The sequence below is a fragment of the Sciurus carolinensis genome, chromosome 13 (assembly GCF_902686445.1).
Source record: "Sciurus carolinensis chromosome 13, mSciCar1.2, whole genome shotgun sequence".
In the NCBI taxonomy this organism is placed as follows: domain Eukaryota; kingdom Metazoa; phylum Chordata; class Mammalia; order Rodentia; family Sciuridae; genus Sciurus; species Sciurus carolinensis.
In genome coordinates this window covers 81,169,808-81,241,585 of record NC_062225.1, presented here as the reverse complement: position 1 = coordinate 81,241,585, position 71,778 = coordinate 81,169,808, and the positions used below count along the sequence as shown (strand labels likewise).

The window sequence follows — 71,778 nt, the reverse complement described above, 5'->3', positions numbered from 1 at the left end:
AACTAGGATTGCAGCTTTCTCCCAGCAAACACTGCTCAGGTGTCCACAGGCTGAGGTGCACGGATGGATGTGTGGAAACCTTAGTCTCTGGACTTGCTCTGGAGCGAGGTGAACAGAGGCCTGTGAGAAGCTGCCCGGACTCAGATGGAACCGCTAGGCAAGGATTCTCCCTTGACTGAGCTCATCAGACTTTCCACATGACATACTGATACCAGTTTCAAAGGCTTGGGAACTGAGTTCTATTAGGAGAAAGATGAGGAAAAGCATTGGTGGTATGTGGGAATCTGTGACCCCGTCTAAAGGCAAAGTCCAATACCCCGTTCATGCTGGGGTGCTGTTAGGAATCAGCTAGGTTGTGACTTTCTTCCTGGTCAAGTTGAAAGTTGGGTATTGTCTGCTGCTCTGGGTTTGGGCTTTAGTGAACCTTGGTTTTAGCATTTATTTTTAATCGGTACAGAGACACAGAGATGTAGGTCTTCTGTCCAGACAGTCCCAGCCTGAGACCACGGGCACCAGTCATCTGAATGAGGGAGCCTAGACACATCAGGAGGCGGGAGGCTAGACTCAGCCATCACAAACAACGCTGCACCTATGCCAAAACAAGGAAGAGAGCGAGCCTGGCGGAGAGCTCACGTGACTCTGATATGCTGGTAACAACAGGGAAAAGAAGAGAAATAAGCCTTTCCAGTGTCTGATTTGCTCAAGTTCCGGGTTGCAAGTAACTGAAAAATAGCTGACAAATTTAATCAAAGGGTAATTTCTTGGGCACTCACAGCATTCATGAGAGTCGAGACGATCACACTTGGGAATTGGCAAGAATCAAAGGCAGCCTGAAAGGCATGAAGCAAAGAGCAAAAACGTAGCAGCTATCTCAAACCTGTTGCCACAGACACAGTCACCTCCACTCTGGCAAGAGAGACTGCCACTGGCCCATCTTCTTCCCCGGGTTCCATTACGAAGCCCCAGGAGAGAATGGCTGACCGGCCAAACATCATCCTCAAGCCTTCGCTCTTTTTTTGTTGTTGTTGTTGTTGCTGTCTTCATCCTTAGAAGTTAAATCACTTCCTTTTCCTGAGAAAAGGTAATTGCCTGGCATTCTCCAATAGCTACACAGTATTCTGTTGTTGTCGTTCTGACCAAGCTTGTAAATTCAATGAATATGGAAAATAAGTACTGCTCTTACTTAAAGCCTGAACTAAATAAAGGAGTTGACCAAAAACAGTCTGTGCATTTCAGTTTGGATTCTAGATGGAATAAACTTTTTCTACTCTGACAAGGAAGGGTTTGTATTTATGACATTGTTTGGTTTCAGAACTTCCGAAGACTTTAACCTAAACATGGTCTCTGGATGGTAGCACATCGGAGAAAAGAAAAATCTTTTGGTCAAGAAGCCCTTCAGCCATGCCTTACAGACATTGTGGATGTGTGAGTTGAAATTCCCTTTAGGATGAATCTGAGGCTCCCTTATGCCGTTGGGAGGGACCACATTGGCAGGCAACACGGTCTCCTTGGTGGCTGAGAACCTCTCTGTGTGCCCTTGTCCTCATTCCACAAGTGTCTGAGATAGAGCTGAATCTATGGATAGCCTTACAAAACCAATTTTTGCTAAACAGAGTCAATCTTTTCAATTTCTGTTGTAGCTGGTCAATTGGCCTGACTCACTATTCAGTGAAAATTTCACCCTGTGAACTTTTCAATGTAGAGACCATGTGTGGGTAATATGTAGTGAGATCGTATTTCAAAACACTGATCAGAGCTCCTCCTTCCATGTTTTTTGGTACACAATCTTCCCCCTGTGAGAGGGAGACATTCTGTTGCCCCAGGGAGGTTGGGATTCCTGTAATAATGGGAATGCAAAGAGGAAGAAATGTCAGAGCTTTCACTTTTGACTTGCAAAGTAGGCTCTGGAAGCCCATAGCAATGACTTTGTAAGAAAGGGATTAATTATTGAAGAGCTAGATTCTGGCACCAACAACAGATGGAAAAGAGAATGGTTGAGGAAGTGAGTTTTTCTACACAGAGCTTGCCTTGAGATGGTGGGCAGCCCCAGGGGATTTAGACCTGGAGGACTGGTGGAGGTTCTAGGAAGGGAAGGAAGATGGAATCGCAGGTAAGTTTGGTAGGATCCCAAGGCGAAGCACACAATTCCATTTTTATAACCATGTAGAGATATCTGCTTCCAGCATGCATTTGAGCTCAGAGTAGCTGAGTGAGCTGTTTGGAAGAAAGACACTAAGCAGAGCTAACTTATAGGGTGCCTCTGCAGTTCAGGGAAAGGGGCTGCGTTCCAGAACCTTGCAGAGGTACTTAAGAAGTGCCATAAGTGGGGTGATGGACCAAAAGAGGAGGGTCAGGTCTAAGAAGGGACAGAATGCCTTCAATAAGCAACTGAAGGCCCTGAAAACTTGTAGACATCAGTGATGAGTGACTGTGTAGGTCGAGAGACAAGCACCAGGAAGTCCATCCCAGCAGAGGCCAGGGTGGGCCGAGCCCCTCTGGAGACTTTACTCCATTTAACCCCCAGAGCTAGGGATCTACAGGGCTTTAGGGACATAGGGGGCAAAGGAAGATCCTGAGTTTATAATTTAACTCCAGAAAACATCAGATTTACTTGTCCATTATCAATATTCTTCTCTTTTTAGTTTCCTTATTTTAATTTTATTGGTGCATTGTAATTACACATAATTGTGGAATTCGTTATTGCATATTCATACAATATGCAATATAATCTGGCCAATTTCCATCCCTACTACCTCTCCTTTTCCTTCCCTCCTCCCTGCCCCATCACCAAGATTATTTTTCTGCTGCTATAAATCCAATAATAGAAAAATAAAGACAATTAACAATTCGCACACCCACATCTGTGTGTTTGTTTGAAATTCAAAATGATCTCAGTTCTTTGCACTGAGTCTCGGACTGAGTTAATGGGGAGAAGAAAACATTTGTTGAGCGAGGAAGGGAGGGAGGGCACATTGGGAACCACACTGCTAGCCCGCTAGCCTGAGGGATCCTGCTTGTCATCTTCCGACAGGCCTTGTCGATGCTGCCCTGGGATGGTTTACATATAATGAGAATTTAGCTGAACCAGACTATGCGCCTCAGTTCTTCATTGTGAGTGTGGAAGGGTATGCCTTGAAGTTTATTTAGGATTTATATTGATGATCTTCATTATCCAACTAGGAATTTGTTCTGTTTATGAGACATTCTTTTTTATATACAGAAAAGGAACATGGTTACAAAAAGCCAGGAAGGAAAGTGGAAGATAATTCACACTTATTATTCCCTGTCGAGTTTGGTCAGGCATGGAAGCCAGACAAACCTGTAACTTAGTATTAGCAAACCCTCATTTTATGATGGTTAAATTGTAGCTTTGGTTAGTTCACTTAGCACCCAGTAGACCCTCAGGCAGTAGTTGAATGAATTAATGAATGAGAGCTGAGTCACCTGCACATGGCAGGGCAGGCAGTAAATAATGGAGCCCAGAAACAACTGTGGAACCTGTGGATTTCCACCAGGCCTTAAAGGGCATGCTGTGGTTACAAGTTAGCTCCTCAGTGACTGTATTAGTCTGTTTGTGCTGTTGTAACAACATATGTGAGACTGGGTAGCTCATAACCAATGAAAATTTATTTTTCACTGTTCTGGAGACTGGAAAGTCCAAGACAACAGTGACTATAGGTCTAGTCTCTGCTTCTCTATGTGCTCACAAGGTGGGAGAGCAGAAGGAACCCACTCCCCAAAGCCTTTTGTACAGACTCTAATTCCATGCTAGAGGGTGAAGCCTTTCTAATCACTGTCTGCCTCTTAATACTGTCACTACAGCCACGAACTTTCAACATGTAGATTTTTGGGGACATATTCAGACCATAGTCACAATCATTTATTTTATGAGACTCTTATTCTTAAGCACTCCGTATGGAGGTGCCAATATTCAGTACATACCAATCTAGTGTTTATTTACACAGCCGGCAAAATTACTATCAAGTCCTCAAATTTATGTGAGTCCTGAAATTTTGAAGCATAGAGTCATGGATTTAGACTTGGCTTTTGTCTCATGTCAAACTTCTGTTTTCACACATTATCTTGGAAGGTCCCTCCTGTGCACTGGTGTCTGCTAAGTGCTGAGCTGTACGTAGCTGCAGGCTTCTCCATACTCTGCGTTTGTGAGATTTTTCTCTAGTGTGATTGCTCTGAGACTTCTTAAAAGATAAAGCCCACAAGCTTTGCCACAACGGCTGCGCTCCCAGTTTTCGCTCCCCCAGAACCGTTCCAAGGTTGCTGTGGTGTGTCCTCTGCCTAAAGCTTTCCCACATCCCTTACATTCTTAGGGTCTCTTCTCAGTATGGATTCTCTGATGTACTCTACACGCTGTGACTTCAGGTTTCACAACTGAAAGCAGGAGGAAAAAAAGGAGCGGTCTGTGAGGTCTCAGGGAGACTTACAGGTAGATAAGAGGGTAGGCAGGTGGACCACAGCTCCCGTGGCCTCTATCTTCTCGGTGAGTAGGTGAACAGGTCATCTGCTGTTAATGAGACCTGGGGATTGAATTGGGATGGGGACTTTACAAGATTTGGAGTGGAGATGACTTGGATAGGATTACACAGGAGATGTAGAATAAACGAGAAGTGAATAAAAAGTTTGTTTAGTAGTGGAGGGGATTCCTGAATAATTTGGGAGGGGGATCACTCAGCTCAAAACGTTCTGAGGGCAGAAGTTATTATTTCTCAGTCATCACTCCTTGCAAAACCACACACCCTGACATTCATTCCCAGTGTCAGGCTTTGGTGGCTTCTAGTGATCGGGAAGGCCCCAGATTCTCCAAGCACTACATTTTTCCGAGTTATTATTTTCAATAACTTTGAATATGGATTGGAAGTGGGCACTGAATCATCAAAAGAGCAAATGCAAGAAAGCTTGATGTCCATCTCTAACCGTGGAGGTGAACCCATGGAAAAGCGGGCAGGGGAAGATCCCCACCGGCACACAAGTTCAAGGGTTGGAAGGAAAATCCTGATAAGTTGGAAATCGTGAGACCTCACCTTCCTGGAGGATGCTTCCTGAGAGTGAGGTAAGCTCCCACAGGCCCCGCTTCTCCCTCCAGGGTTGCTCCTCTAGGTGAGCCCATCAATCGATTCAGGCGCCATGTTCATGCTTTGATATCTTCTTGAGCTCAGCCTCTGACTCTGACCCCAGTTCCTCCAGAGCCTGATTGGGGTTGCCTGGCGGTGCACTGGGCTGAGGACTTGGGAAAATACAGAGTTGAAGAAGACAGCCTCCACTCTCAAGAAGTGAGCATTCTATCAATTCTATCAAATAAAAAAATTGAGAAAGAGCTATGGGGAGCCAGCTCCTGAAAGATGTAAGGACAATTACAGAAGGTGATGCAAATTTAAAACACCACCTAACTACGTGTAGAACTTGGAGAAATTCACAGTTTCCTCAGCCACAACTTTTGTGATGTCTATGTGTGGCATCCTGAGAGTATGTGATTAGTGTGTGCATGAGTATACTGATGGTTTTCAGCAATTTTTAAAATTATTTTTACAGACTGCATTTTGATTCATTGTACACAAATGGGGTACAACTTTTTGTTTCTATGGTTGTACATGATGTAGATTCATACCATTCATGTAATCATATACATACATAGGGTAATGATGTCTATCTCATTTCACCATCTTTCATACCCCTGCCCCCTCCCCCTTTCATTTCCCTCTATGTAATCCAAATTTCCTCTATTCTTCTCTTAACCCCACCCCCCCAGGGAAAATATTTGGCCTTTGGTTTTTTGGGATTGGCTTATTTCACTTAGCATGATATTCTCCATCCATCCATTTACCTGCAAATGACATAATTTTAGTTGAATAATATTCCATTGTGTATATATACCACAATTTCTTTGTCATTCATCTGTTGAAGGGCATCTAGGTTGGTTCCACAATCTAGCTATTGTGAATTGAGCTGCTATAAACATTGATGTGACTGTGTTACTGTAGTATGCTGATTTTAAGTCCTTTGGTTATAAACTGAGGAGTGGGATAACTGGGTGAAAAGGTGGGTCCATTTCAAGTTTTCTGAGGAGTCTCCACACTGCTTTCCAGAGTAGCTGCACCAATTTGCAACTCCACCAGCAATGTACAAATGTGCCTTTTTCCCCACATCCATGCCAACACCTATTATTGCTTGTGTTCTTGATAATAGCCATTCTAATTGGAGTAATATGAACTCTTAGGGTGGCTTTAATTTGCATTTCTCTAATTACTAGAGATGTTGAACACTTTTTCATATATTTGTTAATCACCTGTATATCTTCTGTAAAGTGTCTGTCCAGTTCCTTTACCCATTTATTGATGGGGTATTTTGTATTTTTGGTGTAAAGTTTTGTAAGTCCTTTATAAATTTTGGAGATTAGTGCATGTTTCACAGCATTTTTTAAATTAATTTTTTATTTGTTCTAATTGGTTATACATGACAGTAGAACACATTTTGACACAGTGTATATAAATGGAGCACAACTTCTCTTTCCTCTGGCTGTACATGGTGCTGAGTCACACCAGGAGTGTAATCATGCATGTATGTGGGGTAATAATGCCTGTTTCATTCTAAAAAATTTGGAATGCTTCACAAATTTGCATGTCATCTTTACACAGAGGCCATGCTAATTTCTGTATTATTGTTCCGATTTTAGTGTATGTGCCGCTGAAGCAAGACTTCAGCATGGTTTGCCTTAGAAGTTTTCAACTTCATGATGCAACCATATAATCATTCCATTTTTCACTTTCAGTACAGTAAGTAGTCAATAAATTACATGGATGTTCAACACTGTAGTATAAAACAGGCTTTGTGTTAGATGATTTTTAAGTAGGCTGGGCTAAATTACAATGTTCAGCAGGTTAGGTTTATTAAATGCATTTTCGACTTATAGATGTTTTCAACTTAGGATGGTTTTTTGGGAATAGAATCCCACTATAAGTTGAGAAGCACCTGCCTATGTGTGTTAATGAGGGTACATGTGGGTCCAAGTCCTCAACAGTTGATTTAGTGTCCTAGAAATCTACCTGCGATTTCCAAAGAAGGTAGCATTTTCCAGACATATCAGTCTTAAAGCGGCCTGAACCCATTCACTGGTTTGGATCTCACTAAGATAATTTTGAAAATCTCTGCAGTGCTCAGTGTAAGTGCAAAAGGACGGGAAGCAGACCTCGATGGATTCAGAGAAGCCTTTATTCCTTTGCGGACTCGGGTGCTGTTGGGGCCCATTTTCCGGATAGAAAAATGGCCGCCAGTTATAGCAGGGATTTTGGTTTTATAGGGTACAATGAGGATGATGTCATCATTGGAAGCTGTGCATGTGCAGTTTTGACCATCAGGGGCTAGTTGTACAGGTTAAAACCAGACCCCAGGGATAAGTACTCAACTCTTGCCCATTGTCATTTAGGACTGATTTGCCATGGGGGAAGGTCAAGGTTTAGGGCCCAACGTCCTTATCAGGAAAGAATGCCCTGGGAGAGGCTTAATGTTTGCCCAAATTTCTCCTCCCTCCTTCTGAGCCACACCGACCTTCCATTTTTCTTGGGGAGCTGTCTTATAGGAAAATTATTTTCCATAACCCTTCACTCAGTACTACCATGGCACTTGGCATTCCAGAAGTCAAAGGTTGGGTCTTTGAGGAAAAGTCTCAGCAGATCCTTAGGAGCTAAATATAACAGGGGCTTTGTGTAATAGTTATTAATGTCGACTCTTTGTTATGTCAGTTGAGATTGGGATCGACTGCACTAATGCACACACAGGCTCCTCAGTGCGTGAGCTGCGTGTGTCTCTGGTACCAGAAGAGAGCAGCTGACAGTGTGCAGCCCTGCCACCACAGCTTCCTGAAGGGGGAGGGCCCGGATTCCATTCCGCTCACATTCTGCCATCCCTAGGGAGCACCCTTGTTTTCATGGCCCCAAGTGGAGGACTGGAATGCTAGTCACCTTTTCTACATTCTAGTCAGGAGGCTGGAAGAAGGAGGATGTGCATGGTGTGTGCACTTTTTAAGGAGACAGGTCAGAAGCGTCACAGATTCAGGGCTTGCGTCTGACTCTACAGGTTGGCCTGGCCACACGGGTTGTTGGAGAGGCTCGGAGATGTAATGTGCCTAGTCTGTGCAAATGACTGCCTAGTAAACACTGGAGCTCTGCTACTAAGATAGATGGGCCGAATGGGACTTGAGGGACAAGTGACATATGGCGCAGTGCTGTATTTCTCCACTCTATCATCCTTAGGTCATCGTAGCACCCTGCCTGGAAGAGCAGCCCAGTGGTGCCAGCCCAGTGGATCACAGACTCCTTCAGTGAGGAACTCAGGTCTCCTCAGCTCCCTTCTTAGCTTAGTATCTGGCCTGTTACTAAGTTCCATTCTACAGATGAGAAAACTGAGTCAAAGGAAGATTAGGACGCAGACTGATGATAGAATTGAGGGGAGAGTCAGTCAGGTATCTCCCAACCCCCTGCCAGTCATCAGTCCACTACTGCTTTGAACTCCAGAGACCTGGTATCTCTTTCCGGTTCCGGGGGGGTTGGGGAGGAAAGCAGTCATTTCACTACATGCCCATCTTTATGATCCTGGGAGTGTGGTAATGTAGCCTGTCTGAGCAGTCACTTAAATTATGAAAAGGAGAAATGGCTTTTCTCTCTTTTTCCCCTTTGGCAAGAAAAATATAAAATTAGTTGGTCTGAGGTAGATCTTTTCAAAACAGCTTAAGAAAGCTCCTGGCTGTTTCTAGTCAGGTTCCAGCTGTGTTCACCTGGGGATGTCACCAATATCCTACTTGTGACTCAGTTTGCGTTTCTGCGTTAGATGAGCTTCTGCCAGAACGAGGTACAGTGAAGTCGCTTCCTGTGCGCCTCTTACTCACCACTCTTAAAGGAGGGTTCCCTCCCCTGAACAGTAGGGATGCCTGAACACAAGTCATTGGACCTTGGACAGCAGTTTACTAGTAAGTATGTACTCACAGCCTGGGAGAGAAGATGCTGCGTGCTACGCAGGGCCACATGTGGTGGCAATCAGTGGTAGAATGAGTCAATACACACTGTGGGAATCAGGATTGGTAAATGACAAGAGGGCGGAGCACTCCCTGGTTCCCTTGGGAAGGTATGATTGGTTTTCTGAGTAGTTTCATGGGCTGGCAGGGAAGCAAAACCCATTTGTGTGAGGACTGTTTAGGTTGCAGCTGGTCCAGCTGATAGGAAAGCTTGTGAGGTGGGGAGCCTTTCTGCTGGGGCTTAGGGGGTGTGGATTTGGCAAGAGCAGAGGAACTCACAGCTAGTCCTTTGAGGCCCTATGAGACTGAAAGGTGTTAACAGAGCACACACAACTTCAGACCTTACAATACAGTGTCATTGTCCCCATTTAATAAGGAAACTGAGCCAAGGGAAAGGATACAGTTACCCAGCTAGTATGATGCTGAGTTTGACACCCAAAATTGTTTCCTTTTCTCTATATCATCCAGGATCACATCATATCTTATTAGAACCCCTTTGATGGACACTTGTGGGTGAGCATCTTGCAAACAAGGAAAGAGAGTCTGAGGGGGAAGGTTATCCTCAAAGTCACATCTAAGGGGACAGAGAGCCAAGCTGGAACTCAGGGTGTTGAGCCCAGTGCTCTTCACCTGCTGGGACACCTTCTTCTGGTGTTGGCCCTGATATCAGAGGAGGGGATCGCAGCCTGCGGGCCCCATGTCTCTGGGTTGGATAAAGTAGGACAGGCCCTTGGTGATGCAGATGAAAATATCAGTAAGGTTCTGTAGCTTTGAGGATTTCTTAATGGTAAGACAGGAGAGTGGATTGGACTCTTCAGGCTAGCTTTTGGCCCTGGAGGCTTTTTGGAGAAATAAGGACTGAGACAATATTACAAATATCCAGTAGTCATATTAAAAATATTTAAAAACTGTGCTGAAAAGATTGTCAGTTCTAGCTAGTCTAAGCATTAACCTTTTAGTTGCCTGATGTTCAAAAAACCTGGATGGTTCTGGGAAAGGAGCTGGGAAAATTGGATGGGTACGCAGGAAGTTTGGGAGCGTGGCTATTTACCAACCAACATAGAAGCATTTCAGTATTTCCACATCAGCCTTGTCTGTACCCTATAACTAGTGAGCCAGCTGCCGGGTATATTTTCCCCCTCAAATTCTCCTCAGGTCTGTAAGGTAACACGGATAAGGATGTGGTGGTGGCAATGCGGAGCATTCGGGGGATCCATCACTGGGGAATGGAGGGGTAGCTTCAGGATGATGCACAAAGTAATAAAGAAAACAGATCAGCTGCAAAGAGCAATAAGAATGGAGCTAAAAACAACAAACATGTTAATGAGAATACAAGAGACGTTTGAGATTAAAAGACAAATACCATTTATGTAAATTAAAAGTATATGCATTCAAAGTAGTCAGTGACATTTTGCAAGGACACCTGGAAACCAAAGGCTATCTTATCCAGATATGATGATGAGACGGAATTAAAGATCTTTCTGGAAGAGCAAAGTAGGCAGCGAGTGCCTTGCTGTCTACAGGCAGTAGCTGGCAGGCGATGGAGACGCCACTTGAGCATTTTGAGAACATTGACATCTCAATGCTGGCTCTCATATTTCCTACCCTTCCCTGGCTCTGGGTCACACTAGGCCTTCATGTGAGTGTGAGTTTGGCTGAAGGAGGACCCTGCCCTACAGGCATGGATTCTGGGAACACAGGGCCCTTTCTGAAGCCCAGGGGCTGGGACCCTGAGAAGGAGGGAGTGTCACAAGCCAGCACTGAGGCTGATGTCCACAGTCCCACAAGATGGGGTTCTCCTGTGAGTGACAGAAAGCCTTGGATAACAGTGACTTAGATGATAAGTTTATGACCCTGGTATAAACAAAGAAATTCCAGGGACATTAAGGTGACTCAGGCACCTTCTATCTACTGACTCTGCTATCCTTGTCTTGTGGCTTCTACTTGTAGGTCCAGATGTCCAGTCCAGATCCAACTGCTTTCTCTGTACTCCAGAGAGCATGAAGGCAAAGAGAGGAGGGGGTGCTCCTTCCTTCCTTTGGTGACATTTCCCAGAAGCCCAAGGTATCATTTCCACTGAGGTCCCATTGGAAAGACTCAGCCCTGAGCCCTCTCCTAGTTCATGGGAGGTTAGGTCATGTCGATTTTTATCCTGGGGAGCAACATGTCTAGGAGGATGGTCAACTCTCCTGGTTTGCCCCCCACTGAAGGTGCTCCTGATACACTGGATTTTCAGTTTTAAAACTAAAATAGTTCTAGACAAACTGGGAAGAGCTGGTCACTCTGGTACCCAGATAACAATTGGAGAAACACTACTAAGTAGAAAAGACCATGAGGTTGTGTCCAGCAGCCTAACATGAAGTTATCCTTTATTCTTGTAGTTAGAAATAAAGGCTAGATCTTCAAAGCAATACTTAGCAAGAAGAGTAAAGCAGGAGGCATCACAATCCAGACCTTAAACTATACTACAGAGCTATAGTAACAAAAATGGCATGGTATTGGCACCAAAATAGGCAGGTAGATAAATGGTACAGAATAGAAGACATAGAGACAAGCCCACATAAATACAGTTATCTCATACTAGACAAAGATGCCCAAAACATACAATGGAGAAAAGATAGCCTGTTCAACAAATGGTGCTGGGAGAACTGGAAATCCATATGCAGCAAAATGAAATTAAACCCCTATCTCTAACCCTGCACAAAACTCAACTCAAAATGGATCAAGGACCCAGGAATTAGACAAGAGATCCTGCACCAAACAGAAGAAAAAGTAGGCCCAAATCGTCATCATATCAGCTTAGGACCAGACTTCCTGAATAAGACTCCCAAAGTGCAAGAAATAAAATCAAGAATCAATAAAAGGGATGGATTCAAACTAAAAAGTTTTTTCCTCAGCAAAGGAAACAATCAATAACATGAAGAGAGAGCCTACAGTGGAAGAAAATCTTTACCACATGCACTTCAGATAGAGCACTAATCTCCAGAATTTATAAAGAACTCAAAAAATCTAACACCAAAAATACAAATAACCTAATCAGTAAATGGGCTAAGGAACTGGACAGATACTTCACAGAAGAAGATATACAATCGATTAATAAATATATGAAAAAAATATTCAACATTCCTAGTAATTAGAGAAATGCAAATCAAAACTACCCTAATTGGACCCTAAACTCCAATGAGAATGGCAATTATCAAGAATATGTGTAACAATAAATATTGACAAGGATGTGGGGAAAAAGACACACTCATACATTGCTGGTAGGATCGCAAATTGGTGCAACCGCTCTGGAAAGCAGTAAGGAGATTTCTTAGAAAACTTGGAATGGAACCACCATTTGACCCAGTTATCCCACTCCTTGGTTTATACCCAAAGGGCTTAAAATCAACATACTATAGTAATGCAGCCACATCAATGTTTACAGCAGCTCAATTCACAATAGCTAGATTGTAGAACCAACCTAGATGCCCTTCAATAGATGAATGATCAAGAAACTATGGTATCTATACACAATGGAATATTACTCAGCCTTAAAGAAAAAATAAAATTATGGCATTTGCAGATAAATGGATGGAGTTGGAGAATATCATGCTAAGTGAGATAAGTCAATCCCCAAAAAACAAAGGCCAAATGTTTTCTCTGATAAGTGGATGTTGATGCATAATGGGTTTAAGGGTGTAAGGGAAGAATGGAGGAACCTGGATTGGACAGAGGGGAGTAAGGGGAGGAGAGGGGGCAAGGGGCGGGAAAGATGGTGAAATGAGATGGACATCCTTACCCTATACACCTGTATGGTTGCACAAATGGTGTGACTCTACATTGTGTACAACCAAAGAAAAGAAAAATTGTACTCTATTTGTGTACAGTGAATCAAAAATGCATTCTGCTGTCATTTATAACTAAATAGACCAAAAAAAAATGAAAAAAAGAAATAAAGGCTAGATCTTAAGTTCCCCTTCTGAGGGAAAACCACGAAGATGACATCTCTGGTCTTTGGTGCTCTTGGTTTGCTTTTTTGCATCTTCCCATGCAATTTCAGGAGCTTAGTTCATGGGTCCATCTGTCCATCCACCCATCCAATCATCTACCTTTCCATTCTTAAAGCATTTGCTGAATATCTACAGTGGATTCTGAAGACATTGAGATAAATAATACCACATAGCTCCTGCCCTCAAGGACCTCCCTCTTAATGCATGGGACTCAATTCAAATACTAGTACAGAAATACAACTGTAATTGGAGTTTTGTACAAAGTAAAATGGGAGGCAGTAGAAGAAGCAACTAAATCTGTTTTTTGGGTCACAGAAAGCCTTATAGGAGAGGTGACATTTGACTTGATATGGGAAGTGAAATAGGCCTTTTCCAGGTGCAGAACGGAAGCATTCGGTAGAGAGCAGGACGCAGAAAGGGCCAAGACTCAAACAGCATGCAATGAAAAGATAGGTCAGAGCTGCAAGGCTGGAATGTCAAGGGGTTGCAGAGGGGTGGGAAAAGATGGGGTAAAAAAGGAAGAGGGAGTGTGAAGAGCTTGAAAAAGTCAAGCTGTGGTCAGATTGAGTCCTGTGGCTGGCCATTTCATAGCCTGACTTATTCAGACAGAGCCTTTACTAGGCCAACGTGTGATGAGTATCCACCAGAATGTAGCATGTGTGCTCGAAGGCTTTGGAACAGGCACAGGCGGTGGGTGGAACTCACGTTGGGAAATCCCAGAGTGTCCTCCGAGAGCATCTCCAAGTACCAGAGGTAAACATTCTTCTGTGCCAGGAGATGTAGGCCATATTCTGTCACAGGGTTCTTCTTTCTTTAATAATTTATAAACTATCTCCTTTAATCTATAGAAATATAAAGCTTTTAGAGCTGGCAAGGACCTTAAAGATCACATCATCCAAAACCCAAAGGGAGAGCCAAGGAGGAAATCCACTGAGCTCATCAGGACAGAGGTGAACCTGAATTCAAACCTTTGGGCTCTGAGACTATGAAGATTTAAAGGACATTTAATTACAAAAATACAAGAGGGCAGTTAAGGTAAGCCTATATAATTTCATGAAAGAAGCATGATCATTGTTGAAATAATCCGGAATAAGAGCATTCTAGCTAATTAAGAATTTAATTTAATTTAATACGACTTCAGTTCTGAGCTTCCTGACATTCAAGCAGAGAGACTGATATGATGGTTTGTATGTTTTCTTCACCTGGTAATACTTAGCCTAGAAATAAAGGACTGCAGAGCCCACTATGAGCAGATAAAAATGAGCAGGCCCTACAACACAGCCTTCAGTTATTCACTTCATAAACACACAGATGCTACAGGGTCCTGGAAATTCAGTCTTGCAGGAGTTCTCCAGCAAGTAAAAATCCCCTACATCAGGTGCTATGAAAGAAGGAAGCACAGGACACTGAGGCAGTATGGAGAGGAGATCTGCAACCCATGGTGGGAGAGGGGACTTCCCCGAGGGTCCTAATCATCAACTGAATTATGTCAGTGTTCTGTTGAGCAGGAAAGGGGTTGGTGGTTGGGAATGGTACTGTAAGCAGGGGCAGGCCCAGTATAAATGCAGGGAAGCCTGAAAAAATCTGGTCAGTTTCAGGAATTGCAGGTTTTTCATGTGCTCAGATTGGTTGAAGTGACATTCAGTCTGCTGAGTGGGGAGGAATGAGTAAGAGGCAGATTGAACAAATATCAGCCATTATTACTAAAATCCCCTCACTATCAACTTTCCTCCTGGAGGTGAGAGTTTCTTAATTTTCACCTGTAGATCTGTCCCGATTTAAGAAGAAAATCAATACTTCCCTTACCTTGTGTGTTGGGGGCAGGAGCAGTATCCAGAAGGTTCAGTAGGTTTTCTGTCATTTAGACTTTGGTGAGAATTAAAGGTCAAAGACCTGTTTGGGTGTAGAGAGAGCAGGAGTGAGTTCGGGGTAACTGGGTAAGAGAGAGACTGCCCAAAGCGGGCAGCGTCCAGAGCAAGGGGACACAGAGGTCTGGAAGGCAGACTGGATGCTCCACACGGGCTTCAGATATCCCCACAGACTTTGACTGTTCGGAGTCCTCTTTGAAATCACAGAGGAGTGAGCACTATTGTCAGTGGTTGATCTGCATTTGACAAGTTAATGTGAGGCTCCCTGGATGCTTTCCCAAGGGTGTGGTTAGTTAAGAGGGGAGGAGATATCATGTCATGTAGCCTGAGGACATTTTGATGGGGTAGGTAGTGAATCTGTGCAGGGAAGAAGGCAATTAAGTCAGAGCATGCATCATGATGATAGGGACAGGTTGGGAGAAAAGCCTCTGTGTGTGTGTGTGTGTGTGTGTGTGTGTTGAAATAAATGAACCACTTTGCCTGGCTCAACTCAACTGTGGTCAAAGTTCAAGGGTAAACATTGTGGGAACAGATGCATTTTATGGTCCATACAACATATTCCTTTTTATTATTTCATTTGCTTCACGTGGTCATCCTGTGAGTGACAGTAACCTTAACAGATGACAATAGAAGGACTGAAAGACTAGATGACTGCACACATCCTTCAGCAGGCTGAGAACCAAGACTGTCTGACTCAAATCTCTCCTCTGCACATGCGTTCTACATGCCCACAGTGGAGGCTCACCCTTCCCTCCCAGTTCCTGCAGATGCTACCAGGGCCTCCTGACCTCTACCAGTGCTTTCCCTCCTACTCACAGGCAGTGCTGCAGCCTGACTCTCCTGACTGTCCTGCAGCATACGTGCCTTCTGCAGGGCCTAGAGATGCAGAACATGATTCTTTGCAAGCAAACAAGACCGGGTTTTTGGGATAATCTTGGTGATTTGGGAATGATTACATAGCTAACTGCTGGGAGAAACCTGGGAACATTCTTCTAAGGTGCTGATAAAATGTAAACATTTTAGGCATACACTTAGATCTTACGTTAAAGATGATGAATTGTGTATAAAAATTACCTTTTTCAGCCTCTTGCAAACAGCAATGTAGACAAAAACTTTGGATCCTCCTTTACTGGAGAGGAGGTGGGCTTGGGGGAACCAAAGAACCACTGGATTAGGGACAGAGGAACTAAAACATGGGCTCTGCAGCTCTCTTGCCTTCCATGAGCCAAAGGAAAATGCTGGAGACCAGTGGTCCCCAGTCCTTCAAGGGAAGACCTCTTATGCTTTGGGGGCTACCCTCTCCTCTGGGTCAATCCCCCCCTGTAAGGTGCAGGCGTCTCTTTGAAGCCTACGAGATACTGTAAGCATTGCTCCCTTTTCCCTGACTGGGATTTGATTCCCTGACAGATACCACAGAGTACTTCCGTGAGCGCAAGAAAGTGTCTTTCACCTATTCCACAGATCCCTTGGAACCCATCCTTGAATATGTGCGGTCTTGCTAAGCGTTAGTCTGAGGTGGTAGTCAGCAGATGGTGGGTTGGGGCCACCAGGTTGAGGGCAGCTGGCAGAGCCAGTGATGTCGAGTGGGAACCCAGGGAACACTGGGCGCCTACAGTTTGGAACAGCTGACTCTGAGGAATTACTGCATGTCTGCACAATTTAAAAATCTGCAGTTTGGGGGCGGGAGGGGGAGCGCGGGGGTGGGTCCCCCGGCGTCCCGTTTCTCCTCCAGTCTGTTGGCTGAGCGTGCTTGATTGGTGCAGAGAGGCCAGGAATGCCTTTTGAACCACACGCTGGCCTTTCTGGGGTCCTGTTTGTTCCCCAAACTGGGCGGAAGGCATCTCTGACTCCCTCTTCCATTCGTCCTTCTGAAAGGTGACTCGATTGGTTCCCTCTCGGCATATGAGATTCATATGCTTGGTGCATATGTCCAGCCATCTCTTCTGACTTGGTAAGTCGAGGAATGGAACAAACCATCTTGTTCTGCGCTGTGCGTGAGTCTTCAAGCAGCGGGTGGTGGCAAGCGATGGCAGTACTGGGGCTGTTTCCTCTTTCCCACTTTGTTTTAAAAACAAGTTGGGGCCTCGCCACTTCCCAAGAAAATCCCGCAAATTTGCAAAGAGTTGCTTGGGCCGCGACTTTTGAGAGGTGTTTTACTCTAGCCGCCGGAGGCGCGGGGGAGGTCATTTTCTTCCGCTGGGGTGAGACTGGAGCCCGGGTGGGAGGCCCAGGGCGCACTCCTTGCGACCACCGGGACAGAGCAGATTGCTCCAGGGGTGACTGCACGGGCCTGGGCGGGGTGGGGGGCGCTCGTCCTGCAAAGCGGTGTTTCCATTCATCCATCTGCCTTCATATCTCGGCATCTGACCCCCGCAGTCCGCAACTACCAGCGCTAGGGCACCGTGCCCTCGGCCAGGGGAGCCCAGGCGAAGGGCTAGACGCGAGGCCGCGGGCGGAGTCCGGACCAACAGGGCGGTGACTGAGCGGCGGGCCCCGCCCGGCCCCGCCCGCCCCGCCGCTCTAGGGCGCCTCTCTCAAGCCCGGCGGGACCAACAGACTGACCGACCGACGCGGGCCACCCCGCTCTCCTCGCCGCCAAGGCGGCGGGCGCGGGGCGGCTCGGAGAGGCCTGATCCCTGCAGCGCCGGCGGGCGGCGTCGCAGAGCGGAGCGAGCCAGACGCGCCAGGACTCCCGCAGGTACCTGCTTGCGTCCCCACCTCGCGCACCCGCAGGGGACTTCTGCGTGAGCCCCCTCAACTTTATCGCATCTTTCCCCACCTTTTGCTGCTCCAGGCCGCGGCGTTTGGCGTTGCGGGTGCAGGACTTCGCAGGTCGACTCCCGCAAGGGACTTTGCGTCCTGCTGGGCTCCTGGCTGGCGGCGCCCCCATCCTCCAGTCCCCGGAGCCTGCCGTCGCTGGAGTCCTAAGTCCCCGCCTGTTGCGCGAGCCGCGAGCCGCAGAAACGGTGTGTGGGTTCCTTTGAAAGCCGCGGGGAAGGTATCTAGGACCGGCTTTCGGGCTTGGGGTGGGTTGGGGAACGACTGGAGGCGGGAGAACAGAGGAGCCGCGGAAAGGCGGCACCTCGCGTAGGGGCATCCCCGGGGCGTTTCCTTAGTCGGGAAGCCCTTCCTTCCCTTGCTGGAGAGGAGGCGCTTTCCTGGCAAATGTAAGTGCTTCCCGGGCCGCCTGCTCCGCCTTCTTCCCTGTCATTTCTCCCCTCCCCTTTGCCCTGCAGCGGAGCAAGGTGCCCCGCGACAGTTGCAGGGAAGAGCGCACCCATGGCCCCTGTCCTGGTGCATCGTTGCGCGCAGGCACTGCCGGCGCGCTCTGGGTGGGGGCGGCTTGGGGCTTGCAGAGCCGGCGTGGAGTCGCCGGTAGTGTCTCAGCTCAGCTAAGTGGTAATGGTGCGGGTCGGTGCCATGGGGTCAGGAACTCCTCCCCTCCGCGCCCCTCTAGATAACTGGCTGCCTGACCTCCGGGGGTGCATCAGCCAGCGAGAGAGCCAGACCTGCCGGCAGGGGCCGCGGCGAGCCGGGCTGAGCGCCTTTCGCATTGCAGAGCTTGTGCCCCGCTCCCGTCACCGTCCCCCCTCCCGCCGCCCCGCGTCCCTTCTCGTCGGATTTGGGAACGAAGCATCTTTTGCCCTCTTGTTATCTTCCGCTGTCTGGGCTGGGGAGACCGAGCCGATAGTTTAACTCGGGTGGCCTCGTCCTCCGCCGGTGAGAATGACCCCGGGAGCGCTGGTTTGGTACCGAGGTGTTAAGAGCGGGACGGAGGTTTCTTGTAGCCCGCCTGGAGAGTATTCGTGGTTCTCCCAAGGTTCTTACCTTCACCTTACGCTCTGAAGAGAGAGGCAGGTGAGGGAAACCAGACCAGAAACCTTTCCCTTTGCTTTTCATATATTTGCTTAAGCGATTTGCATAACCATGTGTTTAGAACTGTGTAAGTTACTCCTAGATGCCCCCCTTCTTAGGCGACTTGCAAAGAACTGCCCACGCACACAGGAAACGAGTATTTGCCCGAGCACCTACCTCTTTGCTAAAGGTATGGGCCCTTGTGATTTATTCTCCCTATATAGCTAACTCTTTAGCAGGGTGGTGAACTCCTTGAGGACATTGATTCATTCACTCTGCGTTTATAACCAGCCCACCATCGGCTAGGCCCAGACCCGGTTTGTGCTATGGGGATGGACGGTGGAAGGCTTTCCGTTCCTTCTACTACTTTTCTTTCTCACCAGATTCCTTCTCACTCCTGTTCCGTTATTGAGTTTGCCATTTCAGAACTAGATTGTCAGTATCGAGAGAGGAAGGAGAAGGTGATGATAAAGTGCCTAGGAACTCTGAGTCCAAAGCATGTTGTGAACATTCTAAGGAGTCTGGTGGGATCTGTTTTAACTGACTCTGTGTCTGAGTCATCATTATTGCCTAAATACAGCCATTGATGAATGCAGCCAAGAGGAACCTTTGCAGAAGCAGCAAGTCGGGAGGTCAGAAGCAGTCTTTGCTTTGTTCCCTGTTAAATCCAATGCTCTGAAGTTTAGGTTTGTCAGCGAAGTTCTAGCTAAGGTGGGTCTTGCTTCTCCTCCTCCTCCTCCTCCTCTTCTTTGGAAGGGAAAGAATGGGGATTCCAGTCTCCTCCTGCCTGTAATGAATTCACTGTAATCCTTCACAGATTCTGCATCCCTCTGTTCTTCCCCACATCTCAATCTGCCCCCTGCTTGGCATTTGGAGTTGGAATGTGTGTCAGCTTTGAGAAAGCACGCACCACAGGGCCCCCACCCCCTTCTTTTAAAATAGATAGCATTTATTGGCTGCATACTATATGTCTGATACTGTGCTAGAAATTTTTCCAGGCATTATCTCATTTAATCTTTCCAACAACCCCTTGAAAAAGTGAGGCTTACATCCTTCACTGTAGTATGGATATGGGAGTTGCCAGCAGATGGAGCCTCTCAGGTGCTTCTGGGTTTAATAGGAGGTCAACAGCTTAGGGTGGGACTGAGGTCTTATAAGTAGGAAAGGACAGCTATCCAGGGTAAGTCCCTGCAGAAAGGAAAGTGGGTATATTTATTGTCCCTGCTGATCAGGTGTCAGGATGGCCTACTCCTCCAGAGTGTCACTTTTGTGAAATACCCATAGGAGATAACAGATATAAATAAGGAGAGAACAGCATAGGACCTGGGGACCTGAGTTCCAGTCTTGATTTCTAATTCTTTATGTCTCCTCGCCTTGACATGGGTCACTTTGCTTCCCTGGGTCTTGTCTGTTTAGCTATAAGAATCTAGATCTCGGACTGGGAATATAGCTCAGTTGGTAGAGTGCCTGCCTCGCATGCACAAAGCCCTGGGTTCAATCCCCAGCACCACAAAAAAAAAAAAAAAAAAAAAAAAAAAAAAACTAGATCCCAAAGATTTATTGTTACCTTTTGCTTTTGCATGTATTAACTCATTTCATCCTGATGATAATACAGAAGATATTTCAGATGAGGAAAAAGACTGAAACTGAGCAAATAATTGTGTAAGTCAAGCCAGGTAGGAAAAGGTGAAGATGGGATTCTATCCCCAGCAGTGTGCATGGAGGGCCACTGTGAGATTGAACACTCTCTTGTTTATTCTGATAGCTCCAATGCTGCCTAAATCTTAGTAGGACCTCAGACTGAGTTTGTTGAGTGGTGATTGGTAGAGGTGGCCTGAAGTTTCTGGTTTTATATCTCAGCCTTAAAAGGAATATTGAAGATTGCATTAGAAAATGGATCACTTTGCCTTTGCCGAAATAGTCTGCTTTCCAATTCAGTTCTTCCCATCTGGTTAGAAAGAAAGGAAGACAGAACCTAGAGCTCATAGGCTAGGAAACATTATGGTTATTTCCAGAAAACACGGTGAACAATATGAGAAACTCAGAAAAATCACAGAATACTTTGCCTCTGAGTCAAATCCATCAAGTAAGTCAACCAGTGACCAGTGCACAAGTGTTTAGTGGGTGGGGACCATGTGCTTGGTACTATAGGCACTGAGGGAAGGTGGAATCTGAGATGTTGTCTCTGAACTTGAACTTATAGTGCACCTGAAAGACTCAAGATTAATAAGTATAAGACAATACAGATACTAATTATGCAACTCCAGGTAAAAATTGCAAAGACTCTGTCACATAAGAATAACTTATTGTAATTTGCAGGAACTTTTATGGCAGTTATTTTCATAGCAACTGAGCGTGATAAACCCGTACCAAAGGTGAGGAAAATAAAGCAAGGTGAGCTTTGAACTTGGACTTAGCCAGGCATCTTCTAGACTCCAGCTGCAACATCTTTCTGCCTCACTTCTGTCTGGTCTGAAGGACAGAACAGGAGAGCATGAGATACAGAGTCCTTGGAGATGTCTGAGTTTGAAATTCATCCTTTAAGCTGTCTTTTGTTTGCAGATCTTGGTCACCTGGGGGCACTTAGTAGGGGCAGGGGAAGGAGAGTAAATAGTAGAGGAAGAAGAGTGTTTTGTTACTGTTTTACTTTTTCAGGGACCTGCTTCTATGTGAAGTGTGGAGGGAATATCCAATTATGATCATAGTAACAATGTTTAGAACTTGCAGAAAAAATGGAGAAGCTGATTTAGAATTTCCATCCCACTTCATCATTTCTATTGTTCATCTTTTGAAACTTTGTAGCATGTGTGCATTATAAATGTAAACTCTTATTGTAAACTAAAAAGTTACTAGATTAGGTTTTTGGCAAAGGGGTTTCACGCTAGAGTCCTGCAGAGCCTTAAATCATGATTTGCTTGGAGGTACTATCGCATAAGCGTCCAAAGATAAAGGTTTAAGATCAGCTTGCATTTAGCTAGCAATGTTAAGGCAAAGCAATGAATGTTTATATCAGCTGCTTCAGTCTCATTGCTAAAGTTCCAAATAAAGGAAATAGCCTCCAGTCAACTGAGTACCTACTAGATGTTCATCAAAATGAACTTAACAGTTACCTTAAGTGATCATATATCTGTTGTCTTTACATATTTAAATATAGTCATGCTTCATTCAGTAAGTGGTATGTACCATGTCAGGAGCTGGGCATTCTGTGGTAAAGGAAACATGGGTAGGGTGTGTGTGTGGTGGAAAGAGACAGACATTAAACAAATAAATGGAAAATTTGAGTGGTGGTAAGTGCTCAAAGGACTTCAAGGAGTGACAAGAGTGGGGAGGGCACTAATTTAGATGGGAGGGTCACAGAAGACCTTTCTGAAGAAGAGATTTTCATTCTGAGGGGTAAATAGTTTATTAAGTGAGGAGTAGGGGAAAGAATTCCAGGCTGAGGATTCTAAGGCAGGACTGAGCATTGACCATTAGGAGCACAGGTTTGGAGATGTTTGGGAGGAAGCTGGAGAATAGGGCAGGGGTCAGATCATGTTGCACCCTGTGGGCTAAGTTCCGGGTCTTATGGTTTATCTAGAGGGCTATGGAAAGAAATTAATGGATTGGCCGCTGGGGAGTACCACAGGCCTATTTGCATTTGCAGTGGTCACCTCTTACGAGCAGTTTTGCTCTCCATGGTTTCAGTTAACTCACAGTCAACTGCCATCCAAAAATATTAAGTGGAAATTTTGGACATAAACAATCCCTAAGTTTTGAGCTGCAGGCTTTCCTGAGTAATGTGGAATTGCATGTCATCCCGCTGCATCCCTCCGGGGACAGAATCATCCCTTTGTCCAGCATGTCCATGTTTTATTCCTACCTTCCTCCTAGTTAGTCAGTGACTGTCTCACTATCTATCAACTGTAAAGGTATTGTGGTGCTTGTGCTTAAGCAACCCTTATTTTCCTTAGTAATGATCCCATACTGCAAAAAGAGTGATGTTGGCAATTTGGATCTGCCAAAGAGAAGCTGGAAAGCAGTTCCTTTAAGTGAAAAGGTGAATGCACAATAAGACATTGTGAGTGTGAGTGTGTGAGAACTACGTTACTGTAAATTTTATTATCTGTATTGTTATCCTTGTTTTATTGGTTATTATTGTTAATATCTTATTGTGCCTCATTTAGAAATTAAACTATCATAGATATAGGGAAAAACATAGTATATATGAGGGGTTAGGTACATTTGTGGATTCAGGCATCCACTGGGAACATATTTCCTGAGGACGAGGGAGACCACTTTATCAGGGTGACCGGAAGACTGTGAGGAATAGAGTGAGAGGTGCTGGCAGTTAGAAACCTAGTTTGGAGGTGGGACCTGAAGCCCGATTGGACTGGGTTGAAAGAGGAGTGGCAGGTGAGGAATGGGAGATGAGACATGGAGAGCTTGGTTATAAGGGAGCAGAGAGGCAGGGGGTGTGGGAGCAGGTTTGTGTCTGTGTGCCAGGTGACCCTGGCTGAGGTTAGGGAGCTGAGTTCCCCAGTAAATCCACACATACACATCTTTGCATGTAGATTTACATGATAGTAAACACTTCTAGAAGATTAATTTGAATCCTAGTTCTGACTTTGTCTCCAGTTGCTGGGTAACTTTGAGAATATTACTTGTCCTTTCCTATGCTATTTATTTTTTCCTGCAGCCTGGTGATTTTATGATTTAAAAAAAATATATGTAATTTTACCATAAGTCTTTTTTTAATGAAATAATTTATACATGCTAATTTGAATAGTTTATATAAATCGAATTAGGAGAACTCTCAGTGGGCATGGAGGAATATTTGTGATAGGATCCTAGGCATTTTCTTATTGAAGATCATCAACAAACTGCTTTCAAATTGACTTAAATGGAGAGACATCAGTTACAAATCTGGTGGTAAGGAGACACCAGCCCCTCTAATATAGATAGAGGGGAGACTTGATGGGGAGCCCTGGGTGTAGTTAGTTGTAAACCTCTTTTTATGTCCCAGTATACTTCCTTGCCTGATCTTTCCTATCGCATGTCACACTTGCTTCTTACCCATGGCTATATTGTAAATACATGGAAGTAAAGTACCTCCGTTCTCTTTTCTGAGAACCCCGAGGTATTCATTTATAGTCTAGGGAAGGAAGGTGCCATAGAACTTATTCTACACAACAGTTAAGTCATTTGCTGCCTCAAGAAGACTTTTAGGTTCTCCAGAGAAACAGAACCAGTAAGGTGTGTATATTTTTAAGAAAGATATTTATTATAGGGATTTGTCTCACATAATTAGGGAGGCTGGCAAGTCTGAAACCTGCAGGGTAGACTAGCAGGGTGCAGATCAAGGAGAGCCAGTACTCTGGTGCAAGGCTGGAGACAGACTGCTGTAGAAGTGGATAGAGCTGATATTCCAGTGAAGTTCAAAGGCAGTCTTCTGGAGACTTCACTCCTATTTAGAGGAGGCCAGTCTTCTTTGTTTCATTGAGGCCTTCAGCTGATTTGATGAGGTCCACCCACATAGGGAGAGCAATCCACTTTACTTAATGTCTACCAATTTATATGTTAAGCTCATCCAAAATGCCCCCATAGAAACCCAAAATGTTTGACTAAGCATCTGGGCACCTAGTGGCCCAGCCAAACCATCACACCACATTTAGCAGGATATGCTGACCTAAAGGTCAAAATGAATGTTACAGAGTGCCTGGTGGGCCTTAAAGAAAGAAAGAATACCCAGATCCTAATCTGGAGTTGTAGGGAGTGAGCGTGAAACAGGGTCATTGGATTGAGAGTTACTTCAAAGACCTGGTAAAGTCCTTGGCTGCCTCAAAAGCCTTTTTTTTTTTTTTTTTTTTTTTTTTTTTTGGTAATACTGACCTAAGTTCTGGTAAATATTTAGTGTGTTGAGATAAAATAATACCAATAGACTAAATTTTAAGGCTTGAATATGCTTACTTTTAAAAAACTTTCCTCTGCTATGGGCTATTTGGCTTTCCTAAGACCTGATTGATGTGTGGAGGTGAACCCAAAAACATTTCCTATGATTTACTTGAGGTAAAAAAAAAAATAAAATTGGCCAAAGAGATGGGAGAACCTCGTGGTTAAAGACTGTGGTTTGTAAATTTGGATTGAGAAAAGATGCCTGGTTTCTGGCAAGGGAATTTCATTCTTGCCTTTGAGGTCAATAAATCATATGGTGTGGGCAGTGTTTTTCTTGTGGGTTTTTAAGATCCCCATTTTCTAAGTATGGTAGCCTCAGGAGGCCACTGACATAAGACCCTCGCCCCCACTTCCTTTCCTTGGCAATTAGATGTTATCTGGCTAAGATTCAGCCCTGAGGCTATGTTTCAGGGTTGAGCCTCCTTGGCAAAGCTTATCTCCTCGGGGCTAAAAGTATAAAAGGGAAGAGTCTTGTGTGACAGTATCTATCTATCTATCTATTCATCCATCCATCTGTGTCTGTCCATTCATCTGTCCACCTGTCCATCTGTCCATTTATCTATCTTTGCCAAAGTGTGAAAAGGTACCAATGTCTCCATATTCTCTCATCATCTCCATAAATCCTAGAAAGCAGACTGACTTGGGATGGGAATAGGAGAATCACAGAAGTTCATACAGTGCCCTTTAATTGGGTTTCCCAGACTCTGTAGTACTTGGAGTCTGTTTTCTCAGACATGCATTCCTATTTACTATGGGGCGAGGACTTTGTTGCAGCCTGGGAGAGGGAAAGTCTGCACCCACCTAGAGATGATGGCTAAAGCTGCCTTCTGAAGCCAGCCCTGAGCTGTCAGATGTTCCTGCTGGGCATGCTGGAGAATGTGGGGGCTCTTCTGAGGATCTCTGTTTCTTCCTTCCAGTTCTAGACTATCTTGGTCCTCTGTATGGAGAACTTGGAAACTCAGAGAGAGGTGGGTGTATGTAGGAAATGGGTTGAAGAAAGGAGAGGTGTGAGAATTAATTTTAATAAGTCAAATTGAAAACTTCTTTGACTTGCATTGCCCAGGGATCTCATTATTTTATAATTTTTTTCATATTCATGAAGTATAGAATTAGTCATAGCAGATAGTTCTGGGCAAAGCATTTAAAATATCCTCCCAGGATGGCTTCCAGGAACGGGATATGGATGTTTGTGAAGCATAAACACACTTTTTTCCTACCTTCCCAATAATGGACTACATAAACCATCCTATTTATTTTATTATATCTTTAAAAAAGTACCCTCCCCTCCGAAATAAATAGTCACTGTGAGAGCTTGCTGCAGCAAAAGACACTTGGCCCTCTGAGAGTTTCGTTGTAAATTTGCTGAGGATTTATGGTTTGGCAAAAGCACTCTGTTTTCTTCTAGCAGCAGGAAACACTTCTGAAATCCATTGGAAATGCCAGAACATGTCAGGTGCCCAGGCGGGGTACAGAGAAACAATAGCTTATGTTATGCTTTGCAAGCGTCTCCCAAAATTTCATGTGTTGAAATTTGGTTGCAATTTTGATGATATTAAGAGGGTAAGAAATCTGACCAAAATTCATGTATTGATGGTATTTGGATGTGAGGGCTTCGGGAGGTCATTTGGATTAGATGAGGCATGAGGATGGGATTCTCAGGATGGCATTAGTGACTGTGTGAGAAGAGGAAGAGGCCTGAGCTGGCACGCTTGTTCTGTCTCACCATGTGACGCCCTCCCCCATGTCCTCATGCAGCAGGAAGGCCCTCACAGATTCTGGCATCGTGCTTTTGGACTTCCCAGTCTCCAGAACTGTGAGCTAAATAAGCTTCTATTCTTTATAAATAACCAGTCTCAGGTGTTTTGTTACAGAAGCAGAAAATAGACCATGACAACTTAGTCATAGTTCTCATCACGGTGTCCTGGAGACCCCAGGAGAGCAATTCGGTGGGAAGGCACCTCCCAGGCAGCCCTTTCTACTCCACCTTGAGCAGGAAAACCCTTGTTTTGTAAGTGGAACATTCGTTTAGTCATATTTCCACCAGATAGCTCCCACTAGTCTACTGTGAATCAGACACTGATATCACGGTGTGTCAGGGATATTGCTAAGAAATACGTTCTGCAAGTGCCAAGGAGAGGTCCCTATTTAGCACTAGATGTGAGTGTGTGTGTGTGTGTGTGTGTGTGTGTGTGTGTGTGTGTGTTGGTGAGAGAAAGGAGTTCACTGAGAGTGTCCTGGGAGAGGTGACATTCGAGCTGGTTTCTTGAAGACAAAACTTGAATTAACTGGAAAAGAAGGGCAAAGCAGATGCCCATCGGAGGGAACAGGCTCAGCGAGGTTTGGAAGGGAAAATGCACGGTGTGATTGGGAAAGAGAGTCAATCAATGGGACTGAGGTGGCGGGGTGAGGAGCTGGTCGTTGGATGCCGAGGACAGAGAGGAAGGAGGGAATTGCTCTTGCTTAACGTTCAAGGAGTTTAGAATCTGCCCTTGAGATGCTGGGGAGCTATTCTGACTTGTGGTTGAGAAAGTTCCATTGGCTGCCTGTGAAAGGGAATAGATGTTACTGAGAAGGGGGGCAAGTTGATGCCACCGGCTTAATGGCTGGTGTGATTTTGAGGGGCACAGGAGAGGGTCCTCTGCTCCTCAGTGTCTACTTCCTTCCCTCCTCCCTCTTCCCTTTCTCCCTCTCTCCCTCCCTCCCTTCCTTCTTCTTGAATGGAACTTTTGGCCCCATGTCTGTTTTTTCTTCCTGAAGTCCCCAAATTTTTTGGGGGTAATTATCCCTGGCCCTATTTGAATATTGTTTTGGCAGGATGGAAGCTGCTAAGGATGTCCTTGGAGGTTCTGTTCCTTCTGCCAGCTTCGTCTTGTGCATTCCCCAATTCAGCCATTGGGTGGACGGGTGGCATGGGCTTAGCCAATCATGAGCTTTGTCAATTAAGTGACTTCCAAATCCTTCAGAAGGGCCCTGGATCTTACTTATTTCAGGTATGGTTCTTTGGCTTCTCTTAGATTCTAGGAGTGTCACATTGTCTTCTGAAAAAATTGCAATTTTTGTTAGCCACAGCCATTGTTACCTGTGTTCAAAGAACCCTAGTAAATGTAGGAAATGTCTGGAGGCCTTAGTTCATACCAGAGTCTAAAGGCTAATCTCACAGCCTTTCCTCCTGGGCTCAAAGGGGGAACAGGGAGAAAGCACAAGGGTATTATTCACAGAAATGGAGTCAGGGATGTCCTGAAAGGACAAGAGGGAAAATCCATCTCTGCAGACTAACTTTTGTTATTCACAGTATTACTGTAGGGTCCTGCTTCTGTGTCTACCTGGAGTGGGTCAAATTAGCATCAAATAAATGCAGGTGCTTCTTAGATACTTAGGATTCTAGTTCTTATTCACTTAGGACTAGTCCTGACTATTAAGACTATTGCAGTATTAGTGATAAAAATAGTTAAGTGTTGATGGAGCACTTACATAATGCACCAGACACTGTTAGAAATGTGATGTGTATATTAACCCATTTAATATTCACAGCCAGATGGAGATTCTTCACAACCTTTATGGACAAAAATTCTATTGTCATCTTTTCTTATATTCAGTGGTTATTTTATTACATCTATCTATCTATCTATCTATCTATCTATCTATTTATCTGTCATTTACCTGTTGTTCTGTCTATCAATGAACGGATGAGGAAACCTCAAGGAGGGCTTTTAATAACCTAACCAGGAAGTGGCGGATTGGCTGGGTACAGAGCCTATGCCTTTCTGATCTCTTTCTGACTGGGGAAGCTGTTTAGCCTCTGTGGCCTCAGTTTCTTTGTTTGCAGAATGGGATTAACAATTGCATTTATCCAACACTGCACAGCATCAAGTAAAGCACCATATAAAGCTTTTCTAGAATAGACACTTTGGGACAGACACTATCCAATGCCAGAATGCACGTATTTACAGAAGTGAGCTCAGGAAAAACCATGACTCTTCTGTCCATCCCTAATGCTTTGCAGAGTCTGGTGGCTCCTCACAGAAAGGACAGAAGGTGATAAAAAGCCATTGGTGTTGTTGCCACACTCATTTAGGAGGATAAGGCTGAAGGAGAGTTTATTGTCGGGGCGTGAGCACGGTGTGTGAGAACAGACAGGTCTCAAACAACGAACAGAGCTTGAGTCCCCCACTCCAGCCAGGGCCTCAGGGGGCTCCAGCCTTGCCAACTCTGCTCCGTACTCAATCATCTCGAACCTCACTTTTCTCATCCGTCAGTGGTGCGTCATAAGGATGTCCGCCTCTCTGGGTTGATCTGGAGATTCAGGAAGATCATTCACTCATTCACACATTCATTATTTCTTGCTGAATATTAAGGACACAGATTAAAAGAACAAGGCGCGCTACCTTTTCGCCACTTCCTGTGCAGTGTGGAGAAAACCAGGAAATTGTTCTGCTGTAGTGGAGCCAGTTAAAGACTGTGGCAAGGCAGGTACAGTGAGTGGGTCCCTGGAAGGAGGCCTGGGTTCAGGAACTGTTTCTAGAAAATGCATAGAGCTGAGTCTGAGGGCATTCTGAGCAGAGAAAACAAGTGCAGGGTCTTGGAACCATAGGAAATTCCAGCTCTTGAGGAATCTCAAGTAAATTTTCTTAGTTCTAGAGTTTGAGTTGAGTTGTGGCAGGCAAACATAATGGATGAAGAATAATAGTAAGAGCTAACACTTAATTGATCATCTACTGTGTCAGTGGTTTAGATGTGGTATCTCCCAAAATCTCACATGTGAGACATTACAAGAAGGTTTAGATGAGAAATGACTGGGTTGTAGCCTTACCCTAATCAGTCAATTATTAATTGAGTGGTAACTGGAGGCAGGTGGGGTGTGGCTGGAGGAAGTGGTTCATTAGGAGCATGACTATGGGGTATATATTTTGTATCTGGAGAGTGGAGTCTCTTTCTGTTTCCTGATCACTGTGAGCCCTCACATAAGCTTTGCCTCCTCTACAATTGTTCTGGTCAGATCTTTTAGTCACAGCAGCAAAAAAGCTGACTAAAACACTAGCACAGTTAGTTTTATTTGTATCATCTCATTTTTAATCTTCATAACTACTTCAGGTGGTAGGTGGTATTCAGTATCCATGCTTTAAAGAGGAAACTGAGGGGCAGAGAACTTCAGCAACTTACCTAAGATCCCAGAGCCCGTGAGAGGCGAAGCTGGAATGCTGACTCATGCACTCTCAGTCTAGAGTTTATACTGAAGGTCAAGGAGCCATCGGCGGCCTTTTAGCTGCTGCATGTGCGATATAGCATAATCCAACCTGCTTGGTATGAAGGAGAATTGGGGAGTAGGAAATGCAGACAGGCCTAAGCAAGGGAGACAGTCGGGAGTCTGTTGTGAAGAATGGGTGCAAAAACACCGAGTGTCTGGACTGAAGTGGAGGAGGAGGGACAGAGAAAGGAAGTGACAGGAGAAACCTTGGCCAACCTTGCTGCTGGCTGAGTGTCAGCCGACCTGTGTGGGGAGGGTACGGGAGGACTCTGAGATGATATTCAGGTGTCTGGCTTGAGAGGCAGGTGCAGTGGGAACAGAGGAGGAAGGGAAGGTTTGGGTATGTTTATTTTAAGGTCCCTGTGGGACGTTCAAACGGACATGTCCAATAGGCCGATGTTAGAGTCCAGAATGTAGGGGGGAGGTGTAGGTTGAAGATAGACACCTGGGCTCCATAATTAAATGGGGTTAGAAGACATCGACCAGGGAGAAGAGCAGAGGGACAAGGAGGAAACGTGGGATGGGGAAGGTGGGTGGAGAGCCCAGTGTGGAGGCCTGCAGATCGCATCCAGGCTGTGGGTTTCTTCGGTTTGGCCTACAGTATTAAAACATGAAAAACAATAGTTGCCAACGTTTAAAACACTGGGAAAGTTCCCATAAAAATAAGATTTGTGGGTGTTCTTGACAAATTGGGTGATCCCACCACCTGACACCATTGAGTGAGGGCCACAGCAGGTGCTTTCAGCCCGCTGGTGCTCCCCAGCTTGTGACAGTAGCAAGGTGTTTTCTTCCTTCTCTCATCGTAGGCACCTCTTTGGTCACTGAAGATATTTAATTTGTAGACTCAGATTTAAGGCTTGGGCAGGGGAAGTAGGGTTTCGCAGGGAACTAAAAATGAGTGATCAGACAAGTGGGAGAGGCAAGAGCGAGTGAGGGTCGTGAATTGCAGGGGTGGGAGGCAGGGAGGCAAATGCCGTGGATAGGAGGGTCAGACGCAGGCAAGGAAGTGTGCCCATGAGGGTGCCCTTAGCAAAAGCACCTGGTGGGGTGCCAGGAGAAACTCATTTCAAGAAGCTGTGCTGCACTGAAGAATTTGGGGTTGGGAGATTGTTTTCTGTTATTTTACAAAATGTGAGTGAGGAGCATATATAAAAATACATATATATGTATAAATACATGTATATGTGTATGTACATGTGTGTATATGTACATATAAGGATGTCTGTGACATAAAATAGTATTTATTTGTGTTTGACTTACATTTTATAAGAATGACAGAGTCCAGTCTTAGCTTTGGTTGGCAGATTATCCCCAAAGAAGAGGCTGTTGTTATTAAAACAGAACCCTTCAGGTTTTAGAATGAAGTGAACTACTTTTTATACATCACTGTGAAGACAGCCCTGCCGATTTTAAATGTGTTTGGCCAGTAAATGTGACTTTACTACAGCAAGCAGCAGTCCCTTAAATGGGAGTAATTTTGCATTTTGTGAACGGCAGGTGAAGTGGAGCAGTGGCCAAGTGGTGATTTGTCACCTCATTTACTCATGAGTTCCTTTGCTCTCCCTGTCATTTGCCAGCTGGGGTTGGGGACCACCTTGTTACCAAGCACCACTTCTATTGTGATCTGGCTTTTGCTGCCATCTAGGTCAGTGGGATTTTCTTGGTTTTAAACCATTTCCCCTATTTTTCCATTTTTCTGTTTACAATATACTTGGATCTAATAATGTGTGTGTATGTGTGTGTTAGAACCATCCTGTCTTTGATACAAGCTCTCTTTGTTAAAGAAAAAAATATATATATCTCCCATCTGCTGCTGGTTGATAATTAAGCTACTTTTCTTGGGTGATCACAATTTGAAAAGCACATTTGTTATGATTTTTCTTTTCTCTCAATTACTGCAACGGGTCATAGAATTTTTAAAATTTAATGCAGATGGAAGGAGCCAGGACTTGAGTGTTGTGACAAATGTCAATCAACTCATAATTAATCCAATAAATAGTATTTAAGTCTTACTGTGTGTCAGATGAGGTTCTAGGCACTTGGAATATAGTGATATATAAAACACCCAAATTCCTGCCTGGTGGAGTTCATGTAGGAGAGAGGAAACCAATAAATAGATAAAGAAATAAAAATACATATTTCTATGTATATAGGGGGCCATAAAGACTCAGGATTAAAAATCAAAAGGGAAGGGAATAGGAGTTTGGGGAGGTAGTGACATCTTAGGTAGGATCACCAAGGAAGGTCTCTTGGAGAGGAGGTCTTTTAAGTAAAGCTGGAGAAATGAGAAAGAAAGCCATACATACAGTTGCCAGGGATAGAGCCATCAGGCAGAGAGACCGGCTGGAGCAGAGGCCCCAAGGCAGGGGTGTGCATCACTGGCACAATCACTGGGGATTGGCCTGGAGGTCCTGTGCCAGAAGGGAGAGGAGGGACCAGAGAAGCAGGAGCTGAGATCCCACTAGTGAAGTGGAGAGGGGAGCTTTGCCTCTGAGATGGAAGTCACTGGAGAGTGACATGATGTGACTTACATATTAGTAGGACTCTTGCTGAGGGATTAACTACCCCTTTTGTGTCATGGACCCCTTTGGCAGTCTGAGGTACCATTTTTCAGAACAGTGTTTTTAAATGCAAAAAATGAAAGCCACAGAATAGAAAGGAATCCGATTGTATTGAAATGCAGTTGTCAAAATAGTAAATCCAGTTTATGAATTAGCGATATGCATGTTTCTTTATTAATTCATTAAATAAGTTCTAGCAGTAGGTCAGTAGAGGAGGCTAGGGCAGGATCCCAGGCCCCTGAGGGTGCCCATTTGTCTGCCTGTTTCCTTTCTGGGACCAGTGGAATGGTGGGTTGGTCATTTGGGCCACTAGGGTGACACTAGAGCCCTCTCATCTCTCAGGGGTGATCCAGCTGGGGTCAGTGGCTGTGTGGTGTACACACATCTTTGTCCCCTTACTGTGAGTCCAAGGTCACACTGCTTAAAGTGGTGTGACTTTTGAGATTGTGGCAATAAATGACAGGGTATAGAATTATCTCAAAACTTCTACTGCTGCGAATTTGTGGGTACTCATACTACCCTGGACCAGGCCCACATTTTTAATGGAAGAAATGCTCAGTTTCAGTTGGAGATGAGTGAAAATGAAGATTTTTTTTCTCCCATGTAATTTCAAGGACCTTATGAATTCTCTCTACAGACCACACTGCTCTCTAAAGTAAAGAGCAAATTCAGTGGGATCCCAAAGAGCAGTGGGATACCTTAATGACATGGCCCATGTTTCTGTTCCTGTCTGCATTTTCCCTGAAACCACCATTCAGATCCTGGAATTCCTGGTGGACGGGTACGCCCAATGGTGGCTTCTAATGTTTCAGACACCCTAGGGACAGAGGCAACTCCAAGCGGCCTTTTTGTTTCTCTGGTTGCTTGTGGCTAAACATTTCAGGAGACTTGGGTTGTGGCGCCTCGGTTCAGGCAGTCCATTCCTGGCCACAGGCCATCAACACGCCTCTCCCAGAAGTACCTCTCGTTCTGGTCCACAGAGGCGTGGACAGTACCGGCTGAGTTCTCTGTATTCTAAGAAGCAAGAATCTAGACATCTTTAGGTCACAGGTCTCCATCATTGCCAAACTCAACTTCCTTCTGCTGCCTGTACATCCCACAGGCTTTCTGGTCCAGCATCCCTGCTGTGTCCTTCCCCTCCTTGGAGGGCGCCTTATTACGCTCACCTGTTCCCCTTACTTAATCACACCCAACCTGCCACCTGAGGATTAGCTCGGATGCTCCTTTTTACAAGGCTGCCGCTCCTATGCCTTTGTCCTGAGGGGCCCTTCATGGCCTCTGAACTGTGGCGGCTCCTCTTTTCCCTCCCCAGTGGGACTGACACACGTCGCCTTCTTTGCGGTTATGTATTTACCTGTTTACCCTCCTGTCAGCTCTTCTGAGCTCTCATGAGTTCTGAGAGCAAGATCCATGTTGTCTTTTGGTCTCTGTCTTCCCAGGGTAGTGCCCACGGTAAAGCATCTCTGGGTGAATGAAAGAGAAAGGAGCTCATGATTTCTACACATGACCCAGGAGCACCTTGGCTAAGGATTCTACATCTGGCAAATCCGTAAGTTCACCTGATGTCTGTCGTGCCCCACTTCCCTCCTGCTCAAATACTACCAATGCTACTTATGACCATTTATTTTTCTGAGTGTACTTAACTATTTCCTAGGTATTTTATGCCACCCACTCATTTGAAGAAACACAAGATGTTGAGAAAGTGCCAAAAAAACAAAAAACAAAAAACACCCAAATTCCATCATCCAGAGAGAATGCATCTATATGACTTTGTGATATATATTCTTACAGATTTTTTTTCACTATAAAAAGTCAGGCACATTTGACAATAATAGGAGCATGCCATTCATTGCATCATAATTATTTTCGTTTTTGACTTGGCATATTGTGACTGTTTCTCCTGGGTCTGCAGCACAGTGGATAAGAGAAGGGCTTCAAAGCATTGCTTGGTTTCAGTTGACCCCAGAGAGTCAGTTAACATCTCTATTTTCCAGTTACTGCATCTGTGAAGCGAGTGCAGTATAAACAGTACTTTGTAGAGTGTGCTGGGGATTGCATGGGTTCGGAGCAGGGCTCCACTCAGTATCTGGGAGCAGGCGCTGTGCATCTTGTACCCCATTGCATGGCTGCCTCCTGCCTACTTAACCATTCCCCTTTTGATGGACGTTTAGGTTGCCTCTGACTTTTTACTCTTATGAATAATGAATGATGCACTGAACGTCCTTGCACATACATCTTTGAACACTTGTCTGATTTGTCTCCTCAGGATACATTTGGAAACGTGAAGCAGTGGGATTTCTTGATACGCATTTCTGCAGTGTTCTGGGGTGGGGGTGGGGCTTAGCTAGCAGTTGACACTGCTGTTATTACTGCATGATATGGATTTCCCCTGCACCCTCCAAAGTGGCTGGCTTTCAGACCCTCTTTCAATCGGTGCGTCAGTGTAGTTACTTAGTACATCCTCATGACCTTGGGGACGAAGCGCAGGCCCCAAGTGTGCCCATTTGCCTGCCTATTTTCTATCTGTAGAACAGTTCCTCCTTGGGGCTGGTGGAATGGTAACATTCATGTGGCTACTAGGGTGACCCCAGAGCCCTGTTAGTACTCAGGCCAGTGACTGAGTGGGGGCACCCCTCCCAGAGAAGCTTCTGCCCTGATTGTCTGTAGATTATCTTGGTGAGGTGACTCAGCAGGATGCCTGCTGCTACCCCACTGTCCCCCAGAGAGGTTGTCTAGAAACACAGAACCCTGGGGAGGGTGGTGTTTAGTTACCCACGCTACAAGCCTTTGGGATTTCTGGAGATGGTATGGCAGTCACATGCTGAATAGTTGAGAGAAATATCATTTATATTAACCTTTCAAATATAAGTTGGAGACTTCGCTCTAGAAAGCACTTACTATCTTTCTCACTGAAAATCAGAACCTCTATAAATTTATTTTTAATCCCTGAATATATTAGACTCTGAGAAGTTTTCAGTTTGTTCCCCATGGGTCCAATAAGAAAATCATGCTAATTTAAGGATATTAACTTAAGGTATTTCTTGAAATTTGATAGTTTTGAAAAAGTATGTAGTTCAGGGATATTCTTAGTAATCCACTGTCTGAATCTACTGGAAGGTGTTGCTTTAATCTGATTGCTTTGGATTATAGGATTTAAATATCAGTATAATTTTTCTAGCACAGTAAACCCAATTGTGGCAGTCTGACTGTGATATTTTAATATTATTTAAGCAAAACTCTGGATGACAATTCTCATTAGCTAAGCAAGATAAAAGTAGGATGGAATCTCACCTTCTATTATTATTCTTCTAAATCCATTACTCTGAGGTTTTATTGAAAATTGGTCTGTGATTGATGAATAGTGGCAAGACTACCAAACTGACATGTATTTGCCTTTTCCCTGGGACATTAATGAGTTCCATGAGGCTGGAGCTCTGGCCGGGGGCTGGTGCATTCAGCGGGATCAGCACTATTGCAGAAGGCTGCAGCAGGCTGCAGAGCTGGAACTATTAGTGCATGTACACAGTAGATCATTCCGGGACTGAAAATGTTAGGAGACTTCAGGCAGCTCCTGCGAGAGAAAATCAGTAGTAGCCTTTACACTCAAGTCATGTGAAGCATGCTTTGAGTTTCTACAAAAGGTTAAACTTGCTTTTTTTTTTTTTTTTTTTTTTAAATCTCTCCTCATTCTAAAAGTCTTAGTTGTCTGATACCATAGCATGAAATGTCATGACTGAATTCTAAAGGAGCACATGTTACGGGAACTTCTCCGGCCCAAGTTGGCAGAGGTATTAATATAATCTGGTGTTCTGAGCTTTCTGACCTTCCAGCTCCCAAGAAGGCACCCGAAGTCCTCTTACTTCTTATAGAATGTTTATTCTTAACTGGGGATGATTTTGCTCCCAGAGAGATATTTGGCAATGTATTTGGAGACATTTTTGGTCGTCATAACCTTGGCACATAGTGGGTTGAGGCTAGGGATGCTGCTAACCACCCTACTTTGCCTAGGACTGCCCCCACCGGAAAGAATCATCTGGCTCTACAAGGTCAATCGTGCAGAGGTTACGAAGCCCTGCCATAGATGTTTGCAAGAAGGTCTCCAGGAGGTTCTTAAAGGTGCCATTTGCCTGGTGGCCTCATCATAGGTCAGGGTCAGCTCTCTAACAGGCTTGGAATGTCAGAAACTCACTTTCAGATGTCCCAAAGCTGACTAAACTCTAGGAGATTGACTTCCATCAAAACTCACAAGAAATTGTCTAAGTAAACATCTTCCCAACCTTATGACGTCCCACTCATAGATAGAACTAGTGGGCAGGGTGGATGCTTATGTTGGTGATGTAGCTCACGTGCTCCTTGCTGGCAAGGTACGTGGGGACTCACACCAACCAGCAGGTGCCTCCTAAAGCCTGGAGTCAGAGCAAAAAGGAGGTGTTTGGGTATTTAAGGATAACTGAAATTGAAGTGTTGACCTTAAACTTCAAACTTGAAATGACCCTCCATCAGGGTGGGAGGCGTTGAATCTTCAGGATAAGATTTTCCTCCTTTATCCTGTGCTGGGATGGGTCTTGACAACCAATGTGTCTTTTTTCACTTTCCTCCTGTTTCCACTCCTGCCTTTCATTATCCATATTAATGAATATTAATTTACACTTTGGTCTTATTGGCTTAGGGGAGAAGACTTTGTTCTTCAAATGTGTCAAGCACCCCTGTATGAGAGGGATAATCATTATGAGGATAGATACTAGGACAGGTTTCCTAACTGGAGGCTTTCTCTGTCTATTGGGTGGCACTAAGATGAAACAACTCAGAATAAGTTGGGGGACATCATAGGATTCTGTGCAAGTACAGAGGACACAGGGCTATGCTGCAATGTCACATGGAGTGTCTGCTTTGATCTGTCAGGCACGGATTTCATAGTGTTTCGAGGACAACCTTATACCTGTGGGAACGGTGGAGGGAGTTCTTGTCACTCTTGGTGGCTGTCTGCTGTCCATTTGCTGTTCCCTGGGTACTGTTCCAAAATTGCACGTCAGGACTCTGGATGGCGAGAGAGTCCAGCATGCCACTTGGTCCTCACCTTTCTCCTCTCAGTAATGGAGGCAGTCACTTGGGACCTTTTTGAATGTAATAGTCAGCCCACCAGGAAATGCGGGCAGGCTGGAGGGAAGGGCGCGGATGACGCAGAGTCACTGTGAAGAGAGTTCTGCAGGAGGCAGCAGCCTTGAGTGAGCTTCATGTGTCTTGCCAGGATCCTGCTGAATCACTCAGCAAAGTCAGAAACCTGTTAATGCTGAATCGCAACCAATATTCCCTTCTTTTGAACAGGTCAACACTGATCAGCTTGGTAGAGACACAGAGAAATAGAAGCACTGTTGGTGGAATGGTCAAGCAGGGAGCGGGGCAGATGTCCCATGTACACATTTCTTTCCCACAGCCTGCTGGTCGGGGTCATGTCTGCCCACTGTGACCAGTCCTCCCCTGACCTTTTCCAGCAACTAAGATGGATCTTGATTTCCATGCTAATTGTAATCAGACAGAGCCACCTGATTTTGAATCCTGGTCTGTACTCTTAGGTGTGGAAGTGGTTCCAGAGTCTCCAGTGGCCGAAGATAGAGATGTGTGTAAAATGAGCGATGTACTTGGCATGTTGTGGGGACTGAGAAAAAGTCACGTTCAGAATGGGAGTGCTCTTAGAGGGATGTGAACTGACATAAATTCACACACCTTTTCTGGAAATCCAGTTTTGTTTTTTGGTTTTAGATGGGAATCACTATGAAAGCAGATGGGGTAAGGCATAGGAATTCTGAGTTCTCTGGGGAGGAAGAGGAAAAGGGACAGTCTGGGATGTCATTCATTCATCAGACCTTGACTGAAGGCACCCTAGGTACCAGTTTCTGTAAACAGGATACACTTGACTACCCTCACAGTCCATCCTTGGGCCAGCCCTGACCTTTCTGTGGTGAGCCAGAGCAATGAACTTCTACCAGTGCTGGGGGATTCTTGAAGTGCTAAATAGCCTAAGTACTTTGCTGTTTTCTTCTTTTCAGTCATTAATACAGTGGTATCTCAGCCGTTTGCAGACAATTATTACTCAGATTAATCTTACCTTACACACTCTACAGCTGGAAAGGTATCTGAGGGAAAAGACCGTATATGTGTACTACGAATCCTATTCAAAAGAGTGGCATTTCTGTGTTTCATTGGAATGCAGACACCTAAGGCTGACCCAATGAGGTGTTGCTAGGAGGTCAGGAGGGGTAGAGGTGGGAAGTGGATTTTAACTTCTGAATTGATCTGATGTACTCTTTTGGACATTGTTCTACCTCCTCTACCAAAAATTCCTTCTCTGGGGCTGGGAAGATAACTCAGTCGGTAGAGTGCTTGCCTTGCAAGCATGAGGCCCTGGGTTCGATTCCCAGCACCGCAAAAAAAACAAAACAAAACAAAACAAAAAAATCCCTTCTCTGAAGTTCAGTTGGGTGGACCTGCATTTTGCTTCTGGATCTTTCCTCATTATGTCTCTGTTGGAGGTAAAATTTTTACTTCTGTGCAGAGCAGTAAAGTGCAGAGGGACTGCAGCAGCCCCTGCTGGGACCAACTTGGAAGCTGCTCATCTTGGCTCTGCCTCCACTGCCCCCACGAGGTTTGGAGTGTGGGCTCTTGTGGGGTTGGAGGCAGGCACTGCAATGTGGTTTGTGAGCTCCGTGCCTTAGAAAATGGCAGCAGACCCTAGATCATATGAATGTGTGTTTAATAACTGAGGTAGCCAGAGGCACTTCTTTCATGTCTTTTGCTCAGAATCTATTTTTTTCCTCTCTCCCCTTTTGGACTTGGTGTTGATTGGAAAACATGAAAATCAATGGATGCTTAGATGCTAGTAAAAATCTATGGGAAAACTTCAACATGAGGCAAGGCTTACCTGGTTGGGAACTGGAATGTTTTTCCTTTCTTTAATTTATTCAGAGAGAGAAATGGAAATTTTTCTTCTTGTTTGTTCTGCCAAACTTAAAACACCCTCCCCTATACTGGTACACTCACCCCATTCGTTAACCAGAAGACTCTGGTAGCACCTGTGGTCATTTCTGGATCTTTGAAATATAACAATGGGAAAATTAAGGAAAGTTAGTCTTTGAAATCTATTGATTTCAAATTACAGCAGCAGAGTTAATTCTATGAGAGCAGTAACCCTGAGAATTTGGTCTCTGAAATGGATGAAAATGTGTTCATTTAGAAGTTTACACATATTTCCTGGGTGAATTGGTTAGAACAGCACTGCTAGAAGAAACGGTGCGGGAGGGGGGTAAAGTCCTCATTCTAGTGTCCGGTCCTTCTTGGGTGCTGGTTGGCCTGTGGAAGTGGAGGGGGCTCACGCATTTCACTCGTCAAGTTCTGAGAGTCTTTACACCTATCCACGTGTCCAGCTGGGGTGACGGTTCCCCCGGGAGAAAGACCACCCTCTCCCTGAGAGGTCAGTGAGACTCTGAAGTTTGAGTCTGCTCCACAAAGTTCCCAGAGCACTGAGTCAGGATCAAAGGGCTTGGCTATGCTTCATGCCTGGAATTACAACTTGGCGGATGATTTCTTCTGCAGGTGAGAGTGGCTTCCCAGCCAGTGCTTGGCTTACACAACCGGAGAACAGGATTCTTCTCTTCTTTCTGGCTACTACATGCCTATGTGCACCCCACCTTCCGAAGAGGAAAGAAGGGTGGCGCTTCTTGGATGACAATGGACGTTCCACTGTGCAGGATGAGGGCAGAGTGTGTGACATCACCGCCACAGGGGTAAGTGTTGTCTCTCTGTGTCATTGTCTCTGACACCCATTATTAATCAGAGAAAGAGGGGGGTGAACCTTACAGTGTCGTGGCAAAGGTGGGGGTTAGACGCAGTGGGGCTGTTCTGGTTGGAAAATCCCACTGGATGGTTGGGATGAACAGCTGAAGGAGAAAGAGCATATTTCTGGAAGGATTGGGTGGGAGTCATGTTGAATGGCACCACAGGCCACTTTTAGGAAGGTCTCTAGTACCCATTCGGTCCCCCTGCCTTTGTTTGTAGTTTATACACGTAGAAGTAACACTACAGTTATTTTGAAAAGATTCCATTGTGTTCATTTGAGTCAGTCTGGCTTAAAATGGGGGCTGCAGGTCATAGTGGGTGATTTATGGAAATAGCACACTTTGTTTGAGACATATAATGTTTAAAACATGCTGGATCAATTCTAATTAAACTTGAGATATTCCACATAGAATTAGCCTTTCTATGCTCTCTAGGAACATGGAATGATATGTTCACACTGGGCCTCTGTTCCCAAGAAAGACGGCAGCGCTGTGTCGTCTCTGCCTCTTAGACAAGTGTGGGTAGTCCACCCACCAGCCCCTGTATTTGCTCTACTTGTTTGGCCACTGGGGGCTCTGAATTTGCCATGCCTGGATCTTTCTGCTGGCTCTTAGCTGGATTTTCCTGCTAGCTCTTGCTTTGGTCAATTCCTGCAGATTAAAGAGAGTATCTTTCCCTAGACTGTGGGCAACAATTAGCATAAGGAACTGTAGTTGTAAAGAGGACAGTAGATGATCTCTTCTGAGAAGGAGCTCGGAGTTCAGAGGGAGCAGCCATCAGAAGTGTGTAAGGAGGAGCACAGAGAGCATTGTAACACCTGTGATAAGTGCTAGTGTAAAGGGGTACCCAGGAGGCTGCCGGAGAGGCAGGTGAAGCAGGGTAGGCAGGAAAGGAGAGCTACTGATCTGGTGCACGTGTGTCTGAATTCTCAACCCCCTTTCCTGAGCATGTGTGTTACTGCACATACCGTGGCTCAGATGAAGTGCGGGGGACTCCACACAGGTTAGAGGCCTTTCTTGGAGAAAAGTCCACATTTCACTGGCCGATCAGAGCTGTGATCTGCCATGCTTTGCCTTTTACAAGTAGGACAGCTTTCTGGTTATTTGGTTTGCTAAGTCACTTGGCCTTCTGAGCAGTGTGAAGTACACAGATCCCTGGAGTTTCCAGAAAGGAGAAGTCACTAAATAGAGACCCAGTGGGAATAAACACAACTTTTAATAGGATGGTACCAGGTAGAGGGAGAAAGAGGGTTCGTTTTGTTTAGCTCGCTGTTTAAAAGGTGAGTTCAGGTTACGATTGCTGCAAAGTAGGGTGACCTTGGGGATCCAGAGACTATGCCAATAGTGTGCTGTCAGCTGTGGCCCGTGCTGGGGGAACATGCCAGATGGAGAACAGGCCTGGGAGGGAGTTTCCTTGCCTGCCTGACTGCTGGGACTCACAGTTTACATCAGGGCCTCCTCCGTGGGCTGGGCTGAGCCACTTCAAAAACTCTTGGAGGGAAGGGCTTCGCAGAGGACCTTGGGAGACCCACGTAACGCCCAGCCCTGGGCACAAAGACTCAAATTCAGAAGGTTCTTTGAAGTTTCCTGTCTCCTACGTTTTGGCTCTGGACACATCTGCTTAGATGCCTGACAAACATTTATTTCTCCGAATAACACTATTCAGCTGCCATGAAATCACTGATTCAGGAGGTAGGAATTCAGGTGTCTCCATTCCCAGATCCACAGCCACGGTGCCCAGTGCCGCTGCATTTAGTCATGCTCCCTGCTCCTCCTGACCCGTCACTGATTTCTGAATTTCTGTTCTTTATATGCTATTCAAACTGGGACATGGGGTGCTTACTGCAAAACCAGGCCATCCTTGGGGGAGGCTTCTGACGTGAGATTCTGAGGAGGAGATGCTTGTGGGAATCAGACTGACTTTAGACTTTCAGTTGAGACTTGTTTGGTTTTCTTGGGTATATTTTCACATGGTGTTGTTAGCCTGTTGTCTATTACTATAATAAAATGCCTAAGGCTCGGTAGTTTGTAAACAAAAGAGGTTTATTTACATTAGTTTTGAAGCCAAAAGTTCAAACAGCATAGGGTTGGCCCTGGTGAGCAGCCCGCTGGCTACATCACACTATGGTGGATGCCATCATGGTGGTAGCCTGTGAAGGAGAGATCACACAGTGAGATCAGGAAGACAGAACAATGCCAGAGTCAGGCTTTCTCTTTACAACAAGTCGGTTTCATGAGAACCAACTCAGGGTCCCACAAGAATGACCTTAATCCCTCCCCAGGGTAGGGTCTGCAGTGACCCCCACAGTTAGCACTAAGCCCCACCTCTTAAGGATCCCACCGCCCCTCAGCATTGCCACACTGGGGACAAACCCTTCCAAAGCATAGCACATGGCTTGGTCAGGAATTGAAGTTAGCAAGGCCTACTTTAAAAAAAAAAAATCAAAATAATTTTTTTTGCATTTAATATAAAGAAATGAAACTCTTGGAAGAATGTTCTAAAAAGATGGCAGTATTAGTGCTGAAAACGGCCTAGTTTTGCCTTTGATGAAATGACTAATATAGATTTTTTTGAATAAATGAAAGGAAAAAGGAGTTTAGGTCTTTATTTTTTCTTATGGAATTGATTTTTAGGAATGCTTCTGTCCAGTAAGCAAAAGTGGCACATATGATTATATTTTTGTATCTTTTCTGAACAAAGCAAACATTATCAAAGACAGTCATGCATGTGTGTACGTGTGTATGTGTCGGTTTTGACAAGGCACAGTGTCGGGAGTATTTTGAAGTGAATTTGAGAATATGAAGCAAAGCCAGCAGAAAGTGGACTAAGAAGAGAAAAATAAGGGGTTAATGTCTTTGGAAATATTTTATAGGATGACACTTGGATAGAATTAAATCACAGTAGGTTTTTTTTTTTTTTTTAAGCTGACAGTGAATATCTTGAATTTTTGACATCTTTTTCTTTCTTTTCATCAAATAAACACCAAGAGACATAGGTGGTCAAATATTGTATATAGTGTTATCATCATGAGTGATTTGGGTTGATGGTAGGCAGGAAGATCAATAGTGAGTCTAAGCTCTTCCTTTGGAAGAACATGAAAATAATGATGTGTCCTTCTATATTGTGGCTAAATGTCTTTGTACCCACAGACATGCCTAATTTGAGAAGCCATGGGTCCTCAGCATGCTAGTACCCACACAACTACAGAGGGGATGGCAGACAAGATATGCAAATTAACACATAAGCCGGTGTACTTCCTGCCACTTAAAAAAAATTAGATACTCTTATTTGGGGCCAAGTGGTAAGAATGTTCTTCATACAAGCTGGAATTATCCAATTATCCAATTATCAGAGTTGGCCAAACTCTGAGCCTCAGGTTTCTCTTTTGTAATATGGGGTCAATGATCTACTTCTCAGGGTGGGTTGGGTTACCTCCTCTTTTTGGCTCTATGAATAATGTTATTATGAACATTAGGTTTATGCTTTTTGTTTAAACACATATTCATAAAGAAAATGATTCATTTATTCAGTTATACTTACTCATTGCCTACAAGTGTCCAGGTATGCCCCAGTTGCAGGGAATAAAAAGTTGAATAGTAGTGTAGATGAAAGTGCTTCCCATAGTGTGTGGCTTGAAAAAGGTGCTTAGTAAATTGTCCTTAAACCCTTTACAGTGGAGAATTTTAATGTGCACAGAAATAGAATAATACGTTCAATTTCTGTGTACTCTTCAACCAGCTGCAGCAACAATTAGCGTGTGGCCATCCCGTGTGATCAGTGTTGTTGCTTTCTCCATGTATTATAAAAATGATCCCAAATGCTGCATAATGTTTTGCATAAATGTTTTAGTATATTACAAAAAATAAGGACTCCTTTTTAAGAACATAATTGCAATACCATTAGGACACTGAAAAATTAATAACAATTCTTCCGTATTATGAAGTGTCTAGTTGGTGTTTGAATGTCCCTGACTTTTATATATATACTCATGCATTTGGCTTATTAGAATCAGGATCCATACAAAGCTATACATTTGTTCTATTTAAGTGTCTCTTAAAAAGACTTGATCCTTGTCATTCACCCTTCATGGTTTCCTACAGTCTGAATTTTGCTGATTGCGTCCCTTTGGTGTCATTGAACAAGGTCCTCTGAAATCTCTTATTTCAGCTGGAGATTAGGTCTAAAGGTGTAATAAAATTCAGGTCATTTGTTTTTGACTGCCATATTGCAGACTTGTATGTGTACTTCCACTGGGAAGAATAAAGTCTTGTCTCCTTTTGTTACATGGGGCATGCAGGAGGTCAGATATCATAAATCTGATTTGCCTGTTAGGAAATTACTCATTAGCTTTTAATTTGGATTTTAGCAGCCATTGATGACCATTGCCTAGATCTATTATTTCATTATGAGTTTCAAAAGAGTGAGATTTTAATTCTATTATTACTTCATTTATTAGCTGAAACTCTTTTTAAAAAAATGACATTTTATTGAGATGTATTTCACATCACAATAAAATTGACCTTATAAAAATGTGTACTTTGGTGGTTCTTAGTATATTCACAAGGTTGAGTAACCAGAATATTTTTGTCATTCCCAGAATAAGTATATATCCGTTATGGATCCCCATTTTTCCTTCCCCCAGCCTCTAGTAATCACCAATCTGCTTCCCATCTCTACGGGTTTGCTTATTGTGAATATTTCATATACAGTCATGTGACACATAATGACATTTCGGTATTGGATGCACCTCATATCCCATCATGTCTATAGCTGTCTTACTTTGTCTAAGTCAACTCTATGATACTTGCACAATGACAAAGTCACCTAATGACACATTTCTCAGAACTATCCCCATTGTTAAGCAACACATGACAGTAAATGGAATCATCTAACATGTGGCCTTTATTTATCTAGCTTCTTTCATTAGCCTAATGTTTTCAAGTTTATTCATGTTGATCCCTATAGTATGTGTCAGAACTTCATTTCTTTTTTATGGCCAAATAATAGTCCACTGTATGGATATACCACATTTTATGTACTAATCAATTGATGAATCTTTGGGTTATCTTCTCTTTTTGGCTATTATGAATAATGTTTTTATGAACATTAGTTTTGTGCATTTGTTTAAACACAGATTTTGAACTATCTTAGTAACTATCACAGATTTTCAACTATCTAGGAGTGGAATTCCTGGGTCACATCATAACTCTATTTTTAACTTTTTGAGTAATAGGCCTACACTCTTTTCCCACCTGACTACACCATTTTACACTACCACCAGTAACACAAAAACATTGAAATTATTCACATTCTCATCAACACCTGCATTATAATATAATACTTGTATTGTTACTTTTTGACTGGCCATCACAGTGGTGTGATGTGGTGTCTCCCTGTGACTTTGATTGCGTTTCTCCAATGACTAATGATGTTGAGCATCTTCTCTTGTACTATTTGGCCATTTATGTACTTTCTGACAAGTTTTTATCATTTGCTTATTTTCAAGTAGGTTTTTTTTAATCCTTTACTGTTGAACTCCTTATTACGGATATTAGAACTTCTTAGATATGTTATTCGTAAGCATTTCTTCCCATTCTTTAGGTTTTTTTTTTTTTCATTTTCTTTGTGGGTGCCCTTGATTTGATAGTGTCCTTCAAAGCACAATTTAAATTTTGTTTTTTATTTTAAACAAATGGGATACATGTTGTTTCTCTGTTTGTACATGGAGTCAAGGCATACCATTTGTGTAATCATAAATTTACATAGGGTAATGTTGTTTGACTCATTCTGTTATTTTTTTCCCTTCCCCCCACCCCTCCCACCCCTTTTTTCCCTCTATACAGTCCTTCCTTCCTCCATTCTTACCACCTTCCTTATCCCTAACACTAACCCTAACCCTAACCCTAACGCTAACCCCTCCCACCTCCATTATATGTCCTCATTCGCTTATCAGAGAGATCATTCGTCCTTTAGTTTTTTGAGATTGGCTTATCTCACTTAGCATGATATTCTCCAATTTCGACCATTTGCCTACAAATGCCATAATTTTATCATTCTTCATGGCGGAGTAATATTCCATTGTATAAATATGCCACAGTTTCTTTATCCATTCATCAACTGAAGGGCATCTAGGTTGATTCCACAATCTGGCTATGAGGAATTGAGCAGCTGTGAACATTGATGTGACTGTATCTCTGTAATATGCTGATTTTAAGTCCTTTGGGTATAGGTCGAGGAGTGGGATAGCTGGGTCAAATGGTGGTTCCATTCCAAACTTTCTGAGGAATCTCCATACTGCTTTCCAGAGTGGTTACACTAATTTGCAACCCCACCAGCAATGTATGAGAGTACCTTTTTCCCCACATCCTCGCCAACACCTATTGTTGCTTGTGTTCTTGATAATCGCCATTCTAATTGGGGTGAGATGGAATCTTAGGGTAGTTTTGATTTCCATTTCTCTTATTACTAGAGATGTTGAACATTTTTTCATATATCTGTTGATTGCTTGTACATCTTCTTCTGTGAAGTGTCTGTTCATTTCCTTAGCCCATTTGTTGATTGGATTATTTGCATTCTTGGTGTAGAGTTTTTTGAGTTCTTTATAGATTCTGGAAATTAGCGCTCTATCTGAAGTATGAGTGGCAAAGATTTTCTCCCACTCTGTAGGCTCTTTCTTCACATTACTGATAGTTTCCTTTGCTGAGAGAAAGCTTTTTAGTTTGAATCTATCCCAGTTATTGATTCTTGCTTTTATTTCTTGTGCTATGGGAGTCCTGCTAAGGAAGTCTGATCCTAAGTCAACAAGTTGAAGATTTGGACCTACTTTTTCTTCTATAGGATGCAGGGTCTCTGGTCTGATTCCGAGGTCCTCGATCCATTTTGAGTTGAGTTTTGTGCAGGGTGAGAGATAGGGGTTTAATTTCATTCTATTGCATATGGTTTTCCAGTTTTCCCAGCACCATTTGTTGAAGAGGTTATCTTTTCTCCATTCCTTTGTCTAGTATGAGAAAATTGTATTTATTTGGGTTTGTGTCCATGTCCTCTATTCTGTACCATTGATCTACCTGTCTATTTTGGTACCAATACCATGCCGTTTTTGTTACTATTGCTTTGTAATAGAGTTGAAGATCCGGTATTGCGGTACCCCCTGCTTCGCTCTTTCTACTGAGGATTGCTTTAGCTATTCTGGGTTTTTTATTCTTCCAGATGAATTTCATAGTTGCTTGCTCTATTTCTGTAAGGTACATCATTGGGATTTTAATTGGAATTGCATTGAATCTGTATAGCACTTTAGGTAGTATGGCCATTTTGACAATATTAATTTTGCCTATCCAAGAACATGGGAGATCTTTCCATCTTCTAAGGTTTTCTTTAATTTCTTTCTTTAGTGTTCTGTAGTTCTCATTGTAGAGGTCTTTCACCTCGATTGTGAGATTGATTCCCAAGTATTTTATTTTTTTGATGCTATTGTGAATGGGGTAGTTTTCCTAATTTCTCTTTCTGAAGATTCATCACTTATGTATAAAAATGCATTGGATTTATGAGCATTGATCTTGTAACCTGCTACTTTACTGAATTCACTTATGAGTTCTAAAAGTTTCTGGTGGAATTTCCAGGTTCCTCTAAATATATAATCATGTCATCAGCAAACAGGGATAGTTTGAGTTCTTCTTTTCTAATTCGTATCCCTTTAATTTCTTTGGTTTGTCTAATTGCTCTGGCTAGAGTTTCAAGGATGATGTTGAATAGAAGTGGTGAAAGAGGGCATCCCTGCCTTGTTCCAGTTTTTAGGGGGAATGCTTTCAGGTTTTCACCATTTAGAATGATATTGGTCTTGGGCTTAGTGTAGATGGCCTTTACAATGTTAAGGAATGTTCCCACTACCCCAATTTTTTCTAGTGTTTTGAGCATGAAGGGGTGCTATATTTTATCAAATGCTTTTTCTGCATCTATTGAAATAATCATGTGATTCTTAACTTTAAGTCTGTTGATATGGTAAATGACATTTATTGATTTCCGGATGTTGAACCAACCTTGCATCCCTGGGATAAAACCCACTTGATCTTGGTGCACTATCTTTTTAATATATTTTTGTATGCAATTTGCTAAAATTTTGTTGAGAATTTTTGCGTCAATGTTCATTAAGGATATTGGTCTGAAATTTTCTTTCCTCGATGTGTCTCTGTCTGGTTTAGGTATCAGGGTGATACTGGCTTCATAGAATGAGTTTGGGAGGGTTCCCTCCTCTTCTGTTTCATGGAATACTTTGAGGAGTATTGGAATGAGCTCTTCTTTAAAGGTTTTGTAGAACTCGGCTGAGAACCCATCTGGTCCCGGACTTTTCTTTGTTGGTAGGCTTTTGATGACCTCTTCTATTTCATTGCTTGAAATTGGTTTATTTGTGTATGTCCTCCTCGTTCAGTTTAGGTAATTCATATGTCTGTAGAAACTTGTTGATCTCTTCAAGGTTTTCTGTTTTGTTGGAGTATAGATTTTCAAAATAGCTTCTAATTATGTTTTGTATTTCACTCGTGTATGTTGTGATATTTCCTTGTTCATTCTGAATTTTAGTAATTTGAGTTTTTTCCCTCTTTGTTAGTGTGGCTAAGGGTTTATCAGTTTTGTTTATTTTTTCAAAGAACCAACTATTTATTTTGTTAATTTTTCCGATTATTTCTTTTGTGTCAATTTCATTGATTCCTGTCTTCTACTACTTTTGGTGTTGGTCTGCTCTTCTTTTTCTAGGGCTTTGAGCTGTAGTGTTAAGTCATTTAGTTGTTGATTTCTACTTCTTTTGTTGAATGCGCCCCATGAGATAAATCTTCCTCTAAGTACTGCTTTCATAGTGTCCCAGAGATTTTGATATGATGTGTCTTTGTTCTCGTTTACTTCTAAGAATTTTTTTATTTCCCTCCTGATGTCTTCTGTTATCCATTTATCATATAATAGTGTATTATTTAATCCCCAGGTATTGGAGAATTTTCTGTTTTGTATTCTGTCATTTATTTCTAATTTCAATCCATTATGATCTGATAGAGTACAAGGTAGTATCTCTATCTTCTTGTATTTGCTAACAGTAGCTTTGTGGCATAAAATATCGTCTATTTTAGAGAAGGATCCATGTGCTGCTGAGAAGAAAGTGTGTTCTTTGTTTGTTGGATGGTATATTCTATATATGTCGGTTAAGTCTAAATTGTTGATTATGTTATTGAGATCTATGGATTCTTTATTCAATTTGTGTTTGGAAGATCTATCCAGTGGTGAGAGAGGTGTGTTAAAATCGCCTAGTATTATTGTGTTGTGGTCTATTTGATTTCTGGAATTGAGAAGGATTTATTTGACATACATGGATGAGCCAATGTTCAGGGCATAGATATTTATGATTGTTATGTCTTGCAGATTTATGCTTCCCTTAAGCAGTATGTAATGTCCTTCTTTATCCCTTCTGACTAGTTTTGGCTTGAAGTCCACATTATCTGAAATGAGGATGGATACTCTAGCTTTTTTGCTGTGTCCGTGTGCATGGTATGTTTTTCCCCATCCTTTCACCTTTAGTCTATGGGTATCTGTTTCTATGAGATGAGTCTCTTGCAGGCAGCAAATTGTTGGATTTTTCTTTTTAATCCAATCTGCCAGTCTGTGTCTTTTGATTGATGAGTTCAGGCCATTAACATTCAGGGTTATTATTGTGATATGATTTGTATTCCCAGTCATTTGACTCATTTTTGTTTTGTGACATGATTTGGTTTCTCCTTTATTTGGCTATTCCTTTAGGCTAGTTCCTCCTGTTGCTGATTTGCATCGTTGTTTTTCATCTCTTCCTCATGGAATATTTTGCTGAGAATGTTCTGTAATGCCAGCTTTCTTTTTGTAAATTCTTTTAGCTTTTGTTTATCATGGAAGGATCTTATTTCGTTGTCAAATCTGAAAGTAAGTTTTGCTGGGTATAAGATTCTTGGTTGGCATCCGTTTTCTTTCAGAGCTTGGTAAATGTTGTTCCAGGCCCTTCTAGCTTTTAGGGTCTGGATTGAAAAATCTGCTGATATTCTTATTGGTTTCCCCCTGAATGTAATTTGATTCTTTTCTCTCGCGGCCTTTAAAATTCTGTCTTTATTTTGTATGTTAGGTATTTTCATAATGAAAACAGACCCCTTGGTGTGGGTCTGTTGTAATTTTGTATTTGGAGTCCTATAAGCCTCTTGTACTTGGTTTTCCATTTCATTCTTCAGATTTGGGAAATTTTCTTATATTATTTCATTGAATAGATTGTTCATTCCTTTGGTTTGTTTCTCTAAGCCTTCCTCAATCCCAATAATTCTTAAATTTGGCCTTTTCATGATATCCCATAATTCTTGTAGATTCTGTTCATGATTTTTTACCATCTTCTCTGTTTGGTCAACTTTTTTTTCAAGATTAAATATTTTGTCTTCATTGTCTGAGGTTCTGTCTTCCAGGTGTTCTATCCTAGTGGTTATTTTTTCTAGGGAGTTTTTAACTTGGTTTATTGTTTCCTTCATTTCAAGGATTTCTGTTTGTTTGTTGTTTTTTTTTTTTCAGTATCTCTAACTCTTTATTGAAATGATCTTTTGCTTCCTGTATTTGGTCTTTAAACTGTTGATTGGTGCGATCATTTAATGCCTGCATTTGCTCTTTCATCTCCTCCTTCAATGCCTGCATTTGTTCTTTCATCTCCTCGTTTACTTCCCTTATTGTTTTAATTATGTACATTCTGAACTCCCTTTCTGACATTTCTTCTGCTGTGCTGTCATTGGGTTTTATTGATATAGTATCAAGATTTTTTTGGGACATTTTCTTCCCTTGTTTTCTCATATTGGTCAGATGTCAGTGGGACTCTGAGATATTGCAGATTTCCTCTATTGACTTATAGTGTCCCTGTAGATTTCCAGTGTATCACTTCCCAGTCTTCAGTAGCCTGAAGTCTTGGAGGAACTTGATAACGCAGTGCTTCTGAAGAAAGCTGCCCCTAGCCCGCTACTGGTTCCAGGGCTTGGAGCTGGCTCTGTGCGGAAAGGCTCTCACTGGGTGGTCTGCTCCGAGAAACTGGCCGTGAAAGGAGCCTGCTGCCGGAGGGAGCAGGGCTGCTTGGGGAATTCCCTGGCTGCCCTGTCTGGTCCCTGAAACTATCTGTGGGCTGGAGTTCGCTGCTGGCTCCAGGACTTGGAGCTGGTTCTGTGCAGAAAGGCTCTCACTGGGGGGCCTGCTCCGAGAAGCTGGAGAAGCTGGCCGTGTGGGAGGAGCCCACCGCCAGAGTGAGCAGGGCTACCTGGGGAAGACTCTAGCTGCCCTGCCCTGCTCTGATAAGCTGCCCCTACCCGGGCCTGCTGCCCAGGCCGAGCGTCACCTGGTGGGGGAGACTCACCCCGTGGCTCTATTTTAGTCTGAGTCTCTCAATGCCTCCCCTTCTTGAATCCTGGGTTCTGGAGCGACAGGAGATGCAGTCACCCTCTAGTCCGCCATCTTTGATCGCCCCGTGGAAAGAGCCTCACAATTTAAATTTTGATGAAGTCATTTATGTAATAAAAATGGATTACTTATAGTAGTTAGTGACTCTTCCCTGTACTCTGAATTGTTCCAATCTTCTGTCTTCCTATGGCAGAGTGGCCCTGTCTTGATTACTGTAGTTATGTAATATACTTTGATGTCACAACATGGTAGTCCTTAAACCCCGTTCTGTTTTTTCAAATTTGTTTTAGCTATCTCAGATCATTTGCTTTCCATATGAATTTTAGAATCAAATTGTCAATTTCTGAAAAAAAAGAACTGCTGAGATTTTGATAGGGATTAGGTTGAATTTATAGATTAATTTGTGGGGTATTACCATTTTAATAATAGTAAATCTTCAATTCATAAACTTGGAATGTCTTTCCCTTTACTTATGTCTTCTTTAATTTCTTTCAGCAACATTTTACATTTTTCATTGTACAAGTTTGCACCACTTTTGTTACATTTATTCCTTTATTCCTGTGAGTTTTATGATTTTTGATGCTATTATAAATGTAATTGTTTTCTTTTTTAAATTTTTATATTTGTTCTTTTTTAGTTATACATGACAGTAGAATGTATTTTGGCATATCATACATACATGGAGTATAACTTCCCATTTTTGTGGTTGTACATGATGTGGAGTTACACTGGTCATGTATTCATATAAGAACACAGGAAAGTTATGTACAATTCATTCTACTGTCTTTCCTATTTTGAGGATTGGCTTATTTCACTTAGCATGATAGTCTCCTGTTCCATCCATTCATGGCAAATGCCATAATTTTATTCTTTTTAAAAAAAAAATAAATATGTTCTAATTAGTTGTACATGACAGTACAATGCATTTATTCATTTGATAGATCATACATAAGTGAAGTATAACTTCTCATTTATTGTGGGATCACATCAGTCATGCAGTCATATATGTATATGAGGTAATAATGTCTGTTTCACTCTACTAACATTCCTATCCCCATACCCCATTACCCTTCCTTTACTCCTCTCTACCTAATATAAAGTAACTCTATTCTTCCCTACCGGCCTTCCACACTTATTGTGAATTAGCATCCACATATCAGAGAAAACATTTGGCCTTTGGTTTTTTGGGGTTGGCTTATTTTGCTTAGCATGATATTCTTTAACTCCATCCATTTACCAGCAAATGCCATAATTTCATTCTTCTTTAAAGCTGGGTAATATTCCATCATATATATATATCACATTTTCTTTATCCACTCATTTGTTGAAGGGCTCCTAGGTTGGTTCCATAGCTTAACTATTGTGAATTGAGTTACTGTAAACATTGATGTGGTCGCATCACTACAGTATGCTGATTTTAAGTCCTTTGGGTATAGACCAAGGGGTGGGATAGCTGGGTCAAATGGTGGTTCCCTTCCAATTTTCTAAGGAATCTCCATACTGCTTTCCAGACTGGTGCACCAATTTGTAGTCCCACCAGCAATGTGTGAGTGTACCTTTTCCCCCACCTCCTCACCAACACTTATTATTGCTTGTATTCTTAATAATTGCCCTTCTGACTAGAGTGAGATGAAATCTTAGTTTTGATTTGCATTTCTCTAATTGCTAGAGATGTTGAACATTTTTTCATATATTGGTTGATCAATTGTACATCTTCTCTGCAAAGTGTCTGCTCAGTTCCTTAGCCCATTTATTGAGTAGGTTATTTGTTTTTTTGGTGTTAAGTTTTTTTTTTAGTTCTTTGTATGTCCTGGAAATTAGTGCTCTATCTGATGTGCATGTGGTAAAGATTTTCTCCCATTTTCTGGTATATCAAGATAGTGCAGGTTCATCTTGTCCATTTTTGCCCTTGACTGGGGACTGGCCATTTCTTTAAGGATCACCACCTTTTTTAGGGAGAAATTATATTTAGATGTCAGTCTGATCTAACTCAGGATGCCCATTGCTTCTCGGTTGCTATCTTCCATTTGGTTCTCCAAGGAATAGACTGATTTACATGCAGGAAGTTTGTTGATAGGTGTCCTGGAGATCAGTACTATGGAGAAGTAAAGGACATTGGACTGAACAAAGTTGAGAAGCTGAACTGGGAGGAGGTTTCAACAAAGACATCAGCTGACTCTGGGAAAGCTCTGGAGCTGGGTGGCACACCTCAAGAAGAGATGTGGGATCTATGGACAAGTCACTGGGTGTGGGCTGGCCTGAGGATTGACTGTGACCTCCGACAAAACAACTTTCTTTGGCTGAGGGTGATTCCCAAAGAGGGACTTGGCTGATAGCCTTTAGCTATTAGCACTCCCTGCAGGTGTAAGAAAGAGTGCCCAGTTCTGAAGGGGAGATGGGGTGATGCCCAAGCAACCCCCACTGCCTGGTCATTTGTTCCAGGTCTTTTTTAGTGGACAGAGCAAGGAAAAGGAAATAAAATTTTCCCTCACCAAAAAATAAACCATGAGGTTCATAGTGGCAGCTGCATTTAAATTCCAGATCAGTGGATTTTTACTTAATTAAGTTTTGTATTTGTGTTTCTTTTATTTTGTATTCAAAATCTTGGGGTGACTAATGATAGTAACATAACAGATTATTTGCTTATCCTATGTGTGTGTATAAAGTTTCAGAATAATTATACCAATATGATTATTAAAATTATTTCAAGATTTCTATGACTTTTTTTGTCCTAGGGGATATACCAGTAAGGATGCACAGATTATTGTTTAAAATGCCTTGAGATAGTTAATCCCTCTGAGTTTAAGTCACCAACTTGATATGTAGTAGGATTTACTTTTTTAAGAAATGCCTGTTTCATTCGTATTTGTGTTTTGGAATTATGTGAAACATTTATGCGATTCAAGTTCAGCTTCCAACACTGTCCCTCTTACCCTGTTTCCTTTCTCCCCATGTAAGGAAGAATTTTATTAGTTTCTGATTGATGTTTCCACTGCTTCCTTTTCTTCATATAAATGTGCACCCCCAACACACAGGTGCATGGGTGTGAGTGTGTGTGGCCCCTTCTTAGGTGAATTGTAGCACGCATTGACACTTTTCTATAACTTGCTGTTTTCCTTCCACTTAACTAAAGCATCTTAGAAATCACTCAATTACATACATGGGGAGGTAGACCATAGTTTTTTTTTTTTTGGCCAGTCTTCTATTGATGGACATTTGGGTTGTTTTCAATTATGTGAGTGTTTTCAATTTGTGCCTATTTTGGGGAAAGATTCTAGAAGCGAGATTGCTGGGTTAAAGGGTAAATGCCTACACATTTTTTGCAAGATTTTTCCAAATTCCCCTCCGTAGGGGTTCCCTTTCATTTTGCATTCCCACCATGGTGTGGAGAGTGCCTGCTTCTCTTCAGACTTATCAACAGAACATGTGGCCCTATTTTTGCTTTTTTTCCCCTAATTTGATACATTAAATGTCATGTTTCAGTACAGTCTTTTTTTTTTTTTTTTTGGTGCTGGGGATTGAACCCAGGGCCTTGTGCAGGTGAGGCAAGCACTCTACCAACTGAGCTATATCCTCAGCCCTCAGTACAGTCCTAATGTGCATTTATCTTTTCATGCCTTTTTTCCCCTGTGAACTGTCCATTCCTCTCCTCTCATTTTTCTGTATCTCTAGTACTCCTTTTCTTCTTTGTTTTAAAATTCTTTATATGTCAGGCATATTAAATTCTTTTCTGTGATACACAAGGCAAATATTTCTTTTCGTATTCCTTTTTATGTTGCTATGGTATGTTTCATTTATACCAAAACAACAAAAATGAACCAAAACAAAAAAGTAAAAATACTGTGTTATCAAATTTATTTTCTTTTCCTTATTGTTTTTCTATGTTTTTGAGTCAGAATAGTTTCTCCCATTCTGGTTTATAAATGACCTGATCCATGTTTTCATTTAGTAGAGGTATGGTTTACGATATGTCTATATCATCGATAGCTATATCTACATCCCTATTAATATCTTCACACATGAATTATATATATAGCCATCCCTTGGTATCCATAGGGCATTGGTTTCAGAATCCCTGAAGATATCAAAACCCTCAGTGGCTCAAGTCCCTTACATAAAGTGGTATAGTATTTACATAAAAACTATGCATATCCTCCCCAGAACTTTCAATCATCTCTACATTACTTACAATAACTAATACAATGTAAATGTTATGCAAATAGTTATTAGAATGTTTTATTTGGAAAATGATGACAAGAGAAAATAGTCTGTACATGTTTGATATAGATGCAATTTTGTTTTAAAAAATTTTTGATCTGTGGTTGGTTGAATCCTTGAATGAGGAACTCGTGAATAAAGAGGGTGTTTTAGTCAGTTTTGTCATCACTGTGACCAAAAGACCTGACAGGAACAACCTAGAGGAGGAAGAGTTTATTTGGGGGCTTACAGTTTCCAGAGGTCTAAGTCCAGAGATGGCCGATTCTGTTGCTCTGGGCCTAAGATGCAGCAGCATGTCATGGTGGAAGGGCATGGAGGAGAAAAGCAGCTCAGGACATGGCAAACAGGAAGAAGAGCAGCGCTCTGCTCACCAGAGACAAGTATGTACCCCAAAAGCACAACCCCCAGTGACCTACTTCCTTCATCCACACCCCACCTGCCTACAGTTACCACCCAGTCAACCCTGTCAAGTGGATTAATGCCCTGATTAGGTTACAATAACCCAATCATTTCACCTCTAAGCATTTGGGAGACATCTCATATGTAAACCATAACAGAGGGCTGATTATATACCTTTATACCTTTAGTAATTTATATAAATATATAAAAATATAGAGCGATGTGCCTTTGATTCAGTAAATAGTTCCTGAACAGAGTAAATAAGTACTGTTAAATAAGTGCTTTTCTGAATGTAAGAATTTTAGAAGCAATGATGGTCAGTATCTTACTTCCTTAGCGTGACCTCTAATGTGTGAGCTGTAGAATGGCAGCTATTGGGTCACGCATGACACCCTGGCTTGGGCCTCTTCTTTCAATGCTTAACAGCTGTACAATGCCCACTCATCTCTCTGGGTCCTGCTTCCTCACCTGCCAAGTCCCTAGCTGAGCAGCAAATGAATAAAGACCATTCGTAACTGTGAAAGACCATCTGCATGTAGTGGAGCTCACTGCAGTTTGCAAAGGTGGGAGCTCTGTCTTTCCTCCCCCAGTTGGCTGCTGAGAGCCAGCCTCAGCCAAGGAAACTGACACCAACTTGGCTTCTCAGTTTGCCTTCAGAGCTGGAGCTTTGATTTGACCCAGAGAGAGATGCTTTCCCTTTTCTCTCTTCTGAAAGCCTCATAACAAGAGGACCCTGGTTTTATGATGTGTGTTGCTTTTATGACTAGACTTTGTAGAATGGATGGATCACATAATGGACTCTCCTTCACTCATGCGGAGTAAATAAAGTGCGAAGAGGACAGAGCAGGAAGACTGATATTATGGGTGATAACCATGAGCTTTAGAGAAGTGGTGTGGAGAGGTTGGGAAGGGGATCACACACCCTCTGCTAAAGAGACTGACGTACGCTGCCTTTCTACTGTGGACATCCAGGACAGCCAAGCAGATGAAAAATAATCCACCAGAAGATAACTTCCATTAAAGTCTTAACATCCGCTTAGCTAAACCAGCTTCTTGGAACATTTTACTACCATATTTGCCATGAGCGTGAGCTGGCTTTCAGAGATCTGAAGTTACATAAATATTTGGACCAAGTCAGGAATTCTGATTAGGGCCTTTCAAAGAAGATATCTAATTAAAAATAGAAAGCAGAGGGGGAGAATTTGGGTTGTTTGATGAGGTCAGCAAATCTATTAAAAGGTACATCAAGCCATGCGATGGTCTCTGGTTTCATGGGACACATTCAGTGTTGGTGTCTTGGGAGCATGTATTCTTTGTGACTGTAAGGCGTCTCCCAGGGTGGATTGCAGAAGCTGTATTTTAAGGCTTTGACCTCTGGTGTGATCACAGGAATCTGCCTCAGTGACAACCTTGGCTTTCCATAGCACAAGGGGAAGGAAATTCCTTTCTGACCTTCCTGCTTCCTTTTATGGTGTTACTCTCCACTTTAGCTGGTCTGTGTCCTTGTCCCTTCTCTCCAATCAATTGCCAAGTTTTTTCAACTCTGTGTTGTCGTTCTCTTGAACATGTCTCTGTCTCTTGAGACGCACCCCCCTGTGTGGTCTGGGTCCTGGCCCAGTCGCCCATTCTCTCACAGCCTGGTGTCCTTGGCTCCAGTTTTTCCCTGGAGACCTCTACCCTGCTGTCTGTGTGGTCTTTATCGTTATTATTAAAGGAAAGAAGTTGACTTTGCTTACGGTTCTGGAGGCTGGGAAGTCCACAGCCAGGGCAGAAGAGTGAGCCTCAGTGGACTCTTTCTAAGTCACAGACACAAATACAGCCACACCTGATTGTTGAGTATGACCCTTTAGTGGTGCTGCTGACAGGGTGGGATTCAGATTCTTCAGACTGACGCGCCAGCCCCTTCACCATCTGCCTTCTGCCCATTCTGACGCCCTCCATTGGGACACCTTTTACCCTTCTGATTGGTCGACTCTGATGGAACCCTCAACACTCAGGCTGCATGTAACCTCAGCCATGAAGTCTCTCCAGTCTGGAATCTCTGTTCTTTTCTCAGTAATTCCAAGAATGCTTGAGTCAACTATGGTGTAGCCCTTCTGATACTGGATTATTGGATTATAATAAGGGATAAAATGGGACAGGGGAATCTATGTAGTGGAAGGAACATGAGCTTTAGAGTTAATTTGACCTGGGCTTAAATCTTGAGTTTAACATTTACCTATTGTGTGATCTTGGACTCAGACTTGGACCCCAAATCTTGGACTCTGCATAATCATTTTTTCTATACACTCCCTTACAGTGTTGGAAGGATTAAATGACACATGGAAGCTAGGCATCTAAGTAACTGGTGGGACTGAGCACAGATCAGTCCTATCTTTTTATGTGTACCATCTGCTCTGGGAAAGCATCAGTGTATTATTGAGTGATGACCGAAACCTATTATTTTCTCTGGGAGAAATGGATCTGGTACATCCTGGTTAGTGTCAGAACTGAAAGCAGGCTGTGCGTTAAGCCAATGTAGACTATCTGAGGGGAGGTAATCGTAGATTAGGGCTGTGTGGGAGACTGTGAAGGGAGGGAGGAGATGGGGGAAGAGTGTGTTTGTGTCAGAAAACTGATAGTGCAATTAAATTAAAGAGGTTTTTTAAGTCAGCTTCCCTCTATGCAGAGGTACCTGAAATACCATCCTATGAAGTGTAATGGTAGCTGCAAGATATAGGGTACTTAAAGATAGGGAGATAATTATATCCTCTTGATCATCCATCCCCAAACCTCAGGAATGGGCTCTCTTAAAGAAATGACATTGGAGCGTAAAGGGAAATCTATACCCTTTCTAAGAGCTGAGCAAGCAGAGGCCTCCTGGGTGGGTTGGGGGCACGGTGTGGAGAAGAGCAGATGCTGTTACTGTGGGTGCATTGCTGAGCCTGAGGATGAGGAGGAATGAGCTTGTAAGTCTGGCAACATGAGCATGTCGGAACATGGAGAGTCTCGGGTTGAGACCATGGAGAGGCTTAGACTGTGTAAGTGATCTAAAGTGCATTTCTTTGGTGTGTGTAGAGGGAACAAGGATAGGTGAAGTCTGAATGCTTAACAAATAGAAAAATAAGAATTAAAAATAGGAATTAAGCTTCATAAAATTATTTAGCATATGGTGGTTCCATTCCTAGCTTTTTTGAGGAATCTCCAAAGAGTGGTTGTGCTAATTTGCAGTCCTGCCAACAATGGATGAGTGTATCTTTTAAAGAAAATGTGATAAACACACACAGACACAAAATGGAGTTTTACTCATCCATAAAGAAGAATGAAATTATGGCATTTGCTGGTGAATGGATGGAACTGGAGAGCATCATGTCAACATGTCAAGTGAAATAAGCCAGACTCGGAAAGTCGAGGGTTGAATGTTTTCTCTCATATGCAGAAGCTAGACCAAAAAAAAAAAAAAAAAAAAAAAAAGTGGGGGTCGGGGGAATCTCATGAAAACAGAAGAGAGATCAAAGGAGCGGAGGAAGGGATTGAGGGGAAGGAGGAGGGATGGGAAAAGGGAGGAATGATGGAATGAAATTGACCAGACTATTCTGTGTACATATGTGAATATACCAAGTGAATCTCACTTTTATGTATATATGTAAAGTCCTAATTTTTTTTTTTTAAAAAGCTATAAATAAATAGAATGAAGACCAGTAGAGCAAAGGAAAGGAAATAGGGAGAGGGAGGAGGGGAGGGAAAGGAAAAGTACTAGGGACTGAATTGGAATAAATTATATTTCATGCTTGTGTGATCATGTCAAAATAAACCCTAATAATTGCATATATGTATAATGCACTAATAAAAATTTTTTGTTGTCATCTTGCCCCAAAAAACCAGACTTAGAAATTCCAGTTTTGAGGAAAGAGAGTTTCGTCTTGATTTCCTTTTCATCAGAATGCGTAGTAGTGTATTCATTTTTCTGCATTTCCTGCTTTGCTTTGATGCAGCCCCTCATCCTGGAAAGGGCAGATTAAAAATAAGCCCAGCAAGCCCCAGGGAACTTTATGCTAACGCCATCCTGTGTTCCTTCCAGGTGCAGTGTGATCTTCCTCGTCCCCCTTCCCAGCCAGCTCTCAACCTCCTGGATCCATAATGGTGTTTGGTGAGTTTTTCCATCGCCCTGGACAAGACGAGGAACTTGTCAACTTGAACGTGGGGGGCTTTAAGCAGTCTGTTGACCAGAGCACACTCCTGAGGTTCCCTCACACCAGACTGGGGAAGCTGCTCACCTGCCACTCAGAGGAGGCCATCCTGGAACTTTGTGATGATTATAGTGTGGCCGACAAAGAGTACTATTTTGACCGGAACCCCTCCTTGTTCAGATATGTCTTGAATTTTTACTACACGGGGAAGCTGCACGTCATGGAGGAGCTGTGTGTGTTCTCATTCTGCCAGGAGATCGAGTACTGGGGCATCAACGAGCTCTTCATTGACTCCTGCTGCAGTGGTCGCTACCAGGAACGCAAGGAGGAAAACCACGAGAAGGACTGGGACCAGAAAAGCAACGATGTGAGCACCGACTCCTCGTTCGAAGAGTCCTCTCTGTTTGAGAAAGAGCTGGAGAAGTTTGACCAGCTGCGATTTGGTCAGCTCCGGAAGAAAATCTGGATTAGAATGGAAAACCCCGGGTACTGCCTGTCTGCCAAGCTGATCGCCATCTCCTCTCTGAGTGTGGTGCTGGCCTCTATAGTGGCCATGTGTGTCCACAGCATGTCTGAGTTCCAGAATGAGGATGGGGAGGTGGACGACCCTGTGCTGGAAGGTGTGGAGATCGCCTGCATTGCTTGGTTCACTGGAGAGCTAGCCATTCGGTTGGTTGCTGCTCCCTGTCAAAAGAAATTCTGGAAGAACCCTCTGAACATAATTGATTTTGTCTCCATTATTCCTTTCTATGCCACGTTGGCGGTAGACACCAAGGAAGAAGAGAGCGAGGACATTGAGAACATGGGCAAGGTGGTCCAGATCCTTCGACTTATGAGGATTTTCCGAATTCTGAAGCTGGCCCGGCACTCAGTAGGACTTAGGTCTCTGGGGGCCACACTGAGACACAGCTACCATGAAGTTGGGCTGCTGCTTCTCTTCCTATCTGTTGGTATTTCCATCTTCTCTGTGCTTATCTACTCTGTGGAGAAAGATGACCACACATCCAGCCTCACCAGCATCCCCATCTGCTGGTGGTGGGCCACCATCAGCATGACCACCGTGGGCTATGGAGACACCCATCCCGTCACCTTGGCTGGGAAGATAATCGCCAGCACATGCATCATCTGCGGCATATTGGTGGTGGCCCTTCCCATCACCATCATCTTCAACAAGTTTTCCAAGTACTACCAGAAGCAAAAGGACATCGATGTGGACCAGTGCAGTGAGGACCCACCAGAGAAGTGCCACGAGCTACCTTACTTCAACATTAGGGACATTTATGCACAGCGGGTGCACGCCTTCATTACTAGTCTCTCCTCCGTCGGCATTGTGGTGAGTGATCCCGATTCCACAGATGCTTCGAGCATTGAAGACAATGAAGATGTTTATAACATCTCACCCATGGAGAACTGCACAGCAAAATGAGCAGGGACGTTTGTGCCTGTATCTTGTGCCCCTTCCTGACATTAGGTTAACACAGCTTTATAAACCTCAATGGGTTTGTTAAATTCATTTAATTCTCAGGGCGTATCTTTTAGCCATAGTTGGACACTCATTGCTGAATTCTGAAATGATAGAATTATCTTTATTTTTCTCAGCGAGGTCAATGAAATGCCTCGTTCTGAAATTTATTTTTTACAAGAGAGAGTTGTGATATGGTTTTGGAAAAAAAAAAGTAAATGATATTCTGTGGGAGTGTTGTTACGGCTTATGCATCATTCTGTATTTGTCATTTACTCACATTGAGCTAACTGTAAATTACTGACAAGTAGACTCAGAGGTCCAGCTGACTGAAGACTACATGCATGTAAGATCCACAAAATGAGACTATGCATGTAAATCCATGTTTATGTCCTAGACATGGAGATTAGGAGCCTAATAAACTTCCTAATTCAGTATGGAGAATGTCTTGTTTGCATATTTTTATGTTGAGTAAGTACATTTCAGTATGTCCAAAATTGGTTTGGAGGGGTAAAGCTTTCTTTTTGAATATCAAGACTGTTTCTTTATGTTTTTTTGATTTTAAACACTAATGATGTGATAGTTTTTGTTCAGATGACTCTTGGCAGGTAGAAGAACAGGTCCAAGGTTAAGCTGTACTGTACACCAAGTAATCATGCAGGTATTCAGGACATAGGAATACATTATATAACCCTACAGGTACATTTCCAGTATATATTTTGAATTTTACAGTAATGTCTGCTGCTAAGATGAAACCTCATTACCTGAAAATTATGCAGAGAAGAGTAAACCTCCACACTCACAGGCAGAGACATTCAGTGAGTGGAAGGAAGGGGAAGTGTTATACACACACACAGATGTGATTCAGTATGGCCACAGGAGCAAAACCTGCATCACTGAAGGGAGCTAATAACCCGAGCCAGTGCTTTCAAATAGCCGCAGAGACAGCAATGGCTGCTTCTACCATAGTGAGCTCCTCACTGTGAAAGAAGAGACACCTGGTAATTGCCGGAGCAGTGACAGAGCAATTCCATCCCACGTGGAGAGAATTTAGCTCAAGTCCTGATTCTGGAGGTGAACCGCTGACACCATTCTTTTCCTGAGTCCTTGGGAATGGAGGAGTCACACGGACTCATTATCCGAATTTTACCTGTGCAGGTGCACTTTGCTGAGTAAAGGGTGCTGTCTGCAGGTTCTCGGTATCTTGCCAGCTCATCCCTCCTCTTCGTGGGTCTGTGCTGAGATGGATATAATGAAACAGGGTTCTTGGTCACTTTCAAATCAGCAGGATTTTTACATGCCATGTGTATGTCATTCCCTTTCCATTAAAAAAAATTCTTCTTTTCACCCGAAATGCCTTCTTGATAGTAACATAAATGTAATTTTTGAGGCCTAGCAGTGAAATATGAGATCCTGTTATTTTCAAGATTTCCTGATTAGTAGTGTAGTAACTGAAATGGCTTGCCTGGTAACAGCAGCAATATACTAATGATAATAATAGACTATTCAAGCAAGTGCTTTATGGACCCATATAACCTCATTTATTCCTTGCAGCATCGCTAGCAGCAAGGGTTTATTACGGTCTTCATTTTGTGATGAGGAAACGGGTTGACAAGGAAAGCGGCTTGTGTAAGTGCATGCAGTGAGTGATGGGGTGGGTCTCTGAAACCAGGGAGCCGGAGCCCAGAGCCCAGGCTCCGAACTGCTCCTGCTCTGTGTGTTAGGGAGCAGGTTCAAGCAAACAGTAGATTAAAGGAACAGGGCTCCTCTGTAGAGACCAGGAGCAGCAAGCACTGCCAGGGTTGTATTTTTCCAGTATGTGAATTAAAAGGGGGGAAATGCTGGCTTGTCTACCTTTCCTTTCCTGATCTAGGGACCAGACACATTTATTTACAGAGACAGAATTTTCCAGAATGCTGAACAGCCTGAGGGTCCTTTATTGAGTGTGCTGAGTGGGAAACCTGTGGTCCTATAAGAATTCAAGGATGTGTCTCAGCTGGTGGGCCCTGACTGGCGCTTCCACTGTTGGCCCTGTACAGCGGGTGTGTTTCTGCCTGTGCCATATTACTTCCTGGAGCAGCTTGCCAGGTGGCATGAATGGTGTAGGTGGCTTCCCTCTGAGCTTGACCAGCTTCCGTCTCTCTCCCAGCACCTCCTGCCCCTGCCCCTGCTGTCCTCTTCAGATGAAATCCGTGCTGAACCATGAGGCTCTGGCAACACAAATCTGGAGAACTCCGGTTTATTTGGACCTCTCTTGACTTTTCCACAATCTACTCAGGCCTCCTCTCATTCATGCCCCTTGAGAGATGGTGGGTCCCTTCTGTTGGGAAGGACCAAGTCAATGACTCAATGCCTTCTTTGCAGGGATGTCGGTGAGGACTTGGGGCATCAAGTGTCAGGGGAGGAAGCCAAGCAACCTGAAGCAATGTCTGGCACTGCCCGTTTCTGCATAGATGGAACCTGGGTATTGGGTTCATTTGACTAGGACCGCATCAGGGAGATTTATCTTACAGTTCTTTCAAATTCTGTGTTCCTACCCTGCGACCTCTTTCTGTCCTTGTGGTTCCTGAGACTTGTTTTACCATTGTCAACAGTGGTTCTTCAGGTGGTTTAGAAGGTCATGGAATCAAGAACCCATCCCAAAGTGGCCTTCACCCCTGGAGATGGTTTGAGCTTTCTCTGGTTTCATTCATGTTTCCTGAGGGCTCAAGCAGGGTGGGTACTGGGAATAGAATGAGATCATTCTTGCCCTCAGGAAGCGTTCAGGCTAACAGGAAACAGATATGTCAACTGGTATGTGTGTGCAAGGTGGGGAGAGAGAGGTGTGTGGAGGAAGGCTTCCTGGAGGAAGTGACACCCCACAGGGGCACGGTGTCTGGGAGCCTAGTGAGTTCACCTCATTGTCAGGGAGAAAGGCTTCACTGATCCTGGCAGGCGGCCACCTCCCCGCCAAATACACTGCTGATCTCTGCCTCTGTGGCATGTGGTGTCTCTTTTCTCCCTTTGGTGATCACCCTACTTTAGTGAAAGGATCCTCCACCTTTAGAAATGCCCATCCCCCTTTTTACCTGTGGAGGTTTAGATGTGTGGATCCATAGTCTTGGTGACTTGGTTTGCTCTTCCTGTCCCCCCACCCCAGTACCATTTGGTCTCTATAATGGTTAGGCTCTAGAATGTCCCCCAGGTCTGATGTGTTCAGAAGTGGGACTTTGAGGAAGCCATTGAATCCTGAGGGCTTTGATCTTACCAGTGGATTAACTCACTGACGACTGAATGAACTGCTGGGAGCGGGGACTGAGGGAGAGGAAGCGGTCACTGGAGGTGAGCGGGAAGGTTGATCTTCTCCTTGCCCCTTCCTCCCTCTCTCTCTGCTTCCTGGCTGCCATGAATGAGTAGCTTCCCTCCACTACACCCTTCTGCCACGTTTCTGCCTTGGAGTCAGTCACTCACGGACTAAATCTCTGAAACTATGTGCCAAAGTAAAACCTGCCCCTCTAAGATGTTTTCCTCAGGTGTCTGTCTCAGCCACAAGAAGCTGACTAAGACTCAGTTGCTTCTGTACATGCCTGAGCTCTTCCCTGTGTGTTAATTCTGACCAAGTGGTACTTGCTCTTCTTCCTGTCTCAAGGATCTTGACGCTTCTACACTGTGAGACCCCTGTTCTGTTTTGTAGAGGGCGATTTACGTTACTGAAGAAGCTTTTACTAACATTCAGAAATGGGCGTTTTGCCAGTATCTATCATTCTTGATCTAGACTAACAACAGTTTCAATGTAGTTGAATTTAAATGTTTGCCTACTGTTAGCAAAAAAATGTTTCTCGAGTTCTTAGACAAACTTGTGAAGTCTGGTTTAAGGATGACATGGCCCAGGGTGCCTGGAATGCAGTGTACAGCTCCCTAGCTGTGTGAGCTGGAGGCCAGCAGCCCCTCTCTGAGCTTCTGTTCTCAGACTGAAGGTGAAGGAATAATTGTTGGTAATTTTCATTGTTTCTGTAAATTGGCTAGTTCCCATCTAACTTTGCTTACATTGTAAATTTGTGTAGCAAAAATCCAGTTTTAACCTGTTTAATTTTTCTTATACTTTCTGCCGATGGAGTCCCAGCCAATGATGTTTTATTTCTTTTCTGAGACCTGGAGAATTGGCTACCTTAAAACTCAAGGTTTTTGAAAACATTTGCAAAGAGTCATTTATTTCCCTTTCTCTGGTGGCCAGGAGTGAAGGCCTCTTGAGCTTTAGTGGATGCATATTTGCTTTAAAATCACCATTAACCTGTGGCCATTTTCAGCACGTTACGTTGTCCTTCCCAGGAAGAGTGCCAAAGCATTTAGGAACACTGGGGAAAGAGGGCTGAGCCAAGAGAGAAAAGGCAGGTAGGTCCTTGATGGCTGAGCACTGCCCAAAACCATGGAATGCAGCAGCTCAGAGGGACGCCAGAGCTGATCTTGTTCCCTCCCCATTTTACAGATGAGAAAGCCATGTATTGCCCAAGACCGTGCAGCAACATAGGGATTAAATCCAGATTAGAACATGGCCACAGCTCCTGGTTCCCTCCCTCTCACATCCCTCCCTTGAACCTGTCCTCGCTTCCTTTTTCCTGCCTTCCTTCCTTCTTTTATCAAAAATTTCAAATATATACGCAAGTGGCAAGAACATTATCATGTACCTCCATGTGCCCGACAGACAGCTTCAGCAATTATCAGCTCACAAGAAGCTTATTTCATCACTCCCATGACTCACTTCCTTCCCTCTCCAGTTTATTTTGAAGCAAGTGTCATCATATCATTTGATCCATAAATATTTCAGTGAGCATCTTTAAAAGAGCAATCTTTCAGAACATGATTGCAGTGCCCTTAATAAAACAAAAAGCAAATGAGATTTCTTCAATTCTATGGAATATCCGGTTTTAGAAGGTAGTACATAACCATTGCTTTCTAGTTATTTGCATTTGTGAACACCTGGTTCAGGTAAGAATCTAGAAATCCCATGTGAAGCAGCCACAGGAACACAGTGAGCCTCAAAAACGTAATTGAAGTGAATTCTGCTTAGATCCTCAAGGTATCTGGGACAGATACCTATTTTCTCCATTTTAAATGACCTCCAGAGACTGAGAGAAAAAATCCCATGGCTACATTTAACCTAAATGCTGCTGAGGGTAGTTTCAAGTTCATTTGTCTTTGTTGCACACTCACTGACGGTGAAACTAATGACGAAGGGCCCCTGGAATTCTTCAAGTGTTCCTGAAGTCCTTCAGTTTCCATTTGGAACACTCTTCCCCTACCAAGAACCCAAGTTTTGTGGGGGGCGGTGATTGATGCACACCTGTAATCCCAGCAACTCTGGAGGCTGAGGCAGGAGGAATGAGAGTTCAAAACCAGCCTCAGCACTTTAGTGAGGCCCTAAGAAACTTAGAGAGACCCTGTCTCAAAGTAAAAAAAAAAAAAAAAAAAAAAAAGAAAATGGACTGGAGATGTGGCTCAGTGGTTAAGTGCTCTTGGGTTCAATCTCTGCTACCAAAAAGCAAAAAATAAAAACAAACAAAACGAAACAAAAAGAAAAACACCAACCCCCCGCCATCAAGTTTTAAAACCTTTGCTCACTTTATCATTTTCCAGGAAGGTAGCAGAAGAAAGAGAAAATATTTATTACGTTCACCCAATTCAATGAACATCCAAGTGAGATAAGTATTTCTGTAGAGAGTTAAGCAACTTGCCCAAGAGCACTAGTTTCCTTTGGCTGCTATAACAAGGTTTCATACACAGTGACTTAAAATGGTGGGAATTTATTCTTTCTATGTTCTGGAAACCAGGAGTTTGAACTTAATCTGAGGGGCTAAAATTAAGGCGGGCACAAGGCTTATTCCTGCTGAAGGCTCTGGGGAGAATCTGTCTCTTGTCTCTTCCAGGTTCCAATGGTTGAGGACATTCCTTGGCTGCTGGCCACATCATTCCAATCTCTGCCTCTGTGGTCACATGACCTTGACCTCTTTGTTGTCACATATGCCTCTGCCTCTCTTTTATAAGGACATTCAAGACCCATCTGCCTAAATTAGGCTGTTCTCCCCTCATCATGATCCCTAGTGATACCCAATGTAATTACATCTATGAAGTTTCTTGTGATGTAAGGTAGCTTTTATAGGTTCCAGGGATAAAGACCTGGATATCTTTGAAGGCTGTTATTTGGTTTTTTACATTGGTAGATGAGATAACCCCAAGTGTGTGTTATTGAGCTTCAATTTCAATGGTGTGATAACATAAATGTATCTTATAGCCTCGGAACAAGGAACAGTAAGAACTTGAGTTTTTGTGTCAGACAAATTTGAGTTCTAATCCTAGTTTGTCTTTGATCATAGGCAAGTTCTTTAACTTCTTTGAACCTCATTTTTCTGATCTGTTATTGGAGATAACACCACCTCTCTCACAGGAAAAGTGTAATAAATAAATGGACCGGTCTGTGTTCATACCTGATATAGCGCTTGGTGTATAGTATGCACTTCATTATAGTCTTTGTCTTAATCACCTTTTTGTTGCCAAACTATCTGGCAAGAACCACTGAAAGGAGTGAAGATTTGTTTTTGTTCATGGTTTCAGAGTTCCCAGTTCATGGTCAGCTGAGTTCATTGCCCTGGGCCTGAAGTGAGGCAGACCATCAAGTTAGAGGGGAGGGGCAGAGGAAGCTGGGCAGCTGAGAAGGAGAAAGGGTCAGAGAGAAGACGAAGTCCTTTCAGGGCATGCCCCCAGTGACCTGCTTCCTCCAAGAATGTCCCACTTCCCAGTAGTTCATTCAACTATCAGTGGATTAATCCTTCAAGTGAGTTAACTCACTGATGGGATCAATCTTCATAATCCAATCATTGCCTAAAAGCCCCATCTCTGAATCTTGCTGCCTTGAGGATCATGGAACATTCCAGATCCATATCACAACACTCTTCCATGTCATTATAAAACAAGGTTCCTTTTAGTTTATTTCAGATAGTACCATGTGGAATCATATATTCTCTGTAAATTTGTAGTACATTAATGAAATCAAACACAGTTTGAGTGTCAAGACATTCACAGGTGTTAATAGGTAATTTATGAGGTATTGTGTGAAAGGGTTCAAAGTATAATTTCAAATCAAGAAATAAAAATTTAAATAAAAATTTAAGGTGTAATTCAGTGGTAGAGTACTTGGTGAGCATGAACAAGACCCTGGGTTCAATCTGAAAAAAGAACAAAAAATGCAAATTTTTTTTTTTTTTTTGTGCTGCTGGGGATTGAACCCACAGCCTTGTCCACAGCCTTATACTTGTGAGGCCAGCACACTACCAGCTGAGCTATAACCCCAGACCCCAAAAATGCAAATTTTAAATAGCAGAACCACAAAAAAATTGGAGAAACTTTTAAGTAGATTTGTAAGGATTTTTGGAAAACATAAAATGTCACTGAGATGCAGTGGATTTAAAGATGGGAAGGAGCCCTGGGACCTGGGGCCAGGATCTCTTTGGTTTGCGCTTCCTCTCTCAGTGGGCTGAGGGTAGCCACTTCTCCTCTCTGACTTCCCCTTAATGTATGAAAGCAGGGACAGGGTCCCGGGTGGGAGGAGTCAAAGTGCTTGGAGTAGGTTCTGTAAACACAGCAGTCAGAAGCCACTGGTGACCCTTTCCCCTAGTAAGAAAGACAAAGTGGAGTAGCAACTATTCATGGGTCCTCAGTGGACTTTACTGCATTATTGAAAAGAAAAATCAATACAGAACATTTGGTTCCTGAAGCCTTGCTCAGCGTTTGAACGCAGCTTTCTTTCCAAAGGAAGCCTGCCAGCCCCTGGAGTGAACGTACATTTTATTGAGAAGTTCCGCGGTGCTGTGGGCCAGATGTATAAAACTCAGAGCTCCTTTTCCAGTAGCGATGATCTGATGAAATTGCGCCCTGTCTGCAACAGCCGCTCCGCTCCGCTCCCGTTGGAGTAGGGATCACGTGCTGCGGTATTTATAAACTGTAAAAGATGTTTGTCAGCATGCGCAGCACAGGCATTCATCCCTAAGTGCCAGCGAGAAATAGCCTCGCTGTTTCTGAAGAGCTAATGATGGATTCATAAATCCTGTCAGCAAATCTATTGCTGCGAGGGATTCGCCATAGAGATGAGGATGACTTGGGCATGTGCAGTTCTACCTGTGGCCTGAGTAGAATGTAAGACCCCAGGTCAGACCCTTGGCCTGTCCTTCCCTGGGCCAACCCCAACAGATTCCAGAAGCAAAGCAAGAGTCCTGGTGCATGGAGCATGGTGCCTCAGGAAAATGAGCTTGGGTGGGCGTGCTCAGAATCTCATCTCATCTCTCCCACCACAAGAAAGAGAAGCTTTCTGAGCTGGTGCAGACACGTCTCAACCCCCTGTCAGGGGGGCCGCCGAGGTCGGGACTTCTGGAATCTTTTCCAGGCTCTCAGGGTGTGGTTGTGATGGGAATGGTTCCCATTTGCCTATACCCTTTGTTTGTTTGGGGGTCACCTTGACATCCTAGCCCACCAGAGAAGTGCTGGAGGCCCACCTGGTGTTCACAGGGCCTTTACACTGTTTCCCCACTGAGTCTGGGTGTGATCTGGCTCCTGACTCTCAGCTTTGACTTTTGTTCCTCATCTTTCCAAGGGTCTTGGAAAATCAACTCACTCCAGCTCTGCCTCATACCCTCAGTCTACGTGTCTCCCCAGTTTAGGCCGTCTTCAAGGTGAACTTGCCACATCCCCTCAAGTTCGTCCCTCAAGTCCCCTACCAGCTGGGGTTCAGCCCTGTGCTGGGAGTCCTGCAGAGAGAGACCTGGGTATTCCATTTAATCAGTAAACATGTGTTAAAGGCTACTATCTGCTATGTCCTGCTCTACTGTAATAAGCTCCGAGACAGTGGTAAAAAGAAGCTGACAATCTGACCGGATAGATATCCAGAGTTGTCATGCCAGAGTCAAGGAGGAAAGAGCACGGTCAGTGGAAGTCAGATTGTTTCAGGATCTGCCTTCACCACTTGCTTGCTCTGTGATCAAGGTCAGGTGGCTTAACCTTTCTGAAGTTTCCATGTTCTCAAATATACAATGGAGGCTAATAAGCTCCATTTCACAAGGTTGAGACAATGCACGTTAAGGATACATAATAGATACTTGATAAATGTTACTTTCTTTATGCTTTCGTTGGCTAATATTGTATTCCTGACTGTTTCAAATACCTAAACTGAACTTTATTCTTAACATCTGCTTATGGACTCTGAGTAGTGTACACAGTAAATTAGGTGTTTCAGATTCATAAACCCTCTTTCCCCTTTACTCTTTGCTGATAAACTTGTGCTGCTTATCAATATGATATGATTTGAAGTTTCAATGCCTCTCTGAGGTCGAGAGCATCCTCTTCTACCTCTGACCGATTGCTGGTAGAGACCTTTCATCTCTTTCCTCCATGATTGTGTGCATCATGATTCAGGAGACCCCCGATCCTTGGGAGCTTCCATGAGCAGCTAAAGATCTGCAGACATTTGTGAATACATTATCACCTTATCAAACAATGAGGCACTCTAAAAACAACACTATTTTAGTCTATTTTTGTTGTTGTTGTTGCTGTGACCAAAAGATCTGACAAGAAAAATGTAGAGGAGGAAAAGCTTATTTGGGGTTCACCGTTTGAGAGGTCGCAGTCCATAGATGGCTGACTCTACTCCTTTGGGTCTGAGATGAGACAGAACATCTTGGTGGAAGGGTTTGGAGGAGGAAAGCAGCTCAGGACATGGGACTAGGAAGCAGAGAGGGTTCCACTCACCAGGTACAAAATATAAACTCCAAAGGCA

The 71,778-nt window shown here is 43.4% G+C and overlaps 1 protein-coding gene and 1 non-coding gene across 10 annotated transcripts; one reads left to right on the top strand and one right to left on the bottom strand.

Moving 5' to 3' along the window:
* Positions 1 to 6,605: 6,605 nt before the first annotated feature.
* Positions 6,606 to 6,708, bottom strand: LOC124963794 (U6 spliceosomal RNA). The gene has a single exon (XR_007104828.1). It is a non-coding gene; the product is annotated as a U6 spliceosomal RNA (small nuclear RNA).
* Positions 6,709 to 16,692: 9,984 nt separating this feature from the next.
* Positions 16,693 to 62,420, top strand: Kcns3 (potassium voltage-gated channel modifier subfamily S member 3). Of its 9 annotated transcripts, XM_047523540.1 has the most exons (6): positions 17,366 to 17,580; positions 17,677 to 17,848; positions 18,340 to 18,602; positions 33,914 to 34,023; positions 40,065 to 40,255; positions 60,409 to 62,420. In XM_047523540.1, the coding sequence occupies exon 6, from the start codon at positions 60,468 to 60,470 to the stop codon at positions 61,941 to 61,943; it is 1,476 nt and encodes a 491-aa protein (XP_047379496.1). In that variant the 5' UTR covers positions 17,366 to 17,580; positions 17,677 to 17,848; positions 18,340 to 18,602; positions 33,914 to 34,023; positions 40,065 to 40,255; positions 60,409 to 60,467; the 3' UTR covers positions 61,944 to 62,420. The 9 variants fall into 9 exon arrangements, with proteins under 9 accessions (XP_047379501.1, XP_047379496.1, XP_047379497.1 ...); XM_047523541.1 differs by lacking the exon at positions 18,340 to 18,602; XM_047523539.1 differs by lacking the exon at positions 18,340 to 18,602 and having other exon boundaries at positions 17,677 to 17,880.
* Positions 62,421 to 71,778: the final 9,358 nt, after the last annotated feature.

Excerpts from the sequence above, each read along its gene's own strand:
- Kcns3 (XM_047523545.1), top strand. The coding sequence starts at position 60,468 with ATGGTGTTTGGTGAGTTTTTCCATCGCCCTGGACAAGACGAGGAACTT.